This window comes from Syngnathus floridae, chromosome 15 (genome assembly GCF_059516105.1).
Source record: "Syngnathus floridae isolate MCC-2025c chromosome 15, RoL_Sflo_1.0, whole genome shotgun sequence".
NCBI lineage: Eukaryota > Metazoa > Chordata > Actinopteri > Syngnathiformes > Syngnathidae > Syngnathus > Syngnathus floridae.
This window is the reverse complement of record NC_142427.1, coordinates 1159228-1229170: the sequence shown is the minus strand read 5'-3', so window position 1 is coordinate 1229170 and position 69943 is coordinate 1159228. Positions and strand designations below refer to the sequence as shown.

Sequence of the window (69943 nt, the reverse complement as noted above, 5' to 3'; positions counted from 1 at the left end):
TCGAGAGCCCAATTGACACTCATAGTTTAAAGAAATGTGTTTGCCCATCCTACTTTGTGGAATTTCACCACATGCGCTTTTGACCAAAATACCAAATTGAACTCAAGTGAAGCCAACACGCACAACCCCCCCCCCCACACACACACAAATGTTGATATGAACATAAAAGAGCCGCATGCGGTTCGGGAGTTGCGGCTTGGCCAAACCTGTACTATACAACTTTATTTGTATAAAATTTTCACAACAGCTGTCACACAAACAAAGCGGGAAAAACCGAAGACGTGCGTGTTCCGCCCACGCTGGATTTATTTGCACCTTTGAAAAGACACCGTATTGCCGCAGATGTGGCAAAGAGTACTTTTGGGCATCTGAGACGGAAGGATGTCCAAAGCATCACGTCACCTGCTCTGGTAGGCATGGTGGTGGGACGTTGAGGTCAACCGCTTTGGGGTTGGCTGACTCTTTGATCGCAGGATGCCACACACTTGAAGACAGAAGCAGAAAAGCAGAGCTAAATGCAAAATGTACTCACCGGTGACTCCAATTTTTTTCACCCCTGAAGAAACAGCTGGACGGGTGGCCCCGGCTGGCCAGTGGGACTCTTGTTATTCTGACCCTTTTTAGTGCGCGTTTGGGGCAACAACCGTTTTTTGTGGCGCTCTCTTCTGGTTCAAAAGTGCCCTGCATGTGAATTTGCTTTTCCTGCCTTCTGATTGGATGAGCGCCGGTGTGACGCGGTGCCTCTGTCACCGTGGCGGGGGGTATACGTTGGCATCGGAGCGTCTGCCAACGTCTGAGACCGGCTGGCAGTGTATCGGAGGTGTCGAGTGCGGTGCCGCTGGAGCTCACTCACCAGCTGGTGTTAGGGCCACAGAATGAAGGCCAAGGAGAAGAATAGAAAGAGAAACAGAAACTTCTCCTCCAATTGTTTGATTTGTCTCTTCTGAGCTTCGATGAATTCTTTCAGCTCTTTGTTCCTCTAGGACGGACAAATGGAAAGTGGCATTCAAAAGCCAGTAAGCGTGCAAGTAAGTGCCGGGCTGGCTTTGGGCCCTTACCTGTTGCGCGCTGTGCAGCAGATCCATTCTCTCTTGGAGGATGCAAGCGTCGCGCTCCCTCAACTCGCACATCAGGGCTCGCTTCCATTGGTCCACGGCGCTCCTAAGCTCTTCTCTCTGATCCGCCGTCAGCACGTCATTCACGCCAGCGTGGCTGGCTTTTTCGCCGTCCGTGGCGGGGCAGTCCCGCTGCGGTAGCGCCTCGTACAACATGGCCTCCAGCTCCAGGATCCTCTGGGCCGCAATCCTCGTCCATCAGTGGTCCGGCGGGAGATTTGAGGGCGGCTTACCTTATGAGCCTGGTCCATGGAACACTTCCTGAAGTCCAACTCTTCATCCAGGTAGCCCTTCTGCTTGCAGAACATATCCTAGCACAGCTCAAGGTCAGAATTGTTGGGGCACATTGCCGGAGTTCCCCTTGGCTGATGTCGCGTGTCTGTCTACCTTCTCACTTTCAATGTCCAACATCTTCTGTTGAAGTGCTGACTTGGTCACTTTGATGTATTCTAACCACTGAGGAAAGGCTGCTGTCACATAAGCAGAATGCGAGAGCGTGCGTGGACGTGCGCGTTACCTTCTCGGCTAGGGTGAGAAGGGTCCTGGCGTGAATCACGACCACCTGCTCCTCGTTGGTGAGATTCTGCAAGAGCCCAAAGGCACAGCGTCAACAAGCTTCTTTCAGCGCAAAGCCTTCCAAAAGTCACATTTGAGCCGCCGAGTCTCGTGGAGTGCGAACATAAGGAGTTCGACATACACTTACGGCGTTATAGCCCAGGATGTCCAGCTTCTTCATCAGATCACTGATGACGATGTCCGGGGGAAAGGCGCAAGGAGCAATGTAAGGTGTTCTGGGACCTCGGGTTAAGGTTAGGGTTGCGAGGGACGCCTTACCTACGCTCACGCCCTCGGCCTCGCAGTAGATCTGCAAAGGGCTGAGGCCGTCTGGGAAACGGACTTGCAGAAACTTCAAGACGGGGGAGCGCCACTCCCTCTCCTGAAAGGCAGAGGCATGCATCCGTCCGTCCGTCCGTCCGTCCGTCACATCTCTGGCCTCAACACGCTTGTGCGAGTCTTCCCACCTCCAGCTCCAGGATGCGGAACTCAAGCAGTTCGTTTTGGTCTCGGATATCCTGGATGTGCTCTTTCAGACGCGCTTCTTCCGCCTCCATCCGCCTGACCTGAAAAGACAGTCAGACCTCATCTGCGGGGCTTCCCGACAGGTGTGACGCCAAGCGACTCCGCCCAGCGCCTTTCTTTCCGTCACCTTTTCGGCCAACTGCTGATTGCTCTGACGCAGCAGCTGCTTCTCCTCCACCCACTTGACATTCTAGAAGAGACAAACGCGTGGACAGCTTTGGAATGTTGTGTCATTTTCATCCACAAATTCTTTGGTTGACTGGAAAATGACATTTGCTTTTCTCCGCATTTTCCCAGCCACGTTCGGGGGGGGGGGGGGGGGGGTTGGTCCAGTAATGCCAGACGGATGAGTGACTGAAGAATGTAGCTATTTTGTCTGAGAAAAAGGTGTGCTCATTGATGAGCTTACCTGTCCTTGTTGCTTCAGCGCTGACTCCAGATCTGCTACTCTGCTTTGATAGTGACCCATTTCTACCATCAGCTTTTCTCTGGTCTGAAAGGAGGAGGAGGGAGGCTCCTCCTCCTCCTTTCAGACCAGAGAACACCCGAGGCTGGGTGAGAACGGGGAGGCTGCGACCCGGCCGGGGGTTGCGGGAAGGGGCGCCACCTTGATCTCCTTCTCGGCGTCGTAGTCCCCTTTCGCTGGTCTGGGCTAGCAGAGCGTAGGCTCGTTGCAGCGCTTGATATTCTTGCGTCAGCTGGCGGTAGCGAAGCTCCGCCTCTTCATGCACACACCAATGCAACACAGCACTAGTACCAGAATCAGTCAGACCGGCGACAAAGCACCCGCGACGCAAAGACGAGTCCGATTCCAGGCTGAAGAGGAATGTTTGGTGCCAATACGCTGGCAGAAATGGCGGGCTACCTCTTCGGGTTCCGTGTCGGGGGTTCTGTCGGTGTGAAAAGACAAGGACGATCCGTCCGAGTCCACCAACACGTCTTCGTCGTAGCCGTAAAATGTTTCGATGACCTGCGGGCGCGGAAGCAAACATCTCTCTGAACAAACTGAAGCGACACCTCACGATGAATCGACGAGAGGAACGATAGCGAGAAAAAGGCCATTTCATCTTGCGCAACACCAAGCAGCCGCAAACAAACAGACTCACCTTGCAGGACCTCACGCTTTGTTCCTCCTCAGAGATTCTCGACGTCGGTATCGTAGCAGCAAATCTCTCTCCTGTCGACACAAATAATCCGCCTTTGAGATTCTTTGGATGCAAAGGGAACGAACGGCTCCGGCGCAGAAACAAACGCGACTCACAATGACATTTCTGACATGAGCTCCTGTCTCCAGAGCCTGAAAAACACGTCACCGGCGATGATTGGAGGGACGCTCGTCTTTTCCAAAAGTGACAACTACAGGGTGTGTCAGGGTTTTCCAGATTATCTTTATCGTATCATTGTGTTGCTTTGACTTTGACTGCGACCTGTAATAAATAATATTATTTATCCCTTATTTATCCCTATCGCTTATCCCTTCCTACACAAAGTCGTAAAACACCCCTTGCTATGTTTTGACTAGAGGTCAAGGGCTTCCTCTATTCAATCCACTCTTACACCCACCCTGTTTCTCTTAATTAAAATGCTCGTGCAGGAGCCGAGAGTCAGACTTCATTCGTACAACGGATGGACTCTCCACCTGCAGGTGTCCAAAAGAACTTACTTGTCTCCCGTGTGGTTCTTGCAAAATAAGTTGGAGCGAGCGCAACTCTAACAGGGTGCATTTTGCCACTAGCTGCCTACGGACAATGACGTCGCGCTCGCGGCTCATGGTTGACGGGCTGAGCAGCCGGGCAAGTCCGTCGTTTTCAGCGCACAGCGAGTGGCAAAGGCGCTGACAAAACGGGAGCTTTGAGCTGCTGAAAACGGCAAAACAAGTCTAAAGCGTGTTCAAACGCGTGCGCACAATGCTCCTGCTTGAAAGGTCGGAATTTAAGGGGCCAATTTTTTGGATGGCGGCCGCCGGCCAAGCTTTGGACGGAAAAGGTTTCCTGGCGACAGCGAGCGAGCGCGGCGCTGCCGTACGTGCACCGAGTCGCCTGCCTGAAGACCTTGGACAAGTCGTCGATGATGTGCCGCTGCTCCACAACTTGAAGGAACTCCATTTCACCGTCCTGCTGGCCGCAACCGCGGTCCAGGTCATTGAGCGAACTAGGCCTTCTCTGTGGAACACAAATGCAGTGGACTCTGTTGGCACGCCGCCGTTGTCCGCGTCGACTTACCAAGCTTGCCATCTCCTCGTTCTCCTGGGTGACAAAGCGCACTTTGTTTTCAAGGCGACACAGCACCAGCGAGAGTTCTTCATTCTTCCTGCTCAGGCGTTTGTTTTTGTACAGGAGTGGCAGAAACTGGCTTTCTGTTTCTCTCAGTCGCTTTAGCTGCAAGCATGAAGTGCGGGATGTGAAAGACGCACAACACGCGGGCCAGAACGTATCCATTCCTTTTGCATCGGTTTGAACGGAATCGTGGCTTTGGCTCCCAATAAAAGACATCTACCAGGCAACCGACTCGCCGCGCCGCTCAACTAATAAGCAAGCGCAATGGGTGCCTCGCTGGATGGCGCGCATCAAACGTAGCGCAAACCTTCAAGCGTGCCGTCAATAAATTACCAGTTCATTGCGCTCTTCAGAAAGCAGGGCGTTTCGATCCTCCAGTTTCCTGATGACTGCGCTGAGCTCAGCGATTTTCAGATGAAACCGTCGCGTGTCCCGATCCTCCTGAGACTGAAAACGCCCCGCAACACACACACACAAGCACTCGTTCAAAGTTCAAAACTGTTTTTGTGCTACCTTCCTCCAGCAACGAACTAAGTCATGCGTACTGCAAGTGTGTGATGAGGTGGCTTACGCAATGAAGAGGATTGCTAGTAGCGGCGTTGACCCCACTTCCAGGGTAGTTTAGGCCCGCCCTTTGGGAATCCCTCAGGGCAGCGATCTGCTGCTCGGCAGTAAAGGAAAATGTGTTTTTGGGAGTTTGCAAACATATTTTTTAAGGTTGTGTTAAACTTATAATCATATTAATATCTAGTATTGAAGTGCTCATGTGGATTGGTGGGGGCCGAGGAATGTGCAGGCAAACTGCATGAACTTGTTTTCTTGGAAGTGTTGTGTATAGGCCCAGACAGGGAGTACCGGACGAGATAATCTCAAGGTCGGTGAGAAAGGAGAACAACAGCACATCTATGGGACTGGGCATCGAGGGGAAAACCCAACCGCCTGACCTCAGCGACACCTGGACGGGGAGGAGATGGCCATCCACCAATCATCTCACAATATTTTGCATGCTTTAATATTCATATTGTGTTTCTTTAAAACTGGGCAACCCGGAAGAATGTGTCGTCTTTTGGTGGTCACAAAAACGCACGAGTTTTAGTGTGAGGGACCCGGGACCCAGGCCTGTATTAGTGCGCTTTGTCAGGAATAAATAATTGGTAAATTTGGTCTGATTGATCTACTGGTCTTCTCTTTGACAGAACGAACTCGCAAAATTGTTAGGTGCGCCAGTGTGTGGATTAGGACATAGCAATTTATGTGTTAAGTGTTGATCGCAATTTGGAGTCAGATCAATAACTAGAATCCGTAACCTAACAGCAGCCTGAGTCTGCAGCTGAAGGCGGTGGACGTGGCCGGCCCCAGGGCTTCATCCAAAACACTAACCGCTCTGTCTTTCAGCTTGATCTCATCCGTCTGGATGTACAAACGGGGAGCGCTCAGGCAGGCGGGCAAACTCATTTGCCAGAATTGTGACAAAAACAAAGAGAGCAACCGGCCAATTTTTTTCTTGAATCGACTAGAACACCTTTGCTGTGACAAAAGCGAAGCGAGCAACCAGACATTTTCTTCTTGTGAAATAGAATAGAATAGAATGCCTTAGGTGTCATTGCACTGCAGGTATACAACGAAATTGGGAACATAGCCACGCACCGCGCATCTGATCAGTCCTACCAGTCGGCGGATCTCCCTCTCGCAGTCTCTCTTGGTTCGGCTCAGCTCCTCCCGATGCTGGTGATGAGCCGATCGGAGCTCGGCCGCTCGGGACTGCCAGGCCTGCTGGGCCGCTGCCAGGGCTTCTTCCGCGCTCCTGGTGGAGGCGACACCGCTCGGTCTCCCGACACCGCCGCGTCTCCTCCACCTCCGCCAGCAAAGCGCCCCCCCCTCCTCACCTGAGCAGACATTGCGCCACACCGGGCCGTTGAGACCGCAACGGAGCGCCGCGACGCTTACTGGGGACAAGCTACACAATACGGTAGCGGCCGCATCGAAGCCCGACGTGGCGTGCGGATAGTCAGACACGGATAGAGCGGATCACCTTGTCCATGGAGCCGTCCCTCAGGCTGAGGACCAAGGCATTCAGTCGCTGGATCTCTCCATCTTTGATTTTGATCACTCTCATCAGCTCCATTTCATGCTGCCGCAGTAATGTCTCCCTGGTAATGGCTAACTCTTTCTGCTTCTCCTCATGGAGTTTGCTTTTGAGTTCCGTCATGGCGGCGGTGGCACGGTGGTGCTCCGCCCGCAGGTCCTGACTTCTCTCTCTCTCCAGACAGCTGACCTGACATGACTTAGACTTAGACAAACTTTATTGTCATCTTGTCTGCACATGGTGCATACAAAACGAAATTCCGTTGCATACGTCTTACAACAAAGTAGTGATATTGCAGTTGAATAGAAGTAACATATCCTATGAAAATATATATATATACATATATACTATATATATATATATATATATATTAAAAATAAGTATAAAGTGCAGCAGTGATAATTATGCAATAGTGCAAGTAGGCAAAACAGTATTCAAGAGTGTGCAGAGGAATGCTAAACCATGTATTAAACTTCTATTTAAAGGGTTTATACAAGTTCAGTAAAGTTGGTAGTGCGAGATAGTGCAAGATAGAGGTCCGTAGTGTCATAAAGTACAGTTCTGTGAATGTGTGATGCAGAGTTCAGTTTAGAGCTCAACAGTTCTAGTGTTCAACAGTCTGATGACAGCAGGGAAAAAGCTGTTGCAGAACCTGGTGGACCTGCAGCGGATGCTGCAAACCTCTTCCCAGAGGGCAGCAGGGAGAACAGTCCATGGTGGGGGTGTGATGGGTCATTGATGATGTTACGGGCACGGGACATGCAGCGCTGAGATGAAATGTCCTGAATGGAGGGAAGAGGAGCCCCTATGATCCTCTCTGCTGTCCTCACCACTCTCCTCACGTTCTTCCAATCGGAGGCGGTGCAGCCTCCACACCACACAGAGAGACAGCTTGTCAGAATGCTCTCTATGGTGCTCCTGTAGAACGTCCTCATGATGGGTGGGGGCAGGTGGGCTCTCCTCATCCTCCGCAGGAAGTACAAGCGCTTCTGTGCCCTCTTGACCAGTGCCGTAGTGTTCATAGTCCAGGTGAGGTCTTCTGTGATGTGGACCCCCAGGAATTTGGTGGTGCTGACCACCTCCACAGCTGAGCTGTTGATGATCAGTGGAGCGTGGTGAGGCTGTTTTTTCCTGAAGTCGACGATGATCTCCTTCATCTTCTCCTCATTCAGGATCAGGCTGTTTTCTCTGCACCAGCCCACCAGCTGCTCCACCTCCTCTCTGTAGTCCAGGTCGTTGTTGTCTCTGATGAGCCCCACCACCGTTGTGTCGTCTGCTGACTTCACGATGTGATTGGTGGTGAACCTGAGGACGCAGTCGTGTGTCATCAGGGTGCACAGCAGGGGGCTCAGGACGCAGCCCTGAAGGGAGCCTGTGCTGAGGGTGATGACATCAGAGGTGTTCTGTCCGACCCGGACTGACTGAGGTCTGTTGGTGAGGAAGTCTAGCAGCCAGTTGCGAAGGGGGGTGTTGAAGCCCAGGTGTTCCAATTTTCCTACCAGATGCTGTGGGATGATGGTGTTAAACGCTGAGCTGAAGTCCAGGAACAGCCTCCGCACATGGGTGTTCTTCTCCTCCAGGTGAGCCAGGCTCAGGTGAAGAACGGAGGAGATGGCGTCCTGAGTGGAGCGGTTTTGCCGGTCGGCAAACTGGAACGGGTCAAATAATAGGGGGAGTCTGGAAACGATGTGACCTTTAAGCAGCCTTTCGAAGCACTTCATCATAACCGGAGTCAGTGCAACAGGCCGGTAATCATTAAATGAGGTGATTTGAGGTTTCTTCGGCACCGGAATGATGGAGGCAGTCTTAAAGCACGCCGGCACTGTGGCTTGGCCCAGCGAGGTGTTAAAAATGTCTGTGATGACCCCAGCCAGATGACTTGCACATTCCCTGAACACACGCCCAGGAATGTTGTCGGGGCCAGGGGCCTTACAGGGGTTGACTCTCCTCAGGGTCTTCAACACATCGGCGGAGTCAAGGCAGAGTACCTCCTCTTCCTGATGGGGGACAGTTTTAACTGCTGGAGTGCCGTTTAGTGCCTCGAACCTCCCAAAGAAGTTATTTAGACCATTTAGAAAGTCAGCATCAACTACACCCACCGGGGGGGGGGAGGGTGAGTTGTAGTCTGTAATCGCCCGTATGCCTTGCCACATACTCCTGATGTTTTTGACGTCGTGGAAACGATCCTGAAATTTTCGACTGCGGTCTCGCTTCGCTATCCTGATGGCACGGTTCAAGTTGGCTCTCGCTGTCCTCAGTGTCTCCTTGTCGCCAGACTTGAAGGCAGAGTTCCGCGCTCGTAGCGTTTGACGTACCTCCTCAGTCATCCAGGGTCGTTGGTTCCCCGGGTGATGATATTCTTAGTGGTGCTGACGTCCTCGGTGCATTTGTTGATGTAGGCTGACACAGTCATGGCACACGCATGTCTAATCTACATCGGGAAAACTGGGAGGGAGGGAGGCAGGCAGGGAGGCAGGCAGGGAGGCAGGCAGGGAGGCAGGCAGTGTCTGTCTGTTGAGGTTTTCACCTTGTTCTTCTCCTGCTGAAGTTCTAACTGGACGTCCATCAGTTTGGTTCTCAGCTCGTCATTGGCGGCCTGAAGGGCGTCCGTTCGCTCCGCCTTGGCCCGCCCTGCCGGAGCTCGTTTGGACATCTCTTACTCGAGTCTCGCCCGGTCGTCAGTCAGAGATCACAACATTTGTACCTGGAGAGCACAAACGCAGCGCTGTTTTCCACTGGCTTCGAACTCAACTTCAATCGGTACCGTAACTTACAACATCATAAACATAGAACTAGCTTGACTTATTCATTGAATAAATGCATTTGGTTCTTCAAAACTGCATCACGCAACATAGCGTGACCGAGACGGCCGTTATCCACCTGCGTGAAGTTATTTGGTGAAATGAATGAGATGTTTAAGACACCATCGTTCTGTCTCTATGTAGATGAAGGTAAATAATCGATTGCTGAAGGTCCAAAGGTGTTGTGATAAACAAATAAACATATTAGTGATTAGTGACATATTTGTGATAAACATATTAGGCAGGATAATCACATATGTTAACGTGACTGCCCACACTGTATTTATTTATGGTTATTTGTTAAATCGAGTACTGTTAGACATGAAATAGGAAGTGTTTAACATAAATGGAAGACGAAAGGGGTACTCACCATTGTAGCTCCTGCTGGTCAATGATACGAGCCTCTTCTTGCAGTGGAAAACATACAGCCAACAAACACCGTGGAACCTAAAGGAATGAAATTAAACATTAACATTTAGCCTCAACCAACATTCACAGATACAACGCAACGCAAACTACACAAACGTAAATCTTTTTAAACACAATGAGTTGTACTTACCGTGTACGCTCTAGACGGTCCACTTGCAAGCAGAAAATAAAGATATTTCTGTTGATAATCGTCGTGTTTGTATCCGGTGTCTCGCTCAAGGCCATTGCGCCCACAGATTTGAATTTTGGCGAGAGTTCAGCCTATTGACGTCATTTCCGCGGTGTAATACCCGCATATCTGAAACGGCAAAGTTAAGAGTAGAGTTAAATAAAGTTTTTAGTCAACGCAATAATTTACAACCGTTGACCAGTCGAAATAATCGTCGAAATTTGGCGTCTGTGGCTGGAAGCAGACGCCGAGTTCGACATTCCTCCCAAACGCCACACTCCCTCGCTTTTCAGGGCTAAAAAAAAACAGTTGTAATTACCTTGTACGCTCTAGACGGTCAAGTTGCAAGCTGAAAACAAAAATATTTGCCTTGTTAGTCATCGTGTTACTAACCGCTGTGTCTTGTTTGCCAGAACTGCCGCTTTCCTACTTCCTGTTGCAAGCCACGCCCACGGATTATAATTTTGCCGTGAGTTCCGCCTATTGACGTCATGTCCGCGTCACATGACTGCGACGTAATATTATCTAAAACTGTTTGTGCGGTATTGTGTTGTTCTGTGCGGTATTGTGTTATTCTGTGCGGCGTCGTGTTGTTCTGTGCGGCGTCGTGTTGTTCAGTGCGACGTCGTGTTGTTCAGTGCGGCATGGTGTTGTTCAGTGCGGCATGGTGTTGTTCAGTGCGGCATGGTGTTGTTCAGTGCGGCATAATGTTGTTCAGTGCGGCATAGTGTTGTTCAGTGCGGCATGGTGTTGTTCAGTGCGGCATGGTGTTGTTCAGTGCGGCATGGTGTTGTTCAGTGCGGCATAATGTTGTTCAGTGCGCCATAATGTTGTTCAGTGCGGCATGGTGTTGTTCAGTGCGGGATGGTGTTGTTCAGTGCAGGATGGTGTTGTTCAGTGCGGCATGGTGTTGTTCAATGCGGCATGGTGTTGTTCAGTGCGGGATGGTGTTGTTCAGTGCGGCATGGTGTTGTTCAGTGCGGCATAATGTTGTTCAGTGCGGCATGGTGTTGTTCAGTGCGGCATGGTGTTGTTCAGTGCGGCATGGTGTTGTTCAGTGCGGCATGGTGTTGTTCAGTGCGGAATGGTGTTGTTCAGTGCGGCATGGTGTTGTTCAGTGCGGCATGGTGTTGTTCAGTGCGGCATGGTGTTGTTCAGTGCGGGGTGGTGTTGTTCAGTGCGGGATGGTGTTGTTCAGTGCGGCATGGTGTTGTTCAATGCGGCATGGTGTTGTTCAGTGCGGGATGGTGTTGTTCAATGCGGGATCGTGTTGTTCAGTGCGGCATAATGTTGTTCAGTGCAGCATGGTGTTGTTCAGTGCGGCATGGTGTTGTTCAGTGCGACATAATGTTGTTTAGTGCGGCATAATGTTGTTCAGTGCGGCATAATGTTGTTCAGTGCGGCATGGTGTTGTTCAGTGCGGCATGGTGTTGTTCAGTGCGGCATGGTGTTGTTCAGTGCAGGATGGTGTTGTTCAGTGCGGCATGGTGTTGTTCAATGCGGCATGGTGTTGTTCAGTGCGGGATGGTGTTGTTCAGTGCAGGATGGTGTTGTTCAGTGCGGCATGGTGTTGTTCAGTGTGGAATGGTGTTGTTCAGTGCGGCATGGTGTTGTTCAGTGCGGCATGGTGTTGTTCAGTGCAGGATGGTGTTGTTCGATGCGGGATGGTGTTGTTCAGTGCGGCATGGTGTTGTTCAGTGCAGGATGGTGTTGTTCAATGCGGGATGGTGTTGTTCAGTGCGGGATGGTGTTGTTCAGTGCAGGATGGTGTTGTTCAGTGCGGCATGGTGTTGTTCAATGCGGCATGGTGTTGTTCAGTGCAGGATGGTGTTGTTCAGTGCGGCATGGTGTTGTTCAATGCGGCATGGTGTTGTTCAATGCGGCATGGTGTTGTTCAGTGCGGCATGGTGTTGTTCAGTGCGGCATGGTGTTCAGTGCAGCGTAATGTTGTTCAGTGCGGCATGGTGTTGTTCAGTGCGGAATGGTGTTGTTCAGTGCGGCATGGTGTTGTTCAGTGCAGGATGGTGTTGTTCAGTGCGGCATGGTGTTGCTCAGTGCGGCATGGTGTTGTTCAGTGCGGGATGGTGTTGTTCATTGCGGCATGGTGTTGTTCAGTGCGGCATGGTGTTGTTCAGTGCGGCATGGTGTTGTTCAGTGCGGCATAATGTTGTTCAGTGCGCCATAATGTTGTTCAGTGCGGCATGGTGTTGTTCAGTGCGGGATGGTGTTGTTCAGTGCCGGATGGTGTTGTTCAGTGCGGCATGGTGTTGTTCAGTGCGGCATGGTGTTGTTCAGTGCGGCATAATGTTGTTCAGTGCGGCATAATGTTGTTCAGTGCGGGATGGTGTTGTTCATTGCGGCATGGTGTTGTTCAGTGCGGCATGGTGTTGTTCAGTGCGGCATGGTGTTGTTCAGTGCGGGATGGTGTTGTTCAGTGCAGGATGGTGTTGTTCAGTGCGGCATGGTGTTGTTCAGTGCGGCATGGTGTTGTTCATTTCGGCATAATGTTGTTCAGTGCGGCATAATGTTGTTTAGTGCGGCATGGTGTTGTTCAGTGCGGGATGGTGTTGTTCATTGCGTTATAATGTTGTTCAGTGCGGCATGGTGTTGTTCAGTGCGGCATGGTGTTGTTCAGTGCGGCATGGTGTTGTTCAGTGCGGCATAATGTTGTTCAGTGCGGCATAATGTTGTTCAGTGCGGCATGGTGTTGTTCAGTGCGGGATGGTGTTGTTCAGTGCGGGATGGTGTTGTTCAGTGCGGCATGGTGTTCAATGCGGAATGGTGTTGTTCAGTGCAGGATGGTGTTGTTCAGTGCGGCATGGTGTTGTTCAGTGCGGCATAATGTTGTTCAGTGCGGCATGGTGTTGTTCAGTGCGGCATGGTGTTGTTCAGTGCGGCATGGTGTTGTTCAGTGCGGCATAATGTTGTTCAGTGCGGCATGGTGTTGTTCAGTGCGGCATGGTGTTGTTCAGTGCGGCATAATGTTCAGTGCGGCATAATGTTGTTCAGTGCGGCATGGTGTTGTTCAGTGCGGGATGGTGTTGTTCAGTGCAGGATGGTGTTGTTCAGTGCGGCATGGTGTTCAGTGCGGGATGGTGTCTTTCAGTGCGGCATGGTGTCGTTCAGTGCGGCATGGTGTCTTTCAGTGCGGCATGGTGTCGTTCAGTGAGGCATGGTGTTGTTCAGTGCGGCATGGTGTTGTTTAGTGCGGCATGGTGTTGTTCAGTGCGGGATGGTGTTGTTCAGTGTGGCATGGTGTTCAGTGCGGCATGGTGTTGTTCAGTGCGGTATCGTGTTGTTCAGTGCGGTATCGTGTTTCTCAGTGCGGTATCGTGTTGTTCAGTGCAGTATCGTTGTGTTGTTCGTATTGTGTTTAACACTTAGCCTCTAACACTTAGCCTCTAACACTTAGCCTCTAGCATCTAGAAGGTAAATAAATAGGAAGGAAGGACTCACCGGTGACGTCTTCGCCCACGTCCAAGCGTTGTACTTTGTATTTTCATCCTTCTGACAGTGGAAAACATAGCCAACAAACACCGTGGAACCTAAACGAATGAAAGAAAACTATCATTTGGCCACAACCAACATTCACAGATACAACACAATGTGACGTGCGGGGTTGAGGTTAAAGGTTGAGTGAAGGGCCCTCGTTTTAAACTACTTTTTTGAAAAGGATTGGGAACAAGTAAGACGTATTTAATTTATTTAATGGGAAGTAGTAAGAGCTATTGAATTTAATCTATGTATTATATTCTATTGTATTGTATTCTGTTGTATTCTTTTGGATTGTATTCACACTAACCCCACTAAAACTTCAGCCCACAAAAACTCGCCTCTGGCGCCTAGCCTCTGGCACTTAGCCTCTAACACTTAGCCTTTAACACTTAGCCTTTAACACTTAGCCTTTAACACTTAGCCTAGAAGGTGAATAAATAGGGTTAAAGGTTGAGTGAAGGGACCTCGTTTTAAACTACTTTTTTGTAAAGGAGTGGGAACAAGTAAGACGTATTTAATTTATTTAATGGGAAGTAGTAAGACTTATTAAATTTATTTAATCTACTTTTCTTCCCAGGCAAAATTTGATGTGCTGCAATTCCAAATTTCCAAAGTGAATGAAGGAATGAAGTCCTTTAAATTATGATTTTGTATAAATACTAGGCATTAACACAAAATCGACGGCACAAAATGGGCAGACTTTACTTGTTTGAAAAGGACTGGTTACAAGACAGACTTTTTTAATTTATTTAATGGGAAGAAGACTTATTTAGTTTAATTGATCTATTTTTGTTCCCTGGCAAAATTCGATTTGCTGCAATTCCAAATTTCCAAAGTGAATGAAGGAAAGAAGTCGTTTAAATTATGATTTTGTTTAAATACTAGGCATAGACACAAAATCTACGGCACAAAATGGGCAGACTTTACTTGTTTGAAGAGGACTGGTTACAAGACAGACTTTTCTGATTTATTTAATGGGAAGAAGACTTATTTAGTTTATTTAATCTATTTTTGTTCCCTGGCAAAATTGGATTTGCTGAAATTGTATTTTGCCAAATCTTGCCTTGAGACCTGATAGGAAGTATTAAACGCTTAGTTAAATCAATACAAGTTGGTAATAAGAGCGAGTAATGTTGGTTGAACCGATGAATGAAGGTTGAAAGCAATTTAAATTATGACTTTGTATAAATACTAGATATTAACAGAACATCTACTGCGCGAAATGGGCAGAGTTTACTTGTTTGAGAAGGAGTGGCTTATTCAAAACTAAGATTTATTTAATCTGTTTGTTCCCAGGCAAAATTGGATGTGATGCAATTCCAAATTTCACCACATGATGGTGCCCAATTTTGACTTCATAGGACATATTAAACACTTAGCTTGTTATTATGTTCAAGGTAATCAGATTTGTTTATTATTCTAATGGCCTCTTCAAAACTATTCTGGATTACTACTTTGGATCTATTCTACATTACTTGGCAACAACATACTCTGTAACAGATTAGGCAGTATAATCATATCTGTTAACTTGAGAGTGCCCACACTCAATCTACTTATCGTGATGTGTTAAATCAATTACTGTTAGACATTATTTGTCTGATAATCTACCAAATCTTTGAATTGAAGAATTTGTGATTTAATTAATAGCTTGTTGTTATGTTAAGGGTAATCAGACTTGTATATAATTCTAATGGCCTTCTTTTGAAAACTATTCTGAATTACAACTTTGGATCTTATATTACTTTGCAACAATCTACTCCGTGACAGATTAGGCAGTATAATCACATATGTTAACTTCAGTGCCCACACTGTATTTATTTATGGTTATTTGTTAAATCAAGTACTGTTAGACATGAAATAGGAAGTGTTTAACATAAATGTTATGGCTACTCACCATTGTAGCTCGCTCCTGGTCAATGATACGAGCCTCTTCTTGCAGTGGAAAACTTGCAGCCAACAAACACCGTGGAACCTAAAGGAATGAAATTAAACATTAACATTTCGCCTCGACCAATTTTCACACGTACAACGCAACGCGGCTACACTTCTGCTATTACAAACGTAAATCTCCTTAAACACAATGAGTGTTACTTACCGTGTACGCTCTAGACGGTCCAGTTGCAAGCAGAAAATAAAGATATTTCTGTTGATAATCGTCGCTGCTCAGTGGCTCACGGCCATCGCGCCAACAGATTTGAATTTTGGCGGAGGTTCGGGCAATTACGTCATATCCACGGCACATGACTGCGACGTAATACCCGCTTATCTGAAACGGCAGTTAAAAGTAGAGTTACATCAAGTTTTCTTGGAACCTAAACGAATGAAAGAAAACTATCATTTGGCCACAACCAACATTCACAGATACAACACAACGTGCGGGGTTGGGGTTAAAGATTGAGTGAAGGGCCCTCGTTTTAAACTACTGTTTTGAAAAGGAGTGGGAACAAGTAAGACGTATTTAATTTATTTAATGGGAAGTAGTAAGACTTATTAAATTTATTTAATCTACTTTTCTTCCCAGGCAAAATTTGATGTGCTGCAATTCCAAATTTCCAAAGTGAATGAAGGAATGAAGTCCTTTAAATTATGATTTTGTATAAATACTAGGCATTAACACAAAATCGACGGCACAAAATGGGCAGACTTTACTTGTTTGAAAAGGACTGGTTACAAGACAGACTTTTTTAATTTATTTAATGGGAAGAAGACTTATTTAGTTTAATTGATCTATTTTTGTTCCCTGCCAAAATTCGATTTGCTGCAATTCCAAATTTCCAAAGTGAATGAAGGAAAGAAGTCGTTTAAATTATGATTTTGTTTAAATACTAGGCATAGACACAAAATCTACGGCACAAAATGGGCAGACTTTACTTGTTTGAAGAGGACTGGTTACAAGACAGACTTTTCTGATTTATTTAATGGGAAGAGGACTTATTTAGTTTATTTAATCTATTTTTGTTCCCTGGCAAAATTGGATTTGCTGAAATTGTATTTTGCCAAATCTCGATTTGAGACCTGATAGGAAGTATTAAACGCTTAGTTAAATCAATACAAGTTGGTAATAAGAGCGAGTAATGTTGGTTGAACCGATGAATGAAGGTTGAAAGCAATTTAAATTATGACTTTGTATAAATACTAGATATTAACAGAACATCTACTGCGCAAAATGGGCAGAGTTTACTTGTTTGAGAAGGAGTGGCTTATTCAAAACTAAGATTTATGTAATCTGTTTGTTCCCAGGCAAAATTGGATGTGATGCAATTCCAAATTTCACCACATGATGGTGCCCAATTTTGACTTCATAGGACATATTAAACACTTAGCTTGTTATTATGTTCAAGGTAATCAGATTTGTTTATCATTCTAATGGCCTCTTCAAAACTATTCTGGATTACTACTTTGGATCTATTCTACATTACTTGGCAACAACATACTCTGTAACAGATTAGGCAGTATAATCACATATGTTAATTTGAGAGTGCCCACACTCAATCTACTTATCGTGATGTGTTAAATCAATTACTGTTAGACATTATTTGTCTGATAATCTACCAAATCTTTGAATTGAAGAATTTGTGATTTAATTAATAGCTTGTTCAGGGTAATCAGACTTGTATATAATTCTAATGGCCTTCTTTTGAAAACTATTCTGAATTACAACTTTGGATCTTATATTACTTTGCAACAATCTACTCCGTGACAGATTAGGCAGTATAATCACATATGTTAACTTCAGTGCCCACACTGTATTTATTTATGGTTATTTGTTAAATCAAGTACTGTTAGACATGAAATAGGAAGTGTTTAACATAAATGTTATGGCTACTCACCATTGTAGCTCGCTCCTGGTCAATGATACGAGCCTCTTCTTGCAGTGGAAAACTTGCAGCCAACAAACACCGTGGAACCTAAAGGAATGAAATTAAACATTAACATTTCGCCTCGACCAATTTTCACACGTACAACGCAACGCGGCTACACTTCTGCTATTACAAACGTAAATCTCCTTAAACACAATGAGTGTTACTTACCGTGTACGCTCTAGACGGTCCAGTTGCAAGCAGAAAATAAAGCTATTTCTGTTGATAATCGTCGCTGCTCAGTGGCTCACGGCCATCGCGCCAACAGATTTGAATTTTGGCGGAGGTTCGGGCAATTACGTCATATCCGCGGCATTTGACTGCGACGTAATACCCGCTTATCTGAAACGGCAGTTGAAAGTAGAGTTACATCAAGTTTTCTTGGAACCTAAACGAATGAAAGAAAACTATCATTTGGCCACAACCAACATTCACAGATACAACACAACGTGCGGGGTTGAGGTTAAAGATTGAGTGAAGGGCCCTCGTTTTAAACTACTGTTTTGAAAAGGAGTGGGAACAAGTAAGACGTATTTAATTTATTTAATGGGAAGTAGTAAGACTTATTAAATTTATTTAATCTACTTTTCTTCCCAGGCAAAATTTGATGTGCTGCAATTCCAAATTTCCAAAGTGAATGAAGGAATGAAGTCCTTTAAATTATGATTTTGTATAAATACTAGGCATTAACACAAAATCGACGGCACAAAATGGGCAGACTTTACTTGTTTGAAAAGGACTGGTTACAAGACAGACTTTTTTAATTTATTTAATGGGAAGAAGACTTATTTAGTTTAATTGATCTATTTTTGTTCCCTGCCAAAATTCGATTTGCTGCAATTCCAAATTTCCAAAGTGAATGAAGGAAAGAAGTCGTTTAAATTATGATTTTGTTTAAATACTAGGCATAGACACAAAATCTACGGCACAAAATGGGCAGACTTTACTTGTTTGAAGAGGACTGGTTACAAGACAGACTTTTCTGATTTATTTAATGGGAAGAGGACTTATTTAGTTTATTTAATCTATTTTTGTTCCCTGGCAAAATTGGATTTGCTGAAATTGTATTTTGCCAAATCTCGATTTGAGACCTGATAGGAAGTATTAAACGCTTAGTTAAATCAATACAAGTTGGTAATAAGAGCGAGTAATGTTGGTTGAACCGATGAATGAAGGTTGAAAGCAATTTAAATTATGACTTTGTATAAATACTAGATATTAACAGAACATCTACTGCGCAAAATGGGCAGAGTTTACTTGTTTGAGAAGGAGTGGCTTATTCAAAACTAAGATTTATGTAATCTGTTTGTTCCCAGGCAAAATTGGATGTGATGCAATTCCAAATTTCACCACATGATGGTGCCCAATTTTGACTTCATAGGACATATTAAACACTTAGCTTGTTATTATGTTCAAGGTAATCAGATTTGTTTATCATTCTAATGGCCTCTTCAAAACTATTCTGGATTACTACTTTGGATCTATTCTACATTACTTGGCAACAACATACTCTGTAACAGATTAGGCAGTATAATCACATATGTTAACTTGAGAGTGCCCACACTCAATCTACTTATCGTGATGTGTTAAATCAATTACTGTTAGACATTATTTGTCTGATAATCTACCAAATCTTTGAATTGAAGAATTTGTGATTTAATTAATAGCTTGTTCAGGGTAATCAGACTTGTATATAATTCTAATGGCCTTCTTTTGAAAACTATTCTGAATTACAACTTTGGATCTTATATTACTTTGCAACAATCTACTCGGTGACAGATTAGGCAGTATAATCACATATGTTAACTTCAGTGCCCACACTGTATTTATTTATGGTTATTTGTTAAATCAAGTACTGTTAGACATGAAATAGGAAGTGTTTAACATAAATGTTATGGCTACTCACCATTGTAGCTCGCTCCTGGTCAATGATATGAGCCTCTTCTTGCAGTGGAAAACTTGCAGCCAACAAACACCGTGGAACCTAAAGGAATGAAATTAAACATTAACATTTCGCCCGGACCAACATTCACACGTACAACGCAACGCGGCTACACTTCTGCTATTACAAACGTAAATCTCCTTAAACACAACGAGTGTTACTTACCGTGTACGCTCTAGGCAAAATTGGATGTGATGCAATTCCAAATCTATCTGAAACGGCAGTTAAAAGTAGAGTTACATCAAGTTTTCTTTTTTAATCAACACAATCATTTACAACCGTTGACCAGAAAGAATCGTCGAAATTCGACGTCCCCCACAAACGCCACGCTCACTCGCTTTTCAGGGCAACAAAAGTACTTCTTTTTAAAAACGATGAGTTGTACTTACCGTGTACGCTCTGGACGGTCCAGTTGCAAGCAGAAAATAAAAATATTTCTCTTGTTAGTCGTATGTTACCATCCGCTGTGTCTTTGTCAACATCGCCGCCATTTTCCTACTTCCTGCTGCGAGCCACGCCCACGGATTTAAATTTGGGCGGAAGCTCTTTCCATTGGCGTCGTTTTCGCGTATAGCAAATCCGATTGGTTGGGAAGGGGGCACGGTTATGCAGCCGAGGAGTCCTGTGATCGGTGGGATGTAAAGTAGGCGTCGACGTCACGTCCGCGTCACGTGACCACGACGTGGCAGACGTCAAATAGCAACCGCTGTTTTGTTTAGTAGACTTACAGTTGTTATGCATTGACATAATGGCGCACACACCAAATAGATTTAAATAAATTAAATAATTCTTCTGCCCACTCTCTTTTAAACAAGTTAACTCTCCCCGCGGATTTGACTTCCGGCGAAAGTTACGCCCATCGACGTCACGTATGTCACGTGACCACGACGTGGCAGATGTCATATAGCAACCGCTGTTTTGTTTAGTAGATTTACAGTTGTTATGCATTGGCATAATGGTGTGCACTCAAAATAGATTTAAATAAATTAAATATTTCTTCTGCCTACTCCCTTTTAAACAAGTTAACTCTGCCCACGTCCATTGACGTCTTGTCTGCGTCACGTGACCACGACGTAGCGACGTCATATAGTAACCGCTGTTTTGACCAGTAGACTTAGTTATTATGCGTTGACATAATGGCGCACTGGTTAGCATGGCCACCTCTTAAGCATGATGATGCGGGTTCGACGCCTGATCAATGTTAGCATGGAGTGAGCTGAAGTGCATGGCGCTGAAGATTTGAATCTTTGAAATGCGCTGAGGTCTGACATATCAGGCAGAATGGTTTGCCATCACGTTCAACAAAAAATAGAAACTTTCCCACTCTGATTAAAACGTCCTGTGTTCATCTACGTATTTTCGTTTTGCTGTGCATCTTTTCCCTGCCATTTCGAGAGCCCAATTGACACTCATAGTTTAAAGAAATGTGTTTGCCCATCCTACTTTGTGGAATTTCACCACATGCGCTTTTGACCAAAATACCAAATTGAACTCAAGTGAAGCCAACACGCACAACCCCCCCCCCCCACACACACACAAATGTTGATATGAACATAAAAGAGCCGCATGCGGTTCGGGAGTTGCGGCTTGGCCAAACCTGTACTATACAACTTTATTTGTATAAAATTTTCACAACAGCTGTCACACAAACAAAGCGGGAAAAACCGAAGACGTGCGTGTTCCGCCCACGCTGGATTTATTTGCACCTTTGAAAAGACACCGTATTGCCGCAGATGTGGCAAAGAGTACTTTTGGGCATCTGAGACGGAAGGATGTCCAAAGCATCACGTCACCTGCTCTGGTAGGCATGGTGGTGGGACGTTGAGGTCAACCGCTTTGGGGTTGGCTGACTCTTTGATCGCAGGATGCCACACACTTGAAGACAGAAGCAGAAAAGCAGAGCTAAATGCAAAATGTACTCACCGGTGACTCCAATTTTTTTCACCCCTGAAGAAACAGCTGGACGGGTGGCCCCGGCTGGCCAGTGGGACTCTTGTTATTCTGACCCTTTTTAGTGCGCGTTTGGGGCAACAACCGTTTTTTGTGGCGCTCTCTTCTGGTTCAAAAGTGCCCTGCATGTGAATTTGCTTTTCCTGCCTTCTGATTGGATGAGCGCCGGTGTGACGCGGTGCCTCTGTCACCGTGGCGGGGGGTATACGTTGGCATCGGAGCGTCTGCCAACGTCTGAGACCGGCTGGCAGTGTATCGGAGGTGTCGAGTGCGGTGCCGCTGGAGCTCACTCACCAGCTGGTGTTAGGGCCACAGAATGAAGGCCAAGGAGAAGAATAGAAAGAGAAACAGAAACTTCTCCTCCAATTGTTTGATTTGTCTCTTCTGAGCTTCGATGAATTCTTTCAGCTCTTTGTTCCTCTAGGACGGACAAATGGAAAGTGGCATTCAAAAGCCAGTAAGCGTGCAAGTAAGTGCCGGGCTGGCTTTGGGCCCTTACCTGTTGCGCGCTGTGCAGCAGATCCATTCTCTCTTGGAGGATGCAAGCGTCGCGCTCCCTCAACTCGCACATCAGGGCTCGCTTCCATTGGTCCACGGCGCTCCTAAGCTCTTCTCTCTGATCCGCCGTCAGCACGTCATTCACGCCAGCGTGGCTGGCTTTTTCGCCGTCCGTGGCGGGGCAGTCCCGCTGCGGTAGCGCCTCGTACAACATGGCCTCCAGCTCCAGGATCCTCTGGGCCGCAATCCTCGTCCATCAGTGGTCCGGCGGGAGATTTGAGGGAGGCTTACCTTATGAGCCTGGTCCATGGAACACTTCCTGAAGTCCAACTCTTCATCCAGGTAGCCCTTCTGCTTGCAGAACATATCCTAGCACAGCTCAAGGTCAGAATTGTTGGGGCACATTGCCGGAGTTCCCCTTGGCTGATGTCGCGTGTCTGTCTACCTTCTCACTTTCAATGTCCAACATCTTCTGTTGAAGTGCTGACTTGGTCACTTTGATGTATTCTAACCACTGAGGAAAGGCTGCTGTCACATAAGCAGAATGCGAGAGCGTGCGTGGACGTGCGCGTTACCTTCTCGGCTAGGGTGAGAAGGGTCCTGGCGTGAATCACGACCACCTGCTCCTCGTTGGTGAGATTCTGCAAGAGCCCAAAGGCACAGCGTCAACAAGCTTCTTTCAGCGCAAAGCCTTCCAAAAGTCACATTTGAGCCGCCGAGTCTCGTGGAGTGCGAACATAAGGAGTTCGACATACACTTACGGCGTTATAGCCCAGGATGTCCAGCTTCTTCATCAGATCACTGATGACGATGTCCGGGGGAAAGGCGCAAGGAGCAATGTAAGGTGTTCTGGGACCTCGGGTTAAGGTTAGGGTTGCGAGGGACGCCTTACGTACGCTCACGCCCTCGGCCTCGCAGTAGATCTGCAAAGGGCTGAGGCCGTCTGGGAAACGGACTTGCAGAAACTTCAAGACGGGGGAGCGCCACTCCCTCTCCTGAAAGGCAGAGGCATGCATCCGTCCGTCCGTCCGTCCGTCCGTCCGTCACATCTCTGGCCTCAACACGCTTGTGCGAGTCTTCCCACCTCCAGCTCCAGGATGCGGAACTCAAGCAGTTCGTTTTGGTCTCGGATATCCTGGATGTGCTCTTTCAGACGCGCTTCTTCCGCCTCCATCCGCCTGACCTGAAAAGACAGTCAGACCTCATCTGCGGGGCTTCCCGACAGGTGTGACGCCAAGCGACTCCGCCCAGCGCCTTTCTTTCCGTCACCTTTTCGGCCAACTGCTGATTGCTCTGACGCAGCAGCTGCTTCTCCTCCACCCACTTGACATTCTAGAAGAGACAAACGCGTGGACAGCTTTGGAATGTTGTGTCATTTTCATCCACAAATTCTTTGGTTGACTGGAAAATGACATTTGCTTTTCTCCGCATTTTCCCAGCCACGTTCGGGGGGGGGGTTGGTCCAGTAATGCCAGACGGATGAGTGACTGAAGAATGTAGCTATTTTGTCTGAGAAAAAGGTGTGCTCATTGATGAGCTTACCTGTCCTTGTTGCTTCAGCGCTGACTCCAGATCTGCTACTCTGCTTTGATAGTGACCCATTTCTACCATCAGCTTTTCTCTGGTCTGAAAGGAGGAGGAGGGAGGCTCCTCCTCCTCCTTTCAGACCAGAGAACACCCGAGGCTGGGTGAGAACGGGGAGGCTGCGACCCGGCCGGGGGTTGCGGGAAGGGGCGCCACCTTGATCTCCTTCTCGGCGTCGTAGTCCCCTTTCGCTGGTCTGGGCTAGCAGAGCGTAGGCTCGTTGCAGCGCTTGATATTCTTGCGTCAGCTGGCGGTAGCGAAGCTCCGCCTCTTCATGCACACACCAATGCAACACAGCACTAGTACCAGAATCAGTCAGACCGGCGACAAAGCACCCGCGACGCAAAGACGAGTCCGATTCCAGGCTGAAGAGGAATGTTTGGTGCCAATACGCTGGCAGAAATGGCGGGCTACCTCTTCGGGTTCCGTGTCGGGGGTTCTGTCGGTGTGAAAAGACAAGGACGATCCGTCCGAGTCCACCAACACGTCTTCGTCGTAGCCGTAAAATGTTTCGATGACCTGCGGGCGCGGAAGCAAACATCTCTCTGAACAAACTGAAGCGACACCTCACGATGAATCGACGAGAGGAACGATAGCGAGAAAAAGGCCATTTCATCTTGCGCAACACCAAGCAGCCGCAAACAAACAGACTCACCTTGCAGGACCTCACGCTTTGTTCCTCCTCAGAGATTCTCGACGTCGGTATCGTAGCAGCAAATCTCTCTCCTGTCGACACAAATAATCCGCCTTTGAGATTCTTTGGATGCAAAGGGAACGAACGGCTCCGGCGCAGAAACAAACGCGACTCACAATGACATTTCTGACATGAGCTCCTGTCTCCAGAGCCTGAAAAACACGTCACCGGCGATGATTGGAGGGACGCTCGTCTTTTCCAAAAGTGACAACTACAGGGTGTGTCAGGGTTTTCCAGATTATCTTTATCGTATCATTGTGTTGCTTTGACTTTGACTGCGACCTGTAATAAATAATATTATTTATCCCTTATTTATCCCTATCGCTTATCCCTTCCTACACAAAGTCGTAAAACACCCCTTGCTATGTTTTGACTAGAGGTCAAGGGCTTCCTCTATTCAATCCACTCTTACACCCACCCTGTTTCTCTTAATTAAAATGCTCGTGCAGGAGCCGAGAGTCAGACTTCATTCGTACAACGGATGGACTCTCCACCTGCAGGTGTCCAAAAGAACTTACTTGTCTCCCGTGTGGTTCTTGCAAAATAAGTTGGAGCGAGCGCAACTCTAACAGGGTGCATTTTGCCACTAGCTGCCTACGGACAATGACGTCGCGCTCGCGGCTCATGGTTGACGGGCTGAGCAGCCGGGCAAGTCCGTCGTTTTCAGCGCACAGCGAGTGGCAAAGGCGCTGACAAAACGGGAGCTTTGAGCTGCTGAAAACGGCAAAACAAGTCTAAAGCGTGTTCAAACGCGTGCGCACAATGCTCCTGCTTGAAAGGTCGGAATTTAAGGGGCCAATTTTTTGGATGGCGGCCGCCGGCCAAGCTTTGGACGGAAAAGGTTTCCTGGCGACAGCGAGCGAGCGCGGCGCTGCCGTACGTGCACCGAGTCGCCTGCCTGAAGACCTTGGACAAGTCGTCGATGATGTGCCGCTGCTCCACAACTTGAAGGAACTCCATTTCACCGTCCTGCTGGCCGCAACCGCGGTCCAGGTCATTGAGCGAACTAGGCCTTCTCTGTGGAACACAAATGCAGTGGACTCTGTTGGCACGCCGCCGTTGTCCGCGTCGACTTACCAAGCTTGCCATCTCCTCGTTCTCCTGGGTGACAAAGCGCACTTTGTTTTCAAGGCGACACAGCACCAGCGAGAGTTCTTCATTCTTCCTGCTCAGGCGTTTGTTTTTGTACAGGAGTGGCAGAAACTGGCTTTCTGTTTCTCTCAGTCGCTTTAGCTGCAAGCATGAAGTGCGGGATGTGAAAGACGCACAACACGCGGGCCAGAACGTATCCATTCCTTTTGCATCGGTTTGAACGGAATCGTGGCTTTGGCTCCCAATAAAAGACATCTACCAGGCAACCGACTCGCCGCGCCGCTCAACTAATAAGCAAGCGCAATGGGTGCCTCGCTGGATGGCGCGCATCAAACGTAGCGCAAACCTTCAAGCGTGCCGTCAATAAATTACCAGTTCATTGCGCTCTTCAGAAAGCAGGGCGTTTCGATCCTCCAGTTTCCTGATGACTGCGCTGAGCTCAGCGATTTTCAGATGAAACCGTCGCGTGTCCCGATCCTCCTGAGACTGAAAACGCCCCGCAACACACACACACAAGCACTCGTTCAAAGTTCAAAACTGTTTTTGTGCTACCTTCCTCCAGCAACGAACTAAGTCATGCGTACTGCAAGTGTGTGATGAGGTGGCTTACGCAATGAAGAGGATTGCTAGTAGCGGCGTTGACCCCACTTCCAGGGTAGTTTAGGCCCGCCCTTTGGGAATCCCTCAGGGCAGCGATCTGCTGCTCGGCAGCCTGAGTCTGCAGCTGAAGGCGGTGGACGTGGCCGGCCCCAGGGCTTCATCCAAAACACTAACCGCTCTGTCTTTCAGCTTGATCTCATCCGTCTGGATGTACAAACGGGGAGCGCTCAGGCAGGCGGGCAAACTCATTTGCCAGAATTGTGACAAAAACAAAGAGAGCAACCGGCCAATTTTTTTCTTGAATCGACTAGAACACCTTTGCTGTGACAAAAGCGAAGCGAGCAACCGGACATTTTCTTCTTGTGAAATAGAATAGAATAGAATGCCTTAGGTGTCATTGCACTGCAGGTATACAACGAAATTGGGAACATAGCCACGCACCGCGCATCTGATCAGTCCTACCAGTCGGCGGATCTCCCTCTCGCAGTCTCTCTTGGTTCGGCTCAGCTCCTCCCGATGCTGGTGATGAGCCGATCGGAGCTCGGCCGCTCGGGACTGCCAGGCCTGCTGGGCCGCTGCCAGGGCTTCTTCCGCGCTCCTGGTGGAGGCGACACCGCTCGGTCTCCCGACACCGCCGCGTCTCCTCCACCTCCGCCAGCAAAGCGCCCCCCCCTCCTCACCTGAGCAGACATTGCGCCACACCGGGCCGTTGAGACCGCAACGGAGCGCCGCGACGCTTACTGGGGACAAGCTACACAATACGGTAGCGGCCGCATCGAAGCCCGACGTGGCGTGCGGATAGTCAGACACGGATAGAGCGGATCACCTTGTCCATGGAGCCGTCCCTCAGGCTGAGGACCAAGGCATTCAGTCGCTGGATCTCTCCATCTTTGATTTTGATCACTCTCATCAGCTCCATTTCATGCTGCCGCAGTAATGTCTCCCTGGTAATGGCTAACTCTTTCTGCTTCTCCTCATGGAGTTTGCTTTTGAGTTCCGTCATGGCGGCGGTGGCACGGTGGTGCTCCGCCCGCAGGTCCTGACTTCTCTCTCTCTCCAGACAGCTGACCTGACATGACTTAGACTTAGACAAACTTTATTGTCATCTTGTCTGCACATGGTGCATACAAAACGAAATTCCGTTGCATACGTCTTACAACAAAGTAGTGATATTGCAGTTGAATAGAAGTAACATATCCTATGAAAATATATATATATACATATATACTATATATATATATATATATATATATTAAAAATAAGTATAAAGTGCAGCAGTGATAATTATGCAATAGTGCAAGTAGGCAAAACAGTATTCAAGAGTGTGCAGAGGAATGCTAAACCATGTATTAAACTTCTATTTAAAGGGTTTATACAAGTTCAGTAAAGTTGGTAGTGCGAGATAGTGCAAGATAGAGGTCCGTAGTGTCATAAAGTACAGTTCTGTGAATGTGTGATGCAGAGTTCAGTTTAGAGCTCAACAGTTCTAGTGTTCAACAGTCTGATGACAGCAGGGAAAAAGCTGTTGCAGAACCTGGTGGACCTGCAGCGGATGCTGCAAACCTCTTCCCAGAGGGCAGCAGGGAGAACAGTCCATGGTGGGGGTGTGATGGGTCATTGATGATGTTACGGGCACGGGACATGCAGCGCTGAGATGAAATGTCCTGAATGGAGGGAAGAGGAGCCCCTATGATCCTCTCTGCTGTCCTCACCACTCTCCTCACGTTCTTCCAATCGGAGGCGGTGCAGCCTCCACACCACACAGAGAGACAGCTTGTCAGAATGCTCTCTATGGTGCTCCTGTAGAACGTCCTCATGATGGGTGGGGGCAGGTGGGCTCTCCTCATCCTCCGCAGGAAGTACAAGCGCTTCTGTGCCCTCTTGACCAGTGCCGTAGTGTTCATAGTCCAGGTGAGGTCTTCTGTGATGTGGACCCCCAGGAATTTGGTGGTGCTGACCACCTCCACAGCTGAGCTGTTGATGATCAGTGGAGCGTGGTGAGGCTGTTTTTTCCTGAAGTCGACGATGATCTCCTTCATCTTCTCCTCATTCAGGATCAGGCTGTTTTCTCTGCACCAGCCCACCAGCTGCTCCACCTCCTCTCTGTAGTCCAGGTCGTTGTTGTCTCTGATGAGCCCCACCACCGTTGTGTCGTCTGCTGACTTCACGATGTGATTGGTGGTGAACCTGAGGACGCAGTCGTGTGTCATCAGGGTGCACAGCAGGGGGCTCAGGACGCAGCCCTGAAGGGAGCCTGTGCTGAGGGTGATGACATCAGAGGTGTTCTGTCCGACCCGGACTGACTGAGGTCTGTTGGTGAGGAAGTCTAGCAGCCAGTTGCGAAGGGGGGTGTTGAAGCCCAGGTGTTCCAATTTTCCTACCAGATGCTGTGGGATGATGGTGTTAAACGCTGAGCTGAAGTCCAGGAACAGCCTCCGCACATGGGTGTTCTTCTCCTCCAGGTGAGCCAGGCTCAGGTGAAGAACGGAGGAGATGGCGTCCTGAGTGGAGCGGTTTTGCCGGTCGGCAAACTGGAACGGGTCAAATAATAGGGGGAGTCTGGAAACGATGTGACCTTTAAGCAGCCTTTCGAAGCACTTCATCATAACCGGAGTCAGTGCAACAGGCCGGTAATCATTAAATGAGGTGATTTGAGGTTTCTTCGGCACCGGAATGATGGAGGCAGTCTTAAAGCACGCCGGCACTGTGGCTTGGCCCAGCGAGGTGTTAAAAATGTCTGTGATGACCCCAGCCAGATGACTTGCACATTCCCTGAACACACGCCCAGGAATGTTGTCGGGGCCAGGGGCCTTACAGGGGTTGACTCTCCTCAGGGTCTTCAACACATCGGCGGAGTCAAGGCAGAGTACCTCCTCTTCCTGATGGGGGACAGTTTTAACTGCTGGAGTGCCGTTTAGTGCCTCGAACCTCCCAAAGAAGTTATTTAGACCATTTAGAAAGTCAGCATCAACTACACCCACCGGGGGGGGGGAGGGTGAGTTGTAGTCTGTAATCGCCCGTATGCCTTGCCACATACTCCTGATGTTTTTGACGTCGTGGAAACGATCCTGAAATTTTCGACTGCGGTCTCGCTTCGCTATCCTGATGGCACGGTTCAAGTTGGCTCTCGCTGTCCTCAGTGTCTCCTTGTCGCCAGACTTGAAGGCAGAGTTCCGCGCTCGTAGCGTTTGACGTACCTCCTCAGTCATCCAGGGTCGTTGGTTGCCCCGGGTGATGATATTCTTAGTGGTGCTGACGTCCTCGGTGCATTTGTTGATGTAGGCTGACACAGTCATGGCACACGCATGTCTAATCTACATCGGGAAAACTGGGAGGGAGGGAGGCAGGCAGGGAGGCAGGCAGGGAGGCAGGCAGGGAGGCAGGCAGTGTCTGTCTGTTGAGGTTTTCACCTTGTTCTTCTCCTGCTGAAGTTCTAACTGGACGTCCATCAGTTTGGTTCTCAGCTCGTCATTGGCGGCCTGAAGGGCGTCCGTTCGCTCCGCCTTGGCCCGCCCTGCCGGAGCTCGTTTGGACATCTCTTACTCGAGTCTCGCCCGGTCGTCAGTCAGAGATCACAACATTTGTACCTGGAGAGCACAAACGCAGCGCTGTTTTCCACTGGCTTCGAACTCAACTTCAATCGGTACCGTAACTTACAACATCATAAACATAGAACTAGCTTGACTTATTCATTGAATAAATGCATTTGGTTCTTCAAAACTGCATCACGCAACATAGCGTGACCGAGACGGCCGTTATCCACCTGCGTGAAGTTATTTGGTGAAATGAATGAGATGTTTAAGACACCATCGTTCTGTCTCTATGTAGATGAAGGTAAATAATCGATTGCTGAAGGTCCAAAGGTGTTGTGATAAACAAATAAACATATTAGTGATTAGTGACATATTTGTGATAAACATATTAGGCAGGATAATCACATATGTTAACGTGACTGCCCACACTGTATTTATTTATGGTTATTTGTTAAATCGAGTACTGTTAGACATGAAATAGGAAGTGTTTAACATAAATGGAAGACGAAAGGGGTACTCACCATTGTAGCTCCTGCTGGTCAATGATACGAGCCTCTTCTTGCAGTGGAAAACATACAGCCAACAAACACCGTGGAACCTAAAGGAATGAAATTAAACATTAACATTTAGCCTCAACCAACATTCACAGATACAACGCAACGCAAACTACACAAACGTAAATCTTTTTAAACACAATGAGTTGTACTTACCGTGTACGCTCTAGACGGTCCACTTGCAAGCAGAAAATAAAGATATTTCTGTTGATAATCGTCGTGTTTGTATCCGGTGTCTCGCTCAAGGCCATTGCGCCCACAGATTTGAATTTTGGCGAGAGTTCAGCCTATTGACGTCATTTCCGCGGTGTAATACCCGCATATCTGAAACGGCAAAGTTAAGAGTAGAGTTAAATAAAGTTTTTAGTCAACGCAATAATTTACAACCGTTGACCAGTCGAAATAATCGTCGAAATTTGGCGTCTGTGGCTGGAAGCAGACGCCGAGTTCGACATTCCTCCCAAACGCCACACTCCCTCGCTTTTCAGGGCTAAAAAAAAACAGTTGTAATTACCTTGTACGCTCTAGACGGTCAAGTTGCAAGCTGAAAACAAAAATATTTGCCTTGTTAGTCATCGTGTTACTAACCGCTGTGTCTTGTTTGCCAGAACTGCCGCTTTCCTACTTCCTGTTGCAAGCCACGCCCACGGATTATAATTTTGCCGTGAGTTCCGCCTATTGACGTCATGTCCGCGTCACATGACTGCGACGTAATATTATCTAAAACTGTTTGTGCGGTATTGTGTTGTTCTGTGCGGTATTGTGTTATTCTGTGCGGCGTCGTGTTGTTCTGTGCGGCGTCGTGTTGTTCAGTGCGACGTCGTGTTGTTCAGTGCGGCATGGTGTTGTTCAGTGCGGCATGGTGTTGTTCAGTGCGGCATGGTGTTGTTCAGTGCGGCATAATGTTGTTCAGTGCGGCATAGTGTTGTTCAGTGCGGCATGGTGTTGTTCAGTGCGGCATGGTGTTGTTCAGTGCGGCATGGTGTTGTTCAGTGCGGCATAATGTTGTTCAGTGCGCCATAATGTTGTTCAGTGCGGCATGGTGTTGTTCAGTGCGGGTTGGTGTTGTTCAGTGCGGCATGGTGTTGTTCAATGCGGCATGGTGTTGTTCAGTGCGGGATGGTGTTGTTCAGTGCGGCATGGTGTTGTTCAGTGCGGCATGGTGTTGTTGAGTGCGGCATGGTGTTGTTCAGTGCGGCATGGTGTTGTTCAGTGCGGCATGGTGTTGTTCAGTGCGGCATGGTGTTGTTCAGTGCGGAATGGTGTTGTTCAGTGCGGCATGGTGTTGTTCAGTGCGGCATGGTGTTGTTCAGTGCGGGGTGGTGTTGTTCAGTGCGGGATGGTGTTGTTCAGTGCGGCATGGTGTTGTTCAATGCGGCATGGTGTTGTTCAGTGCGGGATGGTGTTGTTCAATGCGGGATCGTGTTGTTCAGTGCGGCATAATGTTGTTCAGTGCAGCATGGTGTTGTTCAGTGCGGCATGGTGTTGTTCAGTGCGACATAATGTTGTTTAGTGCGGCATAATGTTGTTCAGTGCGGCATAATGTTGTTCAGTGCGGCATGGTGTTGTTCAGTGCGGCATGGTGTTGTTCAGTGCGGCATGGTGTTGTTCAGTGCAGGATGGTGTTGTTCAGTGCGGCATGGTGTTGTTCAATGCGGCATGGTGTTGTTCAGTGCGGGATGGTGTTGTTCAGTGCAGGATGGTGTTGTTCAGTGCGGCATGGTGTTGTTCAGTGTGGAATGGTGTTGTTCAGTGCGGCATGGTGTTGTTCAGTGCGGCATGGTGTTGTTCAGTGCAGGATGGTGTTGTTCGATGCGGGATCGTGTTGTTCAGTGCGGCATGGTGTTGTTCAGTGCAGGATGGTGTTGTTCAATGCGGGATGGTGTTGTTCAGTGCGGGATGGTGTTGTTCAGTGCAGGATGGTGTTGTTCAGTGCGACATGGTGTTGTTCAATGCGGCATGGTGTTGTTCAGTGCAGGATGGTGTTGTTCAGTGCGGCATGGTGTTGTTCAATGCGGCATGGTGTTGTTCAATGCGGCATGGTGTTGTTCAGTGCGGCATGGTGTTGTTCAGTGCGGCATGGTGTTCAGTGCAGCGTAATGTTGTTCAGTGCGGCATGGTGTTGTTCAGTGCGGAATGGTGTTGTTCAGTGCGGCATGGTGTTGTTCAGTGCAGGATGGTGTTGTTCAGTGCGGCATGGTGTTGCTCAGTGCGGCATGGTGTTGTTCAGTGCGGGATGGTGTTGTTCATTGCGGCATGGTGTTGTTCAGTGCGGCATGGTGTTGTTCAGTGCGGCATGGTGTTGTTCAGTGCGGCATAATGTTGTTCAGTGCGCCATAATGTTGTTCAGTGCGGCATGGTGTTGTTCAGTGCGGGATGGTGTTGTTCAGTGCCGGATGGTGTTGTTCAGTGCGGCATGGTGTTGTTCAGTGCGGCATGGTGTTGTTCAGTGCGGCATAATGTTGTTCAGTGCGGCATAATGTTGTTCAGTGCGGGATGGTGTTGTTCATTGCGGCATGGTGTTGTTCAGTGCGGCATGGTGTTGTTCAGTGCGGCATGGTGTTGTTCAGTGCGGGATGGTGTTGTTCAGTGCAGGATGGTGTTGTTCAGTGCGGCATGGTGTTGTTCAGTGCGGCATGGTGTTGTTCATTTCGGCATAATGTTGTTCAGTGCGGCATAATGTTGTTTAGTGCGGCATGGTGTTGTTCAGTGCGGGATGGTGTTGTTCATTGCGTTATAATGTTGTTCAGTGCGGCATGGTGTTGTTCAGTGCGGCATGGTGTTGTTCAGTGCGGCATGGTGTTGTTCAGTGCGGCATAATGTTGTTCAGTGCGGCATAATGTTGTTCAGTGCGGCATGGTGTTGTTCAGTGCGGGATGGTGTTGTTCAGTGCGGGATGGTGTTGTTCAGTGCGGCATGGTGTTCAATGCGGAATGGTGTTGTTCAGTGCAGGATGGTGTTGTTCAGTGCGGCATGGTGTTGTTCAGTGCGGCATAATGTTGTTCAGTGCGGCATGGTGTTGTTCAGTGCGGCATGGTGTTGTTCAGTGCGGCATGGTGTTGTTCAGTGCGGCATAATGTTGTTCAGTGCGGCATGGTGTTGTTCAGTGCGGCATGGTGTTGTTCAGTGCGGCATAATGTTCAGTGCGGCATAATGTTGTTCAGTGCGGCATGGTGTTGTTCAGTGCGGGATGGTGTTGTTCAGTGCAGGATGGTGTTGTTCAGTGCGGCATGGTGTTCAGTGCGGGATGGTGTCTTTCAGTGCGGCATGGTGTCGTTCAGTGCGGCATGGTGTCTTTCAGTGCGGCATGGTGTCGTTCAGTGAGGCATGGTGTTGTTCAGTGCGGCATGGTGTTGTTTAGTGCGGCATGGTGTTGTTCAGTGCGGGATGGTGTTGTTCAGTGTGGCATGGTGTTCAGTGCGGCATGGTGTTGTTCAGTGCGGTATCGTGTTGTTCAGTGCGGTATCGTGTTTCTCAGTGCGGTATCGTGTTGTTCAGTGCAGTATCGTTGTGTTGTTCGTATTGTGTTTAACACTTAGCCTCTAACACTTAGCCTCTAACACTTAGCCTCTAGCATCTAGAAGGTAAATAAATAGGAAGGAAGGACTCACCGGTGACGTCTTCGCCCACGTCCAAGCGTTGTACTTTGTATTTTCATCCTTCTGACAGTGGAAAACATAGCCAACAAACACCGTGGAACCTAAACGAATGAAAGAAAACTATCATTTGGCCACAACCAACATTCACAGATACAACACAATGTGACGTGCGGGGTTGAGGTTAAAGGTTGAGTGAAGGGCCCTCGTTTTAAACTACTTTTTTGAAAAGGATTGGGAACAAGTAAGACGTATTTAATTTATTTAATGGGAAGTAGTAAGAGCTATTGAATTTAATCTATGTATTATATTCTATTGTATTGTATTCTGTTGTATTCTTTTGGATTGTATTCACACTAACCCCACTAAAACTTCAGCCCACAAAAACTCGCCTCTGGCGCCTAGCCTCTGGCACTTAGCCTCTAACACTTAGCCTTTAACACTTAGCCTTTAACACTTAGCCTTTAACACTTAGCCTAGAAGGTGAATAAATAGGGTTAAAGGTTGAGTGAAGGGACCTCGTTTTAAACTACTTTTTTGTAAAGGAGTGGGAACAAGTAAGACGTATTTAATTTATTTAATGGGAAAAAGTAAGACTTATTAAATTTATTTAATCTACTTTTCTTCCCAGGCAAAATTTGATGTGCTGCAATTCCAAATTTCCAAAGTGAATGAAGGAATGAAGTCCTTTAAATTATGATTTTGTATAAATACTAGGCATTAACACAAAATCGACGGCACAAAATGGGCAGACTTTACTTGTTTGAAAAGGACTGGTTACAAGACAGACTTTTTTAATTTATTTAATGGGAAGAAGACTTATTTAGTTTAATTGATCTATTTTTGTTCCCTGGCAAAATTCGATTTGCTGCAATTCCAAATTTCCAAAGTGAATGAAGGAAAGAAGTCGTTTAAATTATGATTTTGTTTAAATACTAGGCATAGACACAAAATCTACGGCACAAAATGGGCAGACTTTACTTGTTTGAAGAGGACTGGTTACAAGACAGACTTTTCTGATTTATTTAATGGGAAGAAGACTTATTTAGTTTATTTAATCTATTTTTGTTCCCTGGCAAAATTGGATTTGCTGAAATTGTATTTTGCCAAATCTTGCCTTGAGACCTGATAGGAAGTATTAAACGCTTAGTTAAATCAATACAAGTTGGTAATAAGAGCGAGTAATGTTGGTTGAACCGATGAATGAAGGTTGAAAGCAATTTAAATTATGACTTTGTATAAATACTAGATATTAACAGAACATCTACTGCGCGAAATGGGCAGAGTTTACTTGTTTGAGAAGGAGTGGCTTATTCAAAACTAAGATTTATTTAATCTGTTTGTTCCCAGGCAAAATTGGATGTGATGCAATTCCAAATTTCACCACATGATGGTGCCCAATTTTGACTTCATAGGACATATTAAACACTTAGCTTGTTATTATGTTCAAGGTAATCAGATTTGTTTATTATTCTAATGGCCTCTTCAAAACTATTCTGGATTACTACTTTGGATCTATTCTACATTACTTGGCAACAACATACTCTGTAACAGATTAGGCAGTATAATCATATCTGTTAACTTGAGAGTGCCCACACTCAATCTACTTATCGTGATGTGTTAAATCAATTACTGTTAGACATTATTTGTCTGATAATCTACCAAATCTTTGAATTGAAGAATTTGTGATTTAATTAATAGCTTGTTGTTATGTTAAGGGTAATCAGACTTGTATATAATTCTAATGGCCTTCTTTTGAAAACTATTCTGAATTACAACTTTGGATCTTATATTACTTTGCAACAATCTACTCCGTGACAGATTAGGCAGTATAATCACATATGTTAACTTCAGTGCCCACACTGTATTTATTTATGGTTATTTGTTAAATCAAGTACTGTTAGACATGAAATAGGAAGTGTTTAACATAAATGTTATGGCTACTCACCATTGTAGCTCGCTCCTGGTCAATGATACGAGCCTCTTCTTGCAGTGGAAAACTTGCAGCCAACAAACACCGTGGAACCTAAAGGAATGAAATTAAACATTAACATTTCGCCTCGACCAATTTTCACACGTACAACGCAACGCGGCTACACTTCTGCTATTACAAACGTAAATCTCCTTAAACACAATGAGTGTTACTTACCGTGTACGCTCTAGACGGTCCAGTTGCAAGCAGAAAATAAAGATATTTCTGTTGATAATCGTCGCTGCTCAGTGGCTCACGGCCATCGCGCCAACAGATTTGAATTTTGGCGGAGGTTCGGGCAATTACGTCATATCCACGGCACATGACTGCGACGTAATACCCGCTTATCTGAAACGGCAGTTAAAAGTAGAGTTACATCAAGTTTTCTTGGAACCTAAACGAATGAAAGAAAACTATCATTTGGCCACAACCAACATTCACAGATACAACACAACGTGCGGGGTTGGGGTTAAAGATTGAGTGAAGGGCCCTCGTTTTAAACTACTGTTTTGAAAAGGAGTGGGAACAAGTAAGACGTATTTAATTTATTTAATGGGAAGTAGTAAGACTTATTAAATTTATTTAATCTACTTTTCTTCCCAGGCAAAATTTGATGTGCTGCAATTCCAAATTTCCAAAGTGAATGAAGGAATGAAGTCCTTTAAATTATGATTTTGTATAAATACTAGGCATTAACACAAAATCGACGGCACAAAATGGGCAGACTTTACTTGTTTGAAAAGGACTGGTTACAAGACAGACTTTTTTAATTTATTTAATGGGAAGAAGACTTATTTAGTTTAATTGATCTATTTTTGTTCCCTGCCAAAATTCGATTTGCTGCAATTCCAAATTTCCAAAGTGAATGAAGGAAAGAAGTCGTTTAAATTATGATTTTGTTTAAATACTAGGCATAGACACAAAATCTACGGCACAAAATGGGCAGACTTTACTTGTTTGAAGAGGACTGGTTACAAGACAGACTTTTCTGATTTATTTAATGGGAAGAGGACTTATTTAGTTTATTTAATCTATTTTTGTTCCCTGGCAAAATTGGATTTGCTGAAATTGTATTTTGCCAAATCTCGATTTGAGACCTGATAGGAAGTATTAAACGCTTAGTTAAATCAATACAAGTTGGTAATAAGAGCGAGTAATGTTGGTTGAACCGATGAATGAAGGTTGAAAGCAATTTAAATTATGACTTTGTATAAATACTAGATATTAACAGAACATCTACTGCGCAAAATGGGCAGAGTTTACTTGTTTGAGAAGGAGTGGCTTATTCAAAACTAAGATTTATGTAATCTGTTTGTTCCCAGGCAAAATTGGATGTGATGCAATTCCAAATTTCACCACATGATGGTGCCCAATTTTGACTTCATAGGACATATTAAACACTTAGCTTGTTATTATGTTCAAGGTAATCAGATTTGTTTATCATTCTAATGGCCTCTTCAAAACTATTCTGGATTACTACTTTGGATCTATTCTACATTACTTGGCAACAACATACTCTGTAACAGATTAGGCAGTATAATCACATATGTTAATTTGAGAGTGCCCACACTCAATCTACTTATCGTGATGTGTTAAATCAATTACTGTTAGACATTATTTGTCTGATAATCTACCAAATCTTTGAATTGAAGAATTTGTGATTTAATTAATAGCTTGTTCAGGGTAATCAGACTTGTATATAATTCTAATGGCCTTCTTTTGAAAACTATTCTGAATTACAACTTTGGATCTTATATTACTTTGCAACAATCTACTCCGTGACAGATTAGGCAGTATAATCACATATGTTAACTTCAGTGCCCACACTGTATTTATTTATGGTTATTTGTTAAATCAAGTACTGTTAGACATGAAATAGGAAGTGTTTAACATAAATGTTATGGCTACTCACCATTGTAGCTCGCTCCTGGTCAATGATACGAGCCTCTTCTTGCAGTGGAAAACTTGCAGCCAACAAACACCGTGGAACCTAAAGGAATGAAATTAAACATTAACATTTCGCCTCGACCAATTTTCACACGTACAACGCAACGCGGCTACACTTCTGCTATTACAAACGTAAATCTCCTTAAACACAATGAGTGTTACTTACCGTGTACGCTCTAGACGGTCCAGTTGCAAGCAGAAAATAAAGCTATTTCTGTTGATAATCGTCGCTGCTCAGTGGCTCACGGCCATCGCGCCAACAGATTTGAATTTTGGCGGAGGTTCGGGCAATTACGTCATATCCGCGGCATTTGACTGCGACGTAATACCCGCTTATCTGAAACGGCAGTTAAAAGTAGAGTTACATCAAGTTTTCTTGGAACCTAAACGAATGAAAGAAAACTATCATTTGGCCACAACCAACATTCACAGATACAACACAACGTGCGGGGTTGAGGTTAAAGATTGAGTGAAGGGCCCTCGTTTTAAACTACTGTTTTGAAAAGGAGTGGGAACAAGTAAGACGTATTTAATTTATTTAATGGGAAGTAGTAAGACTTATTAAATTTATTTAATCTACTTTTCTTCCCAGGCAAAATTTGATGTGCTGCAATTCCAAATTTCCAAAGTGAATGAAGGAATGAAGTCCTTTAAATTATGATTTTGTATAAATACTAGGCATTAACACAAAATCGACGGCACAAAATGGGCAGACTTTACTTGTTTGAAAAGGACTGGTTACAAGACAGACTTTTTTAATTTATTTAATGGGAAGAAGACTTATTTAGTTTAATTGATCTATTTTTGTTCCCTGCCAAAATTCGATTTGCTGCAATTCCAAATTTCCAAAGTGAATGAAGGAAAGAAGTCGTTTAAATTATGATTTTGTTTAAATACTAGGCATAGACACAAAATCTACGGCACAAAATGGGCAGACTTTACTTGTTTGAAGAGGACTGGTTACAAGACAGACTTTTCTGATTTATTTAATGGGAAGAGGACTTATTTAGTTTATTTAATCTATTTTTGTTCCCTGGCAAAATTGGATTTGCTGAAATTGTATTTTGCCAAATCTCGATTTGAGACCTGATAGGAAGTATTAAACGCTTAGTTAAATCAATACAAGTTGGTAATAAGAGCGAGTAATGTTGGTTGAACCGATGAATGAAGGTTGAAAGCAATTTAAATTATGACTTTGTATAAATACTAGATATTAACAGAACATCTACTGCGCAAAATGGGCAGAGTTTACTTGTTTGAGAAGGAGTGGCTTATTCAAAACTAAGATTTATGTAATCTGTTTGTTCCCAGGCAAAATTGGATGTGATGCAATTCCAAATTTCACCACATGATGGTGCCCAATTTTGACTTCATAGGACATATTAAACACTTAGCTTGTTATTATGTTCAAGGTAATCAGATTTGTTTATCATTCTAATGGCCTCTTCAAAACTATTCTGGATTACTACTTTGGATCTATTCTACATTACTTGGCAACAACATACTCTGTAACAGATTAGGCAGTATAATCACATATGTTAACTTGAGAGTGCCCACACTCAATCTACTTATCGTGATGTGTTAAATCAATTACTGTTAGACATTATTTGTCTGATAATCTACCAAATCTTTGAATTGAAGAATTTGTGATTTAATTAATAGCTTGTTCAGGGTAATCAGACTTGTATATAATTCTAATGGCCTTCTTTTGAAAACTATTCTGAATTACAACTTTGGATCTTATATTACTTTGCAACAATCTACTCGGTGACAGATTAGGCAGTATAATCACATATGTTAACTTCAGTGCCCACACTGTATTTATTTATGGTTATTTGTTAAATCAAGTACTGTTAGACATGAAATAGGAAGTGTTTAACATAAATGTTATGGCTACTCACCATTGTAGCTCGCTCCTGGTCAATGATATGAGCCTCTTCTTGCAGTGGAAAACTTGCAGCCAACAAACACCGTGGAACCTAAAGGAATGAAATTAAACATTAACATTTCGCCCGGACCAACATTCACACGTACAACGCAACGCGGCTACACTTCTGCTATTACAAACGTAAATCTCCTTAAACACAACGAGTGTTACTTACCGTGTACGCTCTAGGCAAAATTGGATGTGATGCAATTCCAAATCTATCTGAAACGGCAGTTAAAAGTAGAGTTACATCAAGTTTTCTTTTTTAATCAACACAATCATTTACAACCGTTGACCAGAAAGAATCGTCGAAATTCGACGTCCCCCACAAACGCCACGCTCACTCGCTTTTCAGGGCAACAAAAGTACTTCTTTTTAAAAACGATGAGTTGTACTTACCGTGTACGCTCTGGACGGTCCAGTTGCAAGCAGAAAATAAAAATATTTCTCTTGTTAGTCGTATGTTACCATCCGCTGTGTCTTTGTCAACATCGCCGCCATTTTCCTACTTCCTGCTGCGAGCCACGCCCACGGATTTAAATTTGGGCGGAAGCTCTTTCCATTGGCGTCGTTTTCGCGTATAGCAAATCCGATTGGTTGGGAAGGGGGCACGGTTATGCAGCCGAGGAGTCCTGTGATCGGTGGGATGTAAAGTAGGCGTCGACGTCACGTCCGCGTCACGTGACCACGACGTGGCAGACGTCAAATAGCAACCGCTGTTTTGTTTAGTAGACTTACAGTTGTTATGCATTGACATAATGGCGCACACACCAAATAGATTTAAATAAATTAAATAATTCTTCTGCCCACTCTCTTTTAAACAAGTTAACTCTCCCCGCGGATTTGACTTCCGGCGAAAGTTACGCCCATCGACGTCACGTATGTCACGTGACCACGACGTGGCAGATGTCATATAGCAACCGCTGTTTTGTTTAGTAGATTTACAGTTGTTATGCATTGGCATAATGGTGTGCACTCAAAATAGATTTAAATAAATTAAATATTTCTTCTGCCTACTCCCTTTTAAACAAGTTAACTCTGCCCACGTCCATTGACGTCTTGTCTGCGTCACGTGACCACGACGTAGCGACGTCATATAGTAACCGCTGTTTTGACCAGTAGACTTAGTTATTATGCGTTGACATAATGGCGCACTGGTTAGCATGGCCACCTCTTAAGCATGATGATGCGGGTTCGACGCCTGATCAATGTTAGCATGGAGTGAGCTGAAGTGCATGGCGCTGAAGATTTGAATCTTTGAAATGCGCTGAGGTCTGACATATCAGGCAGAATGGTTTGCCATCACGTTCAACAAAAAATAGAAACTTTCCCACTCTGATTAAAACGTCCTGTGTTCATCTACGTATTTTCGTTTTGCTGTGCATCTTTTCCCTGCCATTTCGAGAGCCCAATTGACACTCATAGTTTAAAGAAATGTGTTTGCCCATCCTACTTTGTGGAATTTCACCACATGCGCTTTTGACCAAAATACCAAATTGAACTCAAGTGAAGCCAACACGCACAACCCCCCCCCCCCACACACACACAAATGTTGATATGAACATAAAAGAGCCGCATGCGGTTCGGGAGTTGCGGCTTGGCCAAACCTGTACTATACAACTTTATTTGTATAAAATTTTCACAACAGCTGTCACACAAACAAAGCGGGAAAAACCGAAGACGTGCGTGTTCCGCCCACGCTGGATTTATTTGCACCTTTGAAAAGACACCGTATTGCCGCAGATGTGGCAAAGAGTACTTTTGGGCATCTGAGACGGAAGGATGTCCAAAGCATCACGTCACCTGCTCTGGTAGGCATGGTGGTGGGACGTTGAGGTCAACCGCTTTGGGGTTGGCTGACTCTTTGATCGCAGGATGCCACACACTTGAAGACAGAAGCAGAAAAGCAGAGCTAAATGCAAAATGTACTCACCGGTGACTCCAATTTTTTTCACCCCTGAAGAAACAGCTGGACGGGTGGCCCCGGCTGGCCAGTGGGACTCTTGTTATTCTGACCCTTTTTAGTGCGCGTTTGGGGCAACAACCGTTTTTTGTGGCGCTCTCTTCTGGTTCAAAAGTGCCCTGCATGTGAATTTGCTTTTCCTGCCTTCTGATTGGATGAGCGCCGGTGTGACGCGGTGCCTCTGTCACCGTGGCGGGGGGTATACGTTGGCATCGGAGCGTCTGCCAACGTCTGAGACCGGCTGGCAGTGTATCGGAGGTGTCGAGTGCGGTGCCGCTGGAGCTCACTCACCAGCTGGTGTTAGGGCCACAGAATGAAGGCCAAGGAGAAGAATAGAAAGAGAAACAGAAACTTCTCCTCCAATTGTTTGATTTGTCTCTTCTGAGCTTCGATGAATTCTTTCAGCTCTTTGTTCCTCTAGGACGGACAAATGGAAAGTGGCATTCAAAAGCCAGTAAGCGTGCAAGTAAGTGCCGGGCTGGCTTTGGGCCCTTACCTGTTGCGCGCTGTGCAGCAGATCCATTCTCTCTTGGAGGATGCAAGCGTCGCGCTCCCTCAACTCGCACATCAGGGCTCGCTTCCATTGGTCCACGGCGCTCCTAAGCTCTTCTCTCTGATCCGCCGTCAGCACGTCATTCACGCCAGCGTGGCTGGCTTTTTCGCCGTCCGTGGCGGGGCAGTCCCGCTGCGGTAGCGCCTCGTACAACATGGCCTCCAGCTCCAGGATCCTCTGGGCCGCAATCCTCGTCCATCAGTGGTCCGGCGGGAGATTTGAGGGAGGCTTACCTTATGAGCCTGGTCCATGGAACACTTCCTGAAGTCCAACTCTTCATCCAGGTAGCCCTTCTGCTTGCAGAACATATCCTAGCACAGCTCAAGGTCAGAATTGTTGGGGCACATTGCCGGAGTTCCCCTTGGCTGATGTCGCGTGTCTGTCTACCTTCTCACTTTCAATGTCCAACATCTTCTGTTGAAGTGCTGACTTGGTCACTTTGATGTATTCTAACCACTGAGGAAAGGCTGCTGTCACATAAGCAGAATGCGAGAGCGTGCGTGGACGTGCGCGTTACCTTCTCGGCTAGGGTGAGAAGGGTCCTGGCGTGAATCACGACCACCTGCTCCTCGTTGGTGAGATTCTGCAAGAGCCCAAAGGCACAGCGTCAACAAGCTTCTTTCAGCGCAAAGCCTTCCAAAAGTCACATTTGAGCCGCCGAGTCTCGTGGAGTGCGAACATAAGGAGTTCGACATACACTTACGGCGTTATAGCCCAGGATGTCCAGCTTCTTCATCAGATCACTGATGACGATGTCCGGGGGAAAGGCGCAAGGAGCAATGTAAGGTGTTCTGGGACCTCGGGTTAAGGTTAGGGTTGCGAGGGACGCCTTACGTACGCTCACGCCCTCGGCCTCGCAGTAGATCTGCAAAGGGCTGAGGCCGTCTGGGAAACGGACTTGCAGAAACTTCAAGACGGGGGAGCGCCACTCCCTCTCCTGAAAGGCAGAGGCATGCATTCGTCCGTCCGTCCGTCCGTCCGTCCGTCACATCTCTGGCCTCAACACGCTTGTGCGAGTCTTCCCACCTCCAGCTCCAGGATGCGGAACTCAAGCAGTTCGTTTTGGTCTCGGATATCCTGGATGTGCTCTTTCAGACGCGCTTCTTCCGCCTCCATCCGCCTGACCTGAAAAGACAGTCAGACCTCATCTGCGGGGCTTCCCGACAGGTGTGACGCCAAGCGACTCCGCCCAGCGCCTTTCTTTCCGTCACCTTTTCGGCCAACTGCTGATTGCTCTGACGCAGCAGCTGCTTCTCCTCCACCCACTTGACATTCTAGAAGAGACAAACGCGTGGACAGCTTTGGAATGTTGTGTCATTTTCATCCACAAATTCTTTGGTTGACTGGAAAATGACATTTGCTTTTCTCCGCATTTTCCCAGCCACGTTCGGGGGGGGGGGGGGGGGTTGGTCCAGTAATGCCAGACGGATGAGTGACTGAAGAATGTAGCTATTTTGTCTGAGAAAAAGGTGTGCTCATTGATGAGCTTACCTGTCCTTGTTGCTTCAGCGCTGACTCCAGATCTGCTACTCTGCTTTGATAGTGACCCATTTCTACCATCAGCTTTTCTCTGGTCTGAAAGGAGGAGGAGGGAGGCTCCTCCTCCTCCTTTCAGACCAGAGAACACCCGAGGCTGGGTGAGAACGGGGAGGCTGCGACCCGGCCGGGGGTTGCGGGAAGGGGCGCCACCTTGATCTCCTTCTCGGCGTCGTAGTCCCCTTTCGCTGGTCTGGGCTAGCAGAGCGTAGGCTCGTTGCAGCGCTTGATATTCTTGCGTCAGCTGGCGGTAGCGAAGCTCCGCCTCTTCATGCACACACCAATGCAACACAGCACTAGTACCAGAATCAGTCAGACCGGCGACAAAGCACCCGCGACGCAAAGACGAGTCCGATTCCAGGCTGAAGAGGAATGTTTGGTGCCAATACGCTGGCAGAAATGGCGGGCTACCTCTTCGGGTTCCGTGTCGGGGGTTCTGTCGGTGTGAAAAGACAAGGACGATCCGTCCGAGTCCACCAACACGTCTTCGTCGTAGCCGTAAAATGTTTCGATGACCTGCGGGCGCGGAAGCAAACATCTCTCTGAACAAACTGAAGCGACACCTCACGATGAATCGACGAGAGGAACGATAGCGAGAAAAAGGCCATTTCATCTTGCGCAACACCAAGCAGCCGCAAACAAACAGACTCACCTTGCAGGACCTCACGCTTTGTTCCTCCTCAGAGATTCTCGACGTCGGTATCGTAGCAGCAAATCTCTCTCCTGTCGACACAAATAATCCGCCTTTGAGATTCTTTGGATGCAAAGGGAACGAACGGCTCCGGCGCAGAAACAAACGCGACTCACAATGACATTTCTGACATGAGCTCCTGTCTCCAGAGCCTGAAAAACACGTCACCGGCGATGATTGGAGGGACGCTCGTCTTTTCCAAAAGTGACAACTACAGGGTGTGTCAGGGTTTTCCAGATTATCTTTATCGTATCATTGTGTTGCTTTGACTTTGACTGCGACCTGTAATAAATAATATTATTTATCCCTTATTTATCCCTATCGCTTATCCCTTCCTACACAAAGTCGTAAAACACCCCTTGCTATGTTTTGACTAGAGGTCAAGGGCTTCCTCTATTCAATCCACTCTTACACCCACCCTGTTTCTCTTAATTAAAATGCTCGTGCAGGAGCCGAGAGTCAGACTTCATTCGTACAACGGATGGACTCTCCACCTGCAGGTGTCCAAAAGAACTTACTTGTCTCCCGTGTGGTTCTTGCAAAATAAGTTGGAGCGAGCGCAACTCTAACAGGGTGCATTTTGCCACTAGCTGCCTACGGACAATGACGTCGCGCTCGCGGCTCATGGTTGACGGGCTGAGCAGCCGGGCAAGTCCGTCGTTTTCAGCGCACAGCGAGTGGCAAAGGCGCTGACAAAACGGGAGCTTTGAGCTGCTGAAAACGGCAAAACAAGTCTAAAGCGTGTTCAAACGCGTGCGCACAATGCTCCTGCTTGAAAGGTCGGAATTTAAGGGGCCAATTTTTTGGATGGCGGCCGCCGGCCAAGCTTTGGACGGAAAAGGTTTCCTGGCGACAGCGAGCGAGCGCGGCGCTGCCGTACGTGCACCGAGTCGCCTGCCTGAAGACCTTGGACAAGTCGTCGATGATGTGCCGCTGCTCCACAACTTGAAGGAACTCCATTTCACCGTCCTGCTGGCCGCAACCGCGGTCCAGGTCATTGAGCGAACTAGGCCTTCTCTGTGGAACACAAATGCAGTGGACTCTGTTGGCACGCCGCCGTTGTCCGCGTCGACTTACCAAGCTTGCCATCTCCTCGTTCTCCTGGGTGACAAAGCGCACTTTGTTTTCAAGGCGACACAGCACCAGCGAGAGTTCTTCATTCTTCCTGCTCAGGCGTTTGTTTTTGTACAGGAGTGGCAGAAACTGGCTTTCTGTTTCTCTCAGTCGCTTTAGCTGCAAGCATGAAGTGCGGGATGTGAAAGACGCACAACACGCGGGCCAGAACGTATCCATTCCTTTTGCATCGGTTTGAACGGAATCGTGGCTTTGGCTCCCAATAAAAGACATCTACCAGGCAACCGACTCGCCGCGCCGCTCAACTAATAAGCAAGCGCAATGGGTGCCTCGCTGGATGGCGCGCATCAAACGTAGCGCAAACCTTCAAGCGTGCCGTCAATAAATTACCAGTTCATTGCGCTCTTCAGAAAGCAGGGCGTTTCGATCCTCCAGTTTCCTGATGACTGCGCTGAGCTCAGCGATTTTCAGATGAAACCGTCGCGTGTCCCGATCCTCCTGAGACTGAAAACGCCCCGCAACACACACACACAAGCACTCGTTCAAAGTTCAAAACTGTTTTTGTGCTACCTTCCTCCAGCAACGAACTAAGTCATGCGTACTGCAAGTGTGTGATGAGGTGGCTTACGCAATGAAGAGGATTGCTAGTAGCGGCGTTGACCCCACTTCCAGGGTAGTTTAGGCCCGCCCTTTGGGAATCCCTCAGGGCAGCGATCTGCTGCTCGGCAGCCTGAGTCTGCAGCTGAAGGCGGTGGACGTGGCCGGCCCCAGGGCTTCATCCAAAACACTAACCGCTCTGTCTTTCAGCTTGATCTCATCCGTCTGGATGTACAAACGGGGAGCGCTCAGGCAGGCGGGCAAACTCATTTGCCAGAATTGTGACAAAAACAAAGAGAGCAACCGGCCAATTTTTTTCTTGAATCGACTAGAACACCTTTGCTGTGACAAAAGCGAAGCGAGCAACCGGACATTTTCTTCTTGTGAAATAGAATAGAATAGAATGCCTTAGGTGTCATTGCACTGCAGGTATACAACGAAATTGGGAACATAGCCACGCACCGCGCATCTGATCAGTCCTACCAGTCGGCGGATCTCCCTCTCGCAGTCTCTCTTGGTTCGGCTCAGCTCCTCCCGATGCTGGTGATGAGCCGATCGGAGCTCGGCCGCTCGGGACTGCCAGGCCTGCTGGGCCGCTGCCAGGGCTTCTTCCGCGCTCCTGGTGGAGGCGACACCGCTCGGTCTCCCGACACCGCCGCGTCTCCTCCACCTCCGCCAGCAAAGCGCCCCCCCCTCCTCACCTGAGCAGACATTGCGCCACACCGGGCCGTTGAGACCGCAACGGAGCGCCGCGACGCTTACTGGGGACAAGCTACACAATACGGTAGCGGCCGCATCGAAGCCCGACGTGGCGTGCGGATAGTCAGACACGGATAGAGCGGATCACCTTGTCCATGGAGCCGTCCCTCAGGCTGAGGACCAAGGCATTCAGTCGCTGGATCTCTCCATCTTTGATTTTGATCACTCTCATCAGCTCCATTTCATGCTGCCGCAGTAATGTCTCCCTGGTAATGGCTAACTCTTTCTGCTTCTCCTCATGGAGTTTGCTTTTGAGTTCCGTCATGGCGGCGGTGGCACGGTGGTGCTCCGCCCGCAGGTCCTGACTTCTCTCTCTCTCCAGACAGCTGACCTGACATGACTTAGACTTAGACAAACTTTATTGTCATCTTGTCTGCACATGGTGCATACAAAACGAAATTCCGTTGCATACGTCTTACAACAAAGTAGTGATATTGCAGTTGAATAGAAGTAACATATCCTATGAAAATATATATATATACATATATACTATATATATATATATATATATATATATTAAAAATAAGTATAAAGTGCAGCAGTGATAATTATGCAATAGTGCAAGTAGGCAAAACAGTATTCAAGAGTGTGCAGAGGAATGCTAAACCATGTATTAAACTTCTATTTAAAGGGTTTATACAAGTTCAGTAAAGTTGGTAGTGCGAGATAGTGCAAGATAGAGGTCCGTAGTGTCATAAAGTACAGTTCTGTGAATGTGTGATGCAGAGTTCAGTTTAGAGCTCAACAGTTCTAGTGTTCAACAGTCTGATGACAGCAGGGAAAAAGCTGTTGCAGAACCTGGTGGACCTGCAGCGGATGCTGCAAACCTCTTCCCAGAGGGCAGCAGGGAGAACAGTCCATGGTGGGGGTGTGATGGGTCATTGATGATGTTACGGGCACGGGACATGCAGCGCTGAGATGAAATGTCCTGAATGGAGGGAAGAGGAGCCCCTATGATCCTCTCTGCTGTCCTCACCACTCTCCTCACGTTCTTCCAATCGGAGGCGGTGCAGCCTCCACACCACACAGAGAGACAGCTTGTCAGAATGCTCTCTATGGTGCTCCTGTAGAACGTCCTCATGATGGGTGGGGGCAGGTGGGCTCTCCTCATCCTCCGCAGGAAGTACAAGCGCTTCTGTGCCCTCTTGACCAGTGCCGTAGTGTTCATAGTCCAGGTGAGGTCTTCTGTGATGTGGACCCCCAGGAATTTGGTGGTGCTGACCACCTCCACAGCTGAGCTGTTGATGATCAGTGGAGCGTGGTGAGGCTGTTTTTTCCTGAAGTCGACGATGATCTCCTTCATCTTCTCCTCATTCAGGATCAGGCTGTTTTCTCTGCACCAGCCCACCAGCTGCTCCACCTCCTCTCTGTAGTCCAGGTCGTTGTTGTCTCTGATGAGCCCCACCACCGTTGTGTCGTCTGCTGACTTCACGATGTGATTGGTGGTGAACCTGAGGACGCAGTCGTGTGTCATCAGGGTGCACAGCAGGGGGCTCAGGACGCAGCCCTGAAGGGAGCCTGTGCTGAGGGTGATGACATCAGAGGTGTTCTGTCCGACCCGGACTGACTGAGGTCTGTTGGTGAGGAAGTCTAGCAGCCAGTTGCGAAGGGGGGTGTTGAAGCCCAGGTGTTCCAATTTTCCTACCAGATGCTGTGGGATGATGGTGTTAAACGCTGAGCTGAAGTCCAGGAACAGCCTCCGCACATGGGTGTTCTTCTCCTCCAGGTGAGCCAGGCTCAGGTGAAGAACGGAGGAGATGGCGTCCTGAGTGGAGCGGTTTTGCCGGTCGGCAAACTGGAACGGGTCAAATAATAGGGGGAGTCTGGAAACGATGTGACCTTTAAGCAGCCTTTCGAAGCACTTCATCATAACCGGAGTCAGTGCAACAGGCCGGTAATCATTAAATGAGGTGATTTGAGGTTTCTTCGGCACCGGAATGATGGAGGCAGTCTTAAAGCACGCCGGCACTGTGGCTTGGCCCAGCGAGGTGTTAAAAATGTCTGTGATGACCCCAGCCAGATGACTTGCACATTCCCTGAACACACGCCCAGGAATGTTGTCGGGGCCAGGGGCCTTACAGGGGTTGACTCTCCTCAGGGTCTTCAACACATCGGCGGAGTCAAGGCAGAGTACCTCCTCTTCCTGATGGGGGACAGTTTTAACTGCTGGAGTGCCGTTTAGTGCCTCGAACCTCCCAAAGAAGTTATTTAGACCATTTAGAAAGTCAGCATCAACTACACCCACCGGGGGGGGGGGAGGGTGAGTTGTAGTCTGTAATCGCCCGTATGCCTTGCCACATACTCCTGATGTTTTTGACGTCGTGGAAACGATCCTGAAATTTTCGACTGCGGTCTCGCTTCGCTATCCTGATGGCACGGTTCAAGTTGGCTCTCGCTGTCCTCAGTGTCTCCTTGTCGCCAGACTTGAAGGCAGAGTTCCGCGCTCGTAGCGTTTGACGTACCTCCTCAGTCATCCAGGGTCGTTGGTTGCCCCGGGTGATGATATTCTTAGTGGTGCTGACGTCCTCGGTGCATTTGTTGATGTAGGCTGACACAGTCATGGCACACGCATGTCTAATCTACATCGGGAAAACTGGGAGGGAGGGAGGCAGGCAGGGAGGCAGGCAGGGAGGCAGGCAGGGAGGCAGGCAGTGTCTGTCTGTTGAGGTTTTCACCTTGTTCTTCTCCTGCTGAAGTTCTAACTGGACGTCCATCAGTTTGGTTCTCAGCTCGTCATTGGCGGCCTGAAGGGCGTCCGTTCGCTCCGCCTTGGCCCGCCCTGCCGGAGCTCGTTTGGACATCTCTTACTCGAGTCTCGCCCGGTCGTCAGTCAGAGATCACAACATTTGTACCTGGAGAGCACAAACGCAGCGCTGTTTTCCACTGGCTTCGAACTCAACTTCAATCGGTACCGTAACTTACAACATCATAAACATAGAACTAGCTTGACTTATTCATTGAATAAATGCATTTGGTTCTTCAAAACTGCATCACGCAACATAGCGTGACCGAGACGGCCGTTATCCACCTGCGTGAAGTTATTTGGTGAAATGAATGAGATGTTTAAGACACCATCGTTCTGTCTCTATGTAGATGAAGGTAAATAATCGATTGCTGAAGGTCCAAAGGTGTTGTGATAAACAAATAAACATATTAGTGATTAGTGACATATTTGTGATAAACATATTAGGCAGGATAATCACATATGTTAACGTGACTGCCCACACTGTATTTATTTATGGTTATTTGTTAAATCGAGTACTGTTAGACATGAAATAGGAAGTGTTTAACATAAATGGAAGACGAAAGGGGTACTCACCATTGTAGCTCCTGCTGGTCAATGATACGAGCCTCTTCTTGCAGTGGAAAACATACAGCCAACAAACACCGTGGAACCTAAAGGAATGAAATTAAACATTAACATTTAGCCTCAACCAACATTCACAGATACAACGCAACGCAAACTACACAAACGTAAATCTTTTTAAACACAATGAGTTGTACTTACCGTGTACGCTCTAGACGGTCCACTTGCAAGCAGAAAATAAAGATATTTCTGTTGATAATCGTCGTGTTTGTATCCGGTGTCTCGCTCAAGGCCATTGCGCCCACAGATTTGAATTTTGGCGAGAGTTCAGCCTATTGACGTCATTTCCGCGGTGTAATACCCGCATATCTGAAACGGCAAAGTTAAGAGTAGAGTTAAATAAAGTTTTTAGTCAACGCAATAATTTACAACCGTTGACCAGTCGAAATAATCGTCGAAATTTGGCGTCTGTGGCTGGAAGCAGACGCCGAGTTCGACATTCCTCCCAAACGCCACACTCCCTCGCTTTTCAGGGCTAAAAAAAAACAGTTGTAATTACCTTGTACGCTCTAGACGGTCAAGTTGCAAGCTGAAAACAAAAATATTTGCCTTGTTAGTCATCGTGTTACTAACCGCTGTGTCTTGTTTGCCAGAACTGCCGCTTTCCTACTTCCTGTTGCAAGCCACGCCCACGGATTATAATTTTGCCGTGAGTTCCGCCTATTGACGTCATGTCCGCGTCACATGACTGCGACGTAATATTATCTAAAACTGTTTGTGCGGTATTGTGTTGTTCTGTGCGGTATTGTGTTATTCTGTGCGGCGTCGTGTTGTTCTGTGCGGCGTCGTGTTGTTCAGTGCGACGTCGTGTTGTTCAGTGCGGCATGGTGTTGTTCAGTGCGGCATGGTGTTGTTCAGTGCGGCATGGTGTTGTTCAGTGCGGCATAATGTTGTTCAGTGCGGCATAGTGTTGTTCAGTGCGGCATGGTGTTGTTCAGTGCGGCATGGTGTTGTTCAGTGCGGCATGGTGTTGTTCAGTGCGGCATAATGTTGTTCAGTGCGCCATAATGTTGTTCAGTGCGGCATGGTGTTGTTCAGTGCGGGTTGGTGTTGTTCAGTGCGGCATGGTGTTGTTCAATGCGGCATGGTGTTGTTCAGTGCGGGATGGTGTTGTTCAGTGCGGCATGGTGTTGTTCAGTGCGGCATGGTGTTGTTGAGTGCGGCATGGTGTTGTTCAGTGCGGCATGGTGTTGTTCAGTGCGGCATGGTGTTGTTCAGTGCGGCATGGTGTTGTTCAGTGCGGAATGGTGTTGTTCAGTGCGGCATGGTGTTGTTCAGTGCGGGATGGTGTTGTTCAATGCGGGATCGTGTTGTTCAGTGCGGGGTGGTGTTGTTCAGTGCAGGATGGTGTTGTTCAGTGCAGGATGGTGTTGTTCAGTGCGGCATGGTGTTGTTCAATGCAGGATCGTGTTGTTCAGTGCAGCATAATGTTGTTCAGTGCAGCATGGTGTTGTTCAGTGCGGCATGGTGTTGTTCAATGCGGCATGGTGTTGTTCAGTGCGGGATGGTGTTGTTCAGTGCGGCATGGTGTTTTTCAGTGCGGCATAATGTTGTTCAGTGCAGGATGGTGTTGTTCAGTGCGGCATGGTGTTGTTCAGTGCGACATAATGTTGTTCAGTGCGGCATAATGTTGTTCAGTGCGGCATGGTGTTGTTCAGTGCGGCATGGTGTTGTTCAGTGCGGCATGGTGTTGTTCAGTGCGGCATGGTGTTGTTCAGTGCAGGATGGTGTTGTTCAGTGCAGGATGGTGTTGTTCAATGCGGCATGGTGTTGTTCAGTGCGGGATGGTGTTGTTCAGTGCAGGATGGTGTTGTTCAGTGGGCATGGTGTTGTTCAGTGCGGAATGGTGTTGTTCAGTGCGGCATGGTGTTGTTGAGTGCGGCATGGTGTTGTTCAGTGCAGGATGGTGTTGTTCAATGCGGGATGGTGTTGTTCAGTGCAGGATGGTGTTGTTCAGTGCAGGATGGTGTTGTTCAGTGCGGCATGGTGTTGTTCAATGCGGCATGGTGTTGTTCAGTGCAGGATGGTGTTGTTCAGTGCGGCATAATGTTGTTCAGTGCGGCATGGTGTTGTTCAGTGCGGCATGGTGTTGTTCAGTGCGGCATGGTGTTGTTCAGTGCGGCATGGTGTTGTTCAGTGCGGAATGGTGTTGTTCAGTGCGGCATGGTGTTGTTCAGTGCGGCATAATGTTGTTCAGTGTGGCATAATGTTGTTCAGTGCGGGGTGGTGTTGTTCATTGCGGGATGGTGTTGTTCAGTGCGGCATGGTGTTGTTCAGTGCGGCATGGTGTTGTTCAGTGCGGGATGGTGTTGTTCAGTGCGGGATGGTGTTGTTCAGTGCGGCATGGTGTTGTTCAATGCGGCATGGTGTTGTTCAGTTCGGGATGGTGTTGTTCAGTGCGGCATGGTGTTGTTCAGTGCGGCATGGTGTTCAATGCGGGATCGTGTTGTTCAGTGCGGCATGGTGTTGTTCAGTGCGGCATGGTGTTGTTCAGTGCGGCATGGTGTTGTTCAGTGCAGCATGGTGTTGTTCATTTCGGCATAATGTTGTTCAGTGCGGCATAATGTTGTTTAGTGCGGCATGGTGTTGTTCAGTGCGGGATGGTGTTGTTCAGTGCGTTATAATGTTGTTCAGTGCGGCATGGTGTTGTTCAGTGCGGCATAATGTTGTTCAGTGCGGCATAATGTTGTTCAGTGCGGCATGGTGTTCAGTGCGGGATGGTGTTGTTCAGTGCGGGATGGTGTTGTTCAGTGCGGCATGGTGTTCAATGCGGAATGGTGTTGTTCAGTGCAGGATGGTGTTGTTCAGTGCGGCATGGTGTTGTTCAGTGCGGCATAATGTTGTTCAGTGCGGCATGGTGTTGTTCAGTGCGGCATGGTGTTGTTCAGTGCGGCATGGTGTTGTTCAGTGCGGCATAATGTTGTTCAGTGCGGCATGGTGTTGTTCAGTGCGGCATGGTGTTGTTCAGTGCGGCATAATGTTCAGTGCGGCATAATGTTGTTCAGTGCGGCATGGTGTTGTTCAGTGCGGGATGGTGTTGTTCAGTGCAGGATGGTGTTGTTCAGTGCGGCATGGTGTTCAGTGCGGGATGGTGTCTTTCAGTGCGGCATGGTGTCGTTCAGTGCGGCATGGTGTCTTTCAGTGCGGCATGGTGTCGTTCAGTGAGGCATGGTGTTGTTCAGTGCGGCATGGTGTTATTTAGTGCGGCATGGTGTTGTTCAGTGCGGGATGGTGTTGTTCAGTGCGGCATGGTGTTCAGTGCGGCATGGTGTTGTTCAGTGCGGTATCGTGTTGTTCAGTGCGGTATCGTGTTTCTCAGTGCGGTATCGTGTTGTTCAGTGCAGTATCGTTGTGTTGTTCGTATTGTGTTGTGTTGTTCGTAATGTGTTGTGTTGTTCGTATTGTGTTGTGTTGTTCATATTGTGTTGTTCATATTGTGTTGAGTTGTTCGTATTGTGTTGTGTTGTTCGTATTGTGTTGCCTTTAACACTTAGCCTCTAACACTTAGCCTCTAACACTTAGCCTCTAGCATCTAGAAGGTAAATAAATAGGAAGGAAGGACTCACCGGTGACGTCTTCGCCCACGTCCAAGCGTTGTACTTTGTATTTTCATCCTTCTGACAGTGGAAAACATAGCCAACAAACACCGTGGAACCTAAACGAATGAAAGAAAACTATCATTTGGCCACAACCAACATTCACAGATACAACACAATGTGACGTGCGGGGTTGAGGTTAAAGGTTGAGTGAAGGGCCCTCGTTTTAAACTACTTTTTTGAAAAGAATTGGGAACAAGTAAGACGTATTTAATTTATTTAATGGGAAGTAGTAAGAGCTATTGAATTTAATCTATGTATTATATTCTATTGTATTGTATTCTGTTGTATTCTTTTGGATTGTATTCACACTAACCCCACTAAAACTTCAGCCCACAAAAACTCGCCTCTGGCGCCTAGCCTCTGGCACTTAGCCTCTAACACTTAGCCTTTAACACTTAGCCTTTAACACTTAGCCTTCAACACTTAGCCTAGAAGGTGAATAAATAGGGTTAAAGGTTGAGTGAAGGGACCTCGTTTTAAACTACTTTTTTGAAAAGGAGTGGGAACAAGTAAGACGTATTTAATTTATTTAATGGGAAGTAGTAAGACTTATTAAATTTATTTAATCTACTTTTCTTCCCAGGCAAAATTTGATGTGCTGCAATTCCAAATTTCCAAAGTGAATGAAGGAATGAAGTCCTTTAAATTATGATTTTGTATAAATACTAGGCATTAACACAAAATCGACGTCACAAAATGGGCAGACTTTACTTGTTTGAAAAGGACTGGTTACAAGACAGACTTTTTTAATTTATTTAATGGGAAGAAGACTTATTTAGTTTAATTGATCTATTTTTGTTCCCTGGCAAAATTCGATTTGCTGCAATTCCAAATTTCCAAAGTGAATGAAGGAAAGAAGTCGTTTAAATTATGATTTTGTTTAAATACTAGGCATAGACACAAAATCTACGGCACAAAATGGGCAGACTTTACTTGTTTGAAGAGGACTGGTTACAAGACAGACTTTTCTGATTTATTTAATGGGAAGAAGACTTATTTAGTTTATTTAATCTATTTTTGTTCCCTGGCAAAATTGGATTTGCTGAAATTGTATTTTGCCAAATCTTGCCTTGAGACCTGATAGGAAGTATTAAACGCTTAGTTAAATCAATACAAGTTGGTAATAAGAGCGAGTAATGTTGGTTGAACCGATGAATGAAGGTTGAAAGCAATTTAAATTATGACTTTGTATAAATACTAGATATTAACAGAACATCTACTGCGCGAAATGGGCAGAGTTTACTTGTTTGAGAAGGAGTGGCTTATTCAAAACTAAGATTTATTTAATCTGTTTGTTCCCAGGCAAAATTGGATGTGATGCAATTCCAAATTTCACCACATGATGGTGCCCAATTTTGACTTCATAGGACATATTAAACACTTAGCTTGTTATTATGTTCAAGGTAATCAGATTTGTTTATTATTCTAATGGCCTCTTCAAAACTATTCTGGATTACTACTTTGGATCTATTCTACATTACTTGGCAACAACATACTCTGTAACAGATTAGGCAGTATAATCATATATGTTAACTTGAGAGTACCCACACTCAATCTACTTATCGTGATGTGTTAAATCAATTACTGTTAGACATTATTTGTCTGATAATCTACCAAATCTTTGAATTGAAGAATTTGTGATTTAATTAATAGCTTGTTCAGGGTAATCAGACTTGTATATAATTCTAATGGCCTTCTTTTGAAAACTATTCTGAATTACAACTTTGGATCTTATATTACTTTGCAACAATCTACTCGGTGACAGATTAGGCAGTATAATCACATATGTTAACTTCAGTGCCCACACTGTATTTATTTATGGTTATTTGTTAAATCAAGTACTGTTAGACATGAAATAGGAAGTGTTTAACATAAATGTTATGGCTACTCACCATTGTAGCTCGCTCCTGGTCAATGATACGAGCCTCTTCTTGCAGTGGAAAACTTGCAGCCAACAAACACCGTGGAACCTAAAGGAATGAAATTAAACATTAACATTTCGCCTCGACCAATTTTCACACGTACAACGCAACGCGGCTACACTTCTGCTATTACAAACGTAAATCTCCTTAAACACAATGAGTGTTACTTACCGTGTACGCTCTAGACGGTCCAGTTGCAAGCAGAAAATAAAGATATTTCCGTTGATAATCGTCGCTGCTCAGTGGCTCACGGCCATCGCGCCAACAGATTTGAATTTTGGCGGAGGTTCGGGCAATTACGTCATATCCGCGGCACATGACTGCGACGTAATACCCGCTTATCTGAAACGGCAGTTAAAAGTAGAGTTACATCAAGTTTTCTTGGAACCTAAACGAATGAAAGAAAACTATCATTTGGCCACAACCAACATTCACAGATACAACACAACGTGCGGGGTTGAGGTTAAAGATTGAGTGAAGGGCCCTCGTTTTAAACTACTGTTTTGAAAAGGAGTGGGAACAAGTAAGACGTATTTAATTTATTTAATGGGAAGTAGTAAGACTTATTAAATTTATTTAATCTACTTTTCTTCCCAGGCAAAATTTGATGTGCTGCAATTCCAAATTTCCAAAGTGAATGAAGGAATGAAGTCCTTTAAATTATGATTTTGTATAAATACTAGGCATTAACACAAAATCGACGGCACAAAATGGGCAGACTTTACTTGTTTGAAAAGGACTGGTTACAAGACAGACTTTTTTAATTTATTTAATGGGAAGAAGACTTATTTAGTTTAATTGATCTATTTTTGTTCCCTGGCAAAATTCGATTTGCTGCAATTCCAAATTTCCAAAGTGAATGAAGGAAAGAAGTCGTTTAAATTATGATTTTGTTTAAATACTAGGCATAGACACAAAATCTACGGCACAAAATGGGCAGACTTTACTTGTTTGAAGAGGACTGGTTACAAGACAGACTTTTCTGATTTATTTAATGGGAAGAAGACTTATTTAGTTTATTTAATCTATTTTTGTTCCCTGGCAAAATTGGATTTGCTGAAACTGTATTTTGCCAAATCTTGCCTTGAGACCTGATAGGAAGTATTAAACGCTTAGTTAAATCAATACAAGTTGGTAATAAGAGCGAGTAATGTTGGTTGAACCGATGAATGAAGGTTGAAAGCAATTTAAATTATGACTTTGTATAAATACTAGATATTAACAGAACATCTACTGCGCGAAATGGGCAGAGTTTACTTGTTTGAGAAGGAGTGGCTTATTCAAAACTAAGATTTATTTAATCTGTTTGTTCCCAGGCAAAATTGGATGTGATGCAATTCCAAATTTCACCACATGATGGTGCCCAATTTTGACTTCATAGGACATATTAAACACTTAGCTTGTTATTATGTTCAAGGTAATCAGATTTGTTTATTATTCTAATGGCCTCTTCAAAACTATTCTGGATTACTACTTTGGATCTATTCTACATTACTTGGCAACAACATACTCTGTAACAGATTAGGCAGTATAATCAAATATGCTAACTTGAGAGTGCCCACACTCAATCTACTTATCGTGATGTGTTAAATCAATTACTGTTAGACATTATTTGTCTGATAATCTACCAAATCTTTGAATTGAAGAATTTGTGATTTAATTAATAGCTTGTTCAGGGTAATCAGACTTGTATATAATTCTAATGGCCTTCTTTTGAAAACTATTCTGAATTACAACTTTGGATCTTATATTACTTTGCAACAATCTACTCGGTGACAGATTAGGCAGTATAATCACATATGTTAACTTCAGTGCCCACACTGTATTTATTTATGGTTATTTGTTAAATCAAGTACTGTTAGACATGAAATAGGAAGTGTTTAACATAAATGTTATGGCTACTCACCATTGTAGCTCGCTCCTGGTCAATGATATGAGCCTCTTCTTGCAGTGGAAAACTTGCAGCCAACAAACACCGTGGAACCTAAAGGAATGAAATTAAACATTAACATTTCGCCTGGACCAACATTCACACGTACAACGCAACGCGGCTACACTTCTGCTATTACAAACGTAAATCTCCTTAAACACAACGAGTGTTACTTACCGTGTACGCTCTAGGCAAAATTGGATGTGATGCAATTCCAAATCTATCTGAAACGGCAGTTAAAAGTAGAGTTACATCAAGTTTTCTTTTTTAATCAACACAATCATTTACAACCGTTGACCAGAAAGAATCGTCGAAATTCGACGTCCCCCACAAACGCCACGCTCACTCGCTTTTCAGGGCAACAAAAGTACTTCTTTTTAAAAACGATGAGTTGTACTTACCGTGTACGCTCTGGACGGTCCAGTTGCAAGCAGAAAATAAAAATATTTCTCTTGTTAGTCGTATGTTACCATCCGCCGTGTCTTTGTCAACATCGCCGCCATTTTCCTACTTCCTGCTGCGAGCCACGCCCACGGATTTAAATTTGGGCGGAAGCTCTTTCCATTGGCGTCGTTTTCGCGTATAGCAAATCCGATTGGTTGGGAAGGGGGCACGGTTATGCAGCCGAGGGGTCCTGTGATCGGTGGGATGTAAAGTAGGCGTCGACGTCACGTCCGCGTCACGTGACCACGACGTGGCAGACGTCCTATAGCAACCGCTGTTTTGTTTAGTAGACTTACAGTTGTTATGCATTGACATAATGGCGCACACACCAAATAGATTTAAATAAATTAAATAGTTCTTCTGCCCACTCTCTTTTAAACAAGTTAACTCTCCCCGCGGATTTGAATTCCGGCGAAAGTTACGCCCATCGACGTCACGTATGTCACGTGACCACGACGTGGCAGATGTCATATAGCAACCGCTGTTTTGTTTAGTAGATTTACAGTTGTTATGCATTGGCATAATGGTGTGCACTCAAAATAGATTTAAATAAATTAAATATTTCTTCTGCCCACTCCCTTTTAAACAAGTTAACTCTGCCCACGTCCATTGACGTCTTGTCTGCGTCACGTGACCACGACGTAGCGACGTCATATAGTAACCGCTGTTTTGATCAGTAGACTTAGTTATTATGCGTTGACATAATGGCGCACTGGTTAGCATGGCCACCTCTTAAGCATGATGTTGCGGGTTCGACGCCTGATCAATGTTAGCATGGAGTGAGCTGAAGTGCATGGCGCTGAAGATTTGAATCTTTGAAATGCGCTGAGGTCTGACATATCAGGCAGAATGGTTTGCCATCACGTTCAACAAAAAATAGAAACTTTCCCACTCTGATTAAAACGTCCTGTGTTCATCTACGTATTTTCGTTTTGCTGTGCATCTTTTCCCTGCCATTTCGAGAGCCCAATTGACACTCATAGTTTAAAGAAATGTGTTTGCCCATCCTACTTTGTGGAATTTCACCACATGCGCTTATGACCAAAATACCAAATTGAACTCAAGTGAAGCCAACACGCACAACCCCCCCCACACACACACACACACACACACACACACACACAAATGTTGATATGAACATAAAAGAGCCGCATGCGGTTCGGGAGTTGCGGCTTGGCCAAACCTGTACTATACAACTTTATTTGTATAAAATTTTCACAACAGCTGTCACACAAACAAAGCGGGAAAAACCGAAGACGTGCGTGTTCCGCCCACGCTGGATTTATTTGCACCTTTGAAAAGACACCGTATTGCCGCAGATGTGGCAAAGAGTACTTTTGGGCATCTGAGACGGAAGGATGTCCAAAGCATCATGTCACCTGCTCTGGTAGGCATGGTGGTGGGACGTTGAGGTCAACCGCTTTGGGGTTGGCTGAATCTTTGATCGCAGGATGCCACACACTTGAAGACAGAAGCAGAAAAGCAGAGCTAAATGCAAAATGTACTCACCGGTGACTCCAATTTTTTTCCCCCCTGAAGAAACAGCTGGACGGGTGGCCCCGGCTGGCCAGTGGGACTCTTGTTATTCTGACCCTTTTTAGTGCGCGTTTGGGGCAACAACCGTTTTTTGTGGCGCTCTCTTCTGGTTCAAAAGTGCCCTGCATGTGAATTTGCTTTTCCTGCCTTCTGATTGGATGAGCGCCGGTGTGACGCGGTGCCTCTGTCACCGTGGCGGGGGGTATACGTTGGCATCGGAGCGTCTGCCAACGTCTGAGACCGGCTGGCAGTGTATCGGAGGTGTCGAGTGCGGTGCCGCTGGAGCTCACTCACCAGCTGGTGTTAGGGCCACAGAATGAAGGCCAAGGAGAAGAATAGAAAGAGAAACAGAAACTTCTCCTCCAATTGTTTGATTTGTCTCTTCTGAGCTTCGATGAATTCTTTCAGCTCTTTGTTCCTCTAGGACGGACAAATGGAAAGTGGCATTCAAAAGCCAGTAAGCGTGCAAGTAAGTGCCGGGCTGGCTTTGGGCCCTTACCTGTTGCGCGCTGTGCAGCAGATCCATTCTCTCTTGGAGGATGCAAGCGTCGCGCTCCCTCAACTCGCACATCAGGGCTCGCTTCCATTGGTCCACGGCGCTCCTAAGCTCTTCTCTCTGATCCGCCGTCAGCACGTCATTCACGCCAGCGTGGCTGGCTTTTTCGCCGTCCGTGGCGGGGCAGTCCCGCTGCGGTAGCGCCTCGTACAACATGGCCTCCAGCTCCAGGATCCTCTGGGCCGCAATCCTCGTCCATCAGTGGTCCGGCGGGAGATTTGAGGGAGGCTTACCTTATGAGCCTGGTCCATGGAACACTTCCTGAAGTCCAACTCTTCATCCAGGTAGCCCTTCTGCTTGCAGAACATAGAAGAGCCCAAAGGCACAGCGTCAACAAGCTTCTTTCAGCGCAAAGCCTTCCAAAAGTCACATTTGAGCCGCCGAGTCTCGTGGAGTGCGAACATAAGGAGTTCGACATACACTTACGGCGTTATAGCCCAGGATGTCCAGCTTCTTCATCAGATCACTGATGACGATGTCCGGGGGAAAGGCGTGTGGTATATGGTTTTTTCTGCTTCGCTGGTCTTCAAAAAACACTCGGTGATCGGTGGCTGTTTCCCGACGAATGAGCACTTCAGGGACCACGGCTGATTGGGAAAAGATTTTATTTAACCGATGTCAGAGTGAAGTCTTTCCAAAAAGTTGAGTGGCCCAAGGCATGGATGTAAAAAAGCCCTCCCCCCCCAAAAGGGGGAGCGAGCGAGAGCGAGCGAACCCGCGCTAGAGCGAGCCCTGGGACCAACGAACGACCCCTGCTCGAACCAACCCCCCCTCTTGTCAGGCCCGTAGCTTTTATACCTGACAAGAAGCTGATGTCACGGCTTGGGGTAACAGCTGTAGTTTTCAATCTACTAGTTTACTTCAGTCCTAAAAAGGAGATCTTGACCAGCGCTGTTGGTGATGGACAACAACAGCCACTTTCCCTTATTATAGGATTGCACACATTGCTGAAACTGAATTCTCCCTGGTCACGGACAACTGGCCCTTCTATCTTCTACCAAGTACTTATACATTACTGAAACTAAAGCTTTTCTGTACAGCAAATATAGTTTGATAGTCTTACTGCTACTAGTGGATCATCTAATGCAACATACAGATACGCCTAAAGTTCAAAATTCACTTCATTCCCCCCTTCGGGACGTTACAAATGTCCCGAAAACAGTTTAACAAAAGATGACATCGGTAAACAACCAAAAAAATCTTATCCCAACCAAATTTTTTATGGTCACGTCTACAATTTGGCCTATACCTGCACAGCCTAAATTATGCTCGAGGCATGCTACTTAAGGTTACTTTAACTAGGAAAACTCAAACTATTTAGTTAGCCAATTGCTCCCTGACAACAATCTGAGGCCTCTCGGGAACCACAAGTAAAGAAAATTAAAGTTCACATTATACAGACGACGGTACCACCCCCCTTAGGTAATACCCCTACAACGGTGACAAAATGCGAAGTAATAAATTTGGTGTGGCCCGTTAGAAGCGTCAAAAAGTTGCCGGCCCTTCCTCAAGAAAAAACCTCGCCAGTCTAATGACAAGGAAAAAGAGGAAGGCCCTTTCTACCATCCCCAGTGGTTCCCTTCACCTGGTGTCAATCAGGTGTAAGGAGCCCTGGCACATTACAATCCACAAAACAGTATGAGCTCACAAAACAGTATGGAAATAAAATGACCTGTCCACCGACCGCTAAACAGTCAAACTGCATTATCATGATGTTAATATGTGATGAATTAAAGTAATGCAGCATGTGGTCATTTGATAAAGTAATGAAGGACATAATATTGACGCCATATCACAGCATATTGCGAAGTTGAAACTCTCTTAGTTTTGCTCCCTTGCATATGTATGTTTCTGTCGATGCAAATCCAGTCCACTGAATGCTCAGTAGTGAACCGCGCTGGTATCACTGCCCAGGGCCTGCTGTCCATCCAAGATTTTTATGTCCACTTCACCGTCCTCAGAGTCTCTTCCCAGGCCCCAGTCAGCGTCCAGGAGTTCTGCAATAATTGGTAGCTACTGCCAGTATTGAACAATGGCAACAGCACAAAACCTTGAGTTGCAATGAAAAAAGTAGCAATGCCCAGCGTAGGCCGGAAGTCCTCCTGCCCCCCTTTGGTCACCCCTAGTAAACGACATTTCCCTAAGCAGTCGTCAGCAAACAATTCTTCTCCTCTGGGGTTGTTTGGGGCACCGAGACGATTGGTGGTCATCGTCTCATCGAAGTACTCAATAGAACCTCCGAGCGCTCCCGGCATCTACTCCTATGATCCAGAGGCCCACGTGATCCTTAAAACACACAAACACACAAACAAACAAACAAACAAACAAACAACCAAACACTCCTCCTGGGGGTTATGAATTATTCCCCTTATTTCTCGTCTTGCTGTCAGTCTCGCAAGATTTCTCTTGTAGCAGAGTAACTGCTAGCCGTTCAAGTTAGCCTTTCCTGCTGCAGCTGTCACTGTCTGAAGTCCTGTCAATCACGTCTCAGCAATCACTCTTTCCCAGTCCAAATACTAATTTTCTCTCCAAATTTCCTCTTTGATTTAGGTTTTTTTTTCAATATCGTCAAATTGGTATCAGTCTCGTCAGTTTTGTCCAACCAATTTGTGTATGTACCTTATCTTCGTCGAAATGTGTTCTTAAATACTTTCCCTTTAATAGCAGCTTTAATGCATTCATGTGTTAAGAAATTTTCCCTATTCCTTGTTTCTGATCCAATTTCCTATTTTATTTAATTACCTTCCAAACATTTGTTGTCTATTGTGCTGCAGTCTAATCCCTATTAGCTTTAGGATTTGTCATCATTCATGCTTTTCCGTTGATAGACCTTAACCCTTACTGTCGCTAGATTGTTACCACGCTTTGCTTCCATTCCAGATTGTTATCTCCCATTAGCTTTGCTTTCGAGATTCTTCTTCTGCTCCTTCCATCACTGCCTGTTGAATTCTGGCCCGTCCTGTTAAAGCCTCAAAAACAAGTGAATCCGAAAAAAACATTGAATGTCACAATTAAATTTTATACCTACTTACTCATTCAAACGTAACCCCACCCCCCTTTGACACATTCACCCAATGCGTCATTAGGCATCCAAAAAGGAACCGGCAAATGTCCTACCACATCATCATATGTCTTGCAGCCAGTCCTGTCGAACCTTGCACTCATCCAGGACCGTCATCCCCAAGTTCCTGAAAATTGACTGTGCACCTCACACTCGGCAATACCAACAACGGACACTTGTACTCACAAAACTATACAGGCATCGAGTATCTACTAAATGAAAATAGACACACAATGAATCATGGTGCACGGGGATTCCGTCCTGAAAATCATCAATCATCATAAAAATCAAAAGGGTTAGGGTTAACATTTTCACGTGAATTCAACCTAAACTTTCCAAGACTGCAATCGACAGCCTGCAAAAGTAATACAAGTTATAAAACAACCAGCAATCTGCTCCTCGGCTGGCGGTTGATGCTGCAATAAGTCAAGTGACACACAGAAACAAAGCAAAGCTCGCACTTGCCACAAGCAAGCTTAAGTTTCAAATGTATGCTTGTCATTTACATAGTCTGTCACCCTGTCGGGTGAGTCCAGGTTTGTCATGTCATATCGTCCATCGTCCTAATGTTTGATATTAGTCCTGTCTTGTCCATCCATGTTGCTGAATTCAAAGTCAAAGTCAAAGTCAGCTTTATTGTCAATTTCTCCACATGCCAAAGACACACAAAGAAACCGAAATTTCGTTCCCCCCTTTCCCACGGTGACAAGACATGGCTCACAACAGACAACAAGTAAACAAGTACAACAAAAGTACTTAAAAGTACTTTTACAAAAGTACAAAAGTAAAATTCGGCCTTCTCCATGAACTATTTTGCTGTTCACGGTGCCTCTGATTAGCCATCAGCTGTTAGTCATCACTCTTGGGTGTTCCCGTCTCAGGTGAGAGGAATCTTACCCTCAACTGTGACCCTTTCATACCAACTCCAAAATACTTTGGCCTTTCACACTGCTCCCAACACATACACTCATTCCTAACCACACAAATGCCACTCCATTTGATTCTATCACTCATACCACAACAAACAAATTTAGTATGTGTAAGTGAGCAGGCAATCAGTGAATACTAACAATAACCCTTCATTTCCGTATGTTCTCCCCAATTAAATATTTCCTACATTCGTACCTCACCTTTACCGTAAAATTGCCAAATAAATGCCCTCATTGTACTATGTAGAACGACAATAAAGATTTTCTGATTCTGATGATTCCGATTAAAAATTCAGTCATTTCCACTGTTGAGCATGTTCATAGGTGAGCATGGTGAAAGAAGCAGCCTCAGATGGTTCCTAAATAATTTTGTCCTAATCCATCGTTCTGATCGAGCAGCTGGATAAAGATACTCCAACAGTCTACTCCACCACGTTATTTTCACTTTGCCATATTAAGGCATTTGTTATTCGAGTCCTATCACATTTGTCATCGCGTTCACTATCACTTGGTGTGAATCTTCGTATTAGTAGTAGCAGTATTATTCTTAACTGTCAAAAGTTTTCATGGCTGTTATTCCTTGATTTTATCGGACTTGTTTGACACCAGAATTTCCCCGTGAGGTGTGATTAACTTCTAATTTATTAATTAGCTCCATTGAACAATCTAATCACCTCTTGACTGCATCCTAATGGGTCTTAATGCCCTATGTTCCCTTCTCCAAAGTGTCAATGACTAAATGTCTAATCGTTAAGCTGGATGGGCTAAATGTGATTCTACTCTTATTTCTTACAGTTTTAACCTATCCGTTTTATCCAAATTTAATCTCCGACTATGATGCTTTTCCTTTTTCTGTAACACTACACATTTTGCTCCTTATTTCTTTATACGTCTTTATTTATCAAGACTCCTCAGTTGTGTCAAACTCAGTGTCCAAGCAAGCTTCCCTCCACTCTGACCCAAGCTCCACCAGTTTTGGTAACGTCTCAGCAGCTTGATGCATCTTTCAGGTCTCATGTGTCTTTCGCCGCACCTCATTGTCAAGTTGTTGTCTTTGGTTGTACTCTCAGAGTCAACTCATCTCTCACTCTTGGATGAGTCCATTTTCAACTGAGTCCATTCTCATCTTGTGAGTTCCTTCGTTCTTTGTACTGCGTTGTGCTCCCCCCAGCACAAATATAGTCCTTCTTTGCTCTTGCGAAGGTCAAAGGTGCCTCAGAGCCATGCACCGTTTTCTTGTTGTTCTCAGCTGTCGGTGGAGTCTCGGGATCGAGTTTCAGAGTAACTGATGACCACTGAAAGAGACAGACTGGGATACCAAACTTAAATATCATCTCCCAATATGCCATTAATTTCATAGTGCCTTTTGTTAATCAAACTTCAAATTCTACTATTATCGACGATGTAATACACTTGAGAAAGACGGCGCCTTTCCTTCATGTACTCTCGGATGTACTGTGATGGACCTAATTTGAACCATTGTAAATTGGCAGATTACCCCAAACTTAAATTGCCAGTCTTAACTGTGATTTCTCTCAATTATACTGCAATTTCCAGAAGCTCATTCTATTTTCAGGCTACATTCTATTGTTTATTTTTCCTAACTTTGATTTTATGCCATCCTCTTCATTACCTTTCCTGATTTGAGCCTTCAATTTCTGATAAAGTTTCCAAATTGTGCATAGTATCATCTCCATTTTGACTTAAGTATCAATGGTGTTATGCTCACTTTACAGATATTACTGAACTATCTTGAATCTTTAAATTCACTGCCACTACATTGAAAGCCATTTCTCAGCTGTTCACTTTCCCCATGCTCCTGTTAGGCTCCTCTATTCAAATCTAGGATGTGATTTTCATCTGAATTTCTTACTTTTGGACTTCTAAATCGCTCCTATCGCTAATTTATTTGTACCGAGTAGACTTTTACAAGGGTATTAAGAGAACCAACAGATTACTTCCAAATCCAATATCTCCTCGTTGGCATCTCCTCCTCTAATTTGGACTTACTGCTTTTGACCTGTGAGTCTTGTTACATAGGCGCTGGTCGCCCTTGTCGAGCCAAAATTTATGAGCGGGCTCTCCGTGAGTACGATGCAGTTCTATGTCTAAATCCAGAGAATTCCTTTAATTCTAGCTGGCACTGTGGCCCTCACTTGATACCTCTCTTGCGCTCATAAATTAGTCTTCACCTGTTAGCCGGCTGTTAAACATTCATTCTAAGTTCAGTCTGTGTCTCTTTGTCCTGGAGCCAATGGATGTATCCGCTGTGTCGGGTTTTTTATGTAAACAGAAAATCTGAAATGTTAATGACACACTCCTCTCGACATACCTACATACTCATCTATATTGGTGTCGTATGGCTTAACATATGCATGCTTCTTGTTTCTCTTGTTAGACAGCTATGGGACATTAATTATCATGGGTTGCAGTTAGCTCAGTACCTCCACTGTTGGTCATGCATTCTTTTGCCCCTCTCGCTACCAGCAAGGTAGGCCCCAAAATGGGCACAACTCTGGCCCCGCGCCCCGCCCCCACGTCACCCACACGAGGAGTACCTAGCCTTAAAACACGGTGGGCAGGTACAGGTTGGCCACTCCCTGTCCCGCCCCCGAAGCCAGATTCCTCTCCCCGAGCGGGCACCGCAGGCGGGCACGCACCCCAGAGCACCGAGAAGCACACTATCCTATCCATTCCATTTGTTTCTTCTACAAGCACTCACACGCACTCAAGAGCACACACACACTTACTCACGATTGCGCACACGCGCACACACGCACGCTCACATACACACATCCATGGGTACCCACACACACACACACACACACACACACACACACACAGGGATCCCACACGTCTCTGCACGCGCAGACAATCACAAACAGACGCCGTTGAGCGATAAACGCTCACGCACAAACATAGAAGACAGAGCAGGATTCGAATCCATTCCACGTTTTGCTGTTTGCCAACTGCGGCTATGCAGTTTGGTGTTTAACAGTGCAGATATGCACTGACAAATACGCACGTCTTACTTAACTTTCGTTTCGTTTCGTTTCTAATAGCGCTTTATATTTTCCCCTTTATTTTCTGCAGAATTTAACTTAAGTGTGCACACAAATTACTTTTTTCCCAAGGTATACCAATCCTTGCACTCCGAGGCCTCATTGCCACGTTTTCCCTTTTTCACACAGAGGGATTTCCTATGCACACACAATGCCGTCCAGCACCTATTTCCCAAACGCGGTCTGTACAGGCTCAAATTTATCAAACTTTGACAGATGTGTATGCTATTATGACACGTCCCCATAGAGGAATCGAACCGCAAGCAGATCATATCAGCTTAATCAATATTCAAGAACCGCCAGTCCTTTTAAGTTTTACCTGGGGGCCTCTTACACCAGCATTTAAATTGATAAGCCTTATAACTCACATACACCTCTAATTCGATCAGTGCCCAAACGACGTGGCTTCGCGCGCATCATTCTCTTCGGCCCACAGGTCCCTGACCTGGCCGGATATTTCCTCCATCCACTCCCACGGTACGGATGCCAAGGTTGCGCTCGTTCCTTTTGGCCAAACGCGGTCGACGCAACCTCCCTTTTGCGTTGGACTTTGGCAGAGACTAGCACAACCACCGAACATCTCGACAATCGCACTTGGCGCTTGCAGTGTCCCGGCTTGCCCCAGGAATGTCCGTCTGGGAGCTAGATGGTGTGGGTTATCTCTTGTCACAACATAATTCAATCGTACCCGTGTTTCCGCCACAATCACACAGCTAAAATTTCGATCCTCCGCCGGACCATTGAAACGACTAATTTCCACGTCCACGTTTTATGGGACTTCCTACTATTTTCTTCTCGTGACAGCCGACCAGCGTTGTTCTCGACAACCTGTCCTGTTTCACATTCGCCCTCCCTGGAGCGTTTATTTCTTCTCGTTTATCATTCTCACCAGACATGTCATTCATACAATTCCCAAAACGTTTTGTTACTGTTCCCTTTTTATTTATTGTTTTTTATTTATTTTCCTGTTTTTATTTTACTTTTCTTTCGCTGTCTCTATTTGGGGCCACTCCCCCTTCAAAAGTCGCATTATGACGGCTTTTGACTAGGAGAGACAATTTTCCCTGGAGCCCGCCGTGGCCCCCTCAGATCCGTTTAACTGTCCTCCGTGCGGGGGACAACGCTCCCTCCCCCCCTTTCCAAGAGCGAGCATGCTGCGGCGACTTTGAGTGCAAGCAACTCACCTCAAAACAAGTTGTCGGCTGGCCGCTGGATGCTCGCGGAGAGAGCGGACGGGACGGTCCCCTGGAGAACACGAATCCTGTTCGTGACGCCAAAAATGTGGTATATGGTTTTTTCTGCTTCGCTGGTCTTCAAAAAACACTCGGTGATCGGTGGCTGTTTCCCGACGAATGAGCACTTCAGGGACCACGGCTGATTGGGAAAAGATTTTATTTAACCGATGTCAGAGTGAAGTCTTTCCAAAAAGTTGAGTGGCCCAAGGCATGGATGTAAAAAAGCCCTCCCCCCCCAAAAGGGGGAGCGAGCGAGAGCGAGCGAACCCGCGCTAGAGCGAGCCCTGGGACCAACGAACGACCCCTGCTCGAACCAACCCCCCCTCTTGTCAGGCCCGTAGCTTTTATACCTGACAAGAAGCTGATGTCACGGCTTGGGGTAACAGCTGTAGTTTTCAATCTACTAGTTTACTTCAGTCCTAAAAAGGAGATCTTGACCAGCGCTGTTGGTGATGGACAACAACAGCCACTTTCCCTTATTATAGGATTGCACACATTGCTGAAACTGAATTCTCCCTGGTCACGGACAACTGGCCCTTCTATCTTCTACCAAGTACTTATACATTACTGAAACTAAAGCTTTTCTGTACAGCAAATATAGTTTGATAGTCTTACTGCTACTAGTGGATCATCTAATGCAACATACAGATACGCCTAAAGTTCAAAATTCACTTCAGGCGCAAGGAGCAATGTAAGGTGTTCTGGGACCTCGGGTTAAGGTTAGGGTTGCGAGGGACGCCTTACGTACGCTCACGCCCTCGGCCTCGCAGTAGATCTGCAAAGGGCTGGGAAACGGACTTGCAGAAACTTTAAGACGGGGGAGCGCCACTCCCTCTCCTGAAAGGCAGAGGCATGCATCCGTCCGTCCGTCCGTCCGTCCGTCACATCTCTGGCCTCAACACGCTTGTGCGAGTCTTCCCACCTCCAGCTCCAGGATGCGGAACTCAAGCAGTTCGTTTTGGTCTCGGATATCCTGGATGTGCTCTTTCAGACGCGCTTCTTCCGCCTCCATCCGCCTGACCTGAAAAGACAGTCAGACCTCATCTGCGGGGCTTCCCGACGGGTGTGACGCCAAGCGACTCCGCCCAGCGCCTTTCTTTCCGTCACCTTTTCGGCCAACTGCTGATTGCTCTGACGCAGCAGCTGCTTCTCCTCCACCCACTTGACATTCTAGAAGAGACAAACGCGTGGACAGCTTTGGAATGTTGTGTCATTTTCATCCACAAATTCTTTGGTTGACTGGAAAATGACATTTGCTTTTCTCCGCATTTTCCCAGCCACATTCGGGGGGGGGTTGGTCCAGTAATGCCAGACGAATGAGTGACTGAAGAATGTAGCTATTTTGTCTGAGAAAAAGGTGTGCTCATTGATGAGCTTACCTGTCCTTGTTGCTTCAGCGCTGACTCCAGATCTGCTACTCTGCTTTGATAGTGACCCATTTCTACCATCAGCTTTTCTCTGGTCTGAAAGGAGGAGGAGGGAGGCTCCTCCTCCTCCTTTCAGACCAGAGAACACCCGAGGCTGGGTGAGAACGGGGAGGCTGCGACCCGGCCGGGGGTTGCGGGAAGGGGCGCCACCTTGATCTCCTTCTCGGCGTCGTAGTCCCCTTCGCTGGTCTGGGCTAGCAGAGCGTAGGCTCGTTGCAGCGCTTGATATTCTTGCGTCAGCTGGCGGTAGCGAAGCTCCGCCTCTTCATGCACACACCAATGCAACACAGCACTAGTACCAGAATCAGTCAGACCGGCGACAAAGCACCCGCGACGCAAAGACGAGTCCGATTCCAGGCTGAAGAGGAATGTTTGGTGCCAATACGCTGGCAGAAATGGCGGGCTACCTCTTCGGGTTCCGTGTCGGGGGTTCTGTCGGTGTGAAAAGACAAGGACGGTCCGTCCGAGTCCACCAACACGTCTTCGTCGTAGCCGTAAAATG

General features: G+C 46.4%; 3 protein-coding genes and 1 long non-coding RNA gene across 8 annotated transcripts; all 4 read right to left on the bottom strand.

Moving 5' to 3' along the window:
- Positions 1-178: 178 nt before the first annotated feature.
- Positions 179-1630, bottom strand: LOC148385850 (janus kinase and microtubule-interacting protein 3-like). Of its 2 annotated transcripts, XM_088399101.1 has the most exons (3): positions 1059-1630; positions 854-979; positions 179-484 (listed from the first exon to the last, which is right to left on the bottom strand). In XM_088399101.1, exons 1-2 carry the CDS (start codon positions 1269-1271, stop codon positions 863-865), a joined length of 330 nt encoding a protein of 109 aa, XP_088255227.1. In that variant the 5' UTR covers positions 1272-1630; the 3' UTR covers positions 179-484; positions 854-862. The 2 variants fall into 2 exon arrangements, with proteins under 2 accessions (XP_088255227.1, XP_088255226.1); XM_088399100.1 differs by having other exon boundaries at positions 179-979.
- Positions 1631-20830: 19200 nt separating this feature from the next.
- LOC148385849 (janus kinase and microtubule-interacting protein 3-like) lies at positions 20831-22982 on the bottom strand. 3 transcript variants are annotated; one of them, XM_088399068.1, is made up of 6 exons: positions 22786-22982; positions 22457-22696; positions 22147-22342; positions 21703-22070; positions 21498-21623; positions 20831-21128 (listed from the first exon to the last, which is right to left on the bottom strand). In XM_088399068.1, exons 1-3 carry the CDS (start codon positions 22873-22875, stop codon positions 22157-22159), a joined length of 516 nt encoding a protein of 171 aa, XP_088255194.1. In that variant the 5' UTR covers positions 22876-22982; the 3' UTR covers positions 20831-21128; positions 21498-21623; positions 21703-22070; positions 22147-22156. The 3 variants fall into 3 exon arrangements, with proteins under 3 accessions (XP_088255194.1, XP_088255192.1, XP_088255195.1); XM_088399066.1 differs by having other exon boundaries at positions 20831-21623; XM_088399069.1 differs by having other exon boundaries at positions 20831-21623; positions 22463-22696.
- A 17805-nt stretch (positions 22983-40787) lies between these two features.
- On the bottom strand, positions 40788-42939 carry LOC148385848 (janus kinase and microtubule-interacting protein 3-like). Of its 2 annotated transcripts, XM_088399074.1 has the most exons (7): positions 42743-42939; positions 42420-42653; positions 42234-42299; positions 42104-42172; positions 41660-42027; positions 41455-41580; positions 40788-41085 (listed from the first exon to the last, which is right to left on the bottom strand). In XM_088399074.1, the coding sequence occupies exons 1-5, from the start codon at positions 42830-42832 to the stop codon at positions 41800-41802; spliced, it is 687 nt and encodes a 228-aa protein (XP_088255200.1). In that variant the 5' UTR covers positions 42833-42939; the 3' UTR covers positions 40788-41085; positions 41455-41580; positions 41660-41799. The 2 variants fall into 2 exon arrangements, with proteins under 2 accessions (XP_088255200.1, XP_088255199.1); XM_088399073.1 differs by having other exon boundaries at positions 40788-41580.
- Positions 42940-60225: 17286 nt separating this feature from the next.
- Positions 60226-69155, bottom strand: LOC148385847 (uncharacterized). Its single transcript, XR_015863170.1, has 3 exons — positions 68365-69155; positions 67964-68153; positions 60226-65026 (listed from the first exon to the last, which is right to left on the bottom strand). It is a non-coding gene; the product is annotated as an uncharacterized LOC148385847 (long non-coding RNA).
- Positions 69156-69943: the final 788 nt, after the last annotated feature.

What these genes read in the sequence shown, in the direction of transcription:
- LOC148385850 (XM_088399100.1), bottom strand. Translation starts at nt 1,271, where the DNA reads ATGTTGTACGAGGCGCTACCGCAGCGGGACTGCCCCGCCACGGACGGC. An exon ending in TGCTGCACAGCGCGCAACAG is followed by an intron (nt 980 to 1,058) that starts GTAAGGGCCCAA and finishes TGTCCGTCCTAG; the next exon opens with AGGAACAAAGAGCTGAAAGA.
- LOC148385849 (XM_088399066.1), bottom strand. Translation starts at nt 22,875, where the DNA reads ATGGAGGCGGAAGAAGCGCGTCTGAAAGAGCACATCCAGGATATCCGA. An exon ending in TCCGCATCCTGGAGCTGGAG is followed by an intron (nt 22,697 to 22,785) that starts GTGGGAAGACTC and finishes TCTGCCTTTCAG; the next exon opens with GAGAGGGAGTGGCGCTCCCC. An exon ending in TGGGCTATAACGCCGTAAGT is followed by an intron (nt 22,343 to 22,456) that starts GTATGTCGAACT and finishes GGGCTCTTGCAG; the next exon opens with AATCTCACCAACGAGGAGCA.
- LOC148385848 (XM_088399073.1), bottom strand. Translation starts at nt 42,832, where the DNA reads ATGGAGGCGGAAGAAGCGCGTCTGAAAGAGCACATCCAGGATATCCGA. An exon ending in TCCGCATCCTGGAGCTGGAG is followed by an intron (nt 42,654 to 42,742) that starts GTGGGAAGACTC and finishes TCTGCCTTTCAG; the next exon opens with GAGAGGGAGTGGCGCTCCCC. An exon ending in TTCTCACCCTAGCCGAGAAG is followed by an intron (nt 42,173 to 42,233) that starts GTAACGCGCACG and finishes GCCTTTCCTCAG; the next exon opens with TGGTTAGAATACATCAAAGT.